The following is a 72,089-nucleotide window of genomic DNA, read 5'->3' as shown; positions in this document are numbered from 1 at the left end:
CGTTGCAGACGTTGCAGTCATTGCAGACGTTGTAGACGTTGTAGACGTTGTAGACGTTGTAGACGTTGTAGTCGTTGTAGACGTTGTAGACGTTGTAGTCGTTGTAGACGTTGTAGACGTTGTAGACGTTGTAGTCGTTGTAGACGTTGTAGACGTTGTAGTCGTTGTAGACGTTGTAGACGTTGTAGACGTTGTAGTCGTTGTAGTCGTTGCAGACGTTGTAGTCGTTGCAGACGTTGCAGACGTTGTAGTCGTTGTAGACGTTGTAGACGTTGCAGACGTTGTAGTCGTTGCAGACGTTGCAGACGTTGCAGTCGTTGTAGTCGTTGCAGACGTTGTAGTCGTTGTAGACGTTGTAGACGTTGTAGACGTTGTAGTTGTTGTAGACGTTGTAGACGTTGCAGTCGTTTTAGACGTTGCAGACGTTGTAGACGTTGTAGACGTTGTAGTCGTTGCAGACGTTGCAGACGTTGTAGTCGTTGCAGACGTTGTAGTCGTTGTAGTCGTTGCAGACGTTGTAGTCGTTGCAGACGTTGCAGACGTTGCAGACGTTGCAGTCGTTGTAGTCGTTGCAGACGTTGTAGTCGTTGTAGACGTTGTAGACGTTGTAGACGTTGTAGTTGTTGTAGACGTTGTAGACGTTGCAGTCGTTTTAGACGTTGCAGACGTTGTAGACGTTGTAGTCGTTGCAGTCGTTGTAGTCGTTGCAGACGTTGTAGTCGTTGTAGACGTTGTAGACGTTGTAGACGTTGTAGACGTTGTAGTCGTTGTAGACGTTGTAGACGTTGTAGACGTTGTAGACGTTGCAGTCGTTGTAGACGTTGTAGACGTTGTAGACGTTGTAGTCGTTGTAGACGTTGTAGACGTTGCAGACGTTGTAGACGTTGCAGTCGTTGTAGACGTTGTAGACGTTGTAGACGTTGTAGTCGTTGTAGACGTTGTAGACGTTGTAGACGTTGTAGTCGTTGTAGACGTTGTAGACGTTGTAGACGTTCTAGACGTTGTAGTCGTTGTAGACGTTGTAGACGTTGCAGACGTTGCAGACGTTGTAGTCGTTGTAGACGTTGTAGACGTTGCAGACGTTGCAGTCGTTGTAGACGTTGTAGACGTTGTAGACGTTGTAGACGTTGCAGACGTTGCAGACGTTGCAGACGTTGCAGACGTTGTAGACGTTGCAGACGTTGTAGACGTTGCAGACGTTGCAGACGTTGTAGACGTTGTAGTCGTTGTAGACGTTGTAGACGTTGTAGACGTTGTAGTCGTTGTAGTCGTTGTAGACGTTGTAGACGTTGTAGACGTTGTAGTCGTTGTAGACGTTGTAGACGTTGTAGACGTTGCAGACGTTGCAGACGTTGCAGACGTTGCAGACGTTGTAGTCGTTGTAGACGTTGTAGACGTTGTAGACGTTGTAGACGTTGTAGACGTTGCAGACGTTGTAGTCGTTGTAGACGTTGTAGACGTTGTAGACGTTGTAGTCGTTGTAGACGTTGTAGTCGTTGTAGACGTTGTAGACGTTGTAGACGTTGTAGTTGTTGTAGACGTTGTAGACGTTGCAGACGTTGTAGACGTTGTAGACGTTGTAGTCGTTGCAGACGTTGCAGACGTTGCAGTCGTTGTAGTCGTTGCAGACGTTGTAGTCGTTGTAGACGTTGTAGACGTTGTAGACGTTGTAGACGTTGTAGTCGTTGTAGACGTTGTAGACGTTGCAGTCGTTGTAGACGTTGTAGTCGTTGTAGACGTTGTAGACGTTGTAGACGTTGTAGACGTTGTAGACGTTGCAGACGTTGTAGACGTTGCAGTCGTTGTAGACGTTGTAGACGTTGTAGACGTTGTAGACGTTGTAGACGTTGTAGTCGTTGTAGACGTTGTAGTTGTTGTAGACGTTGTAGACGTTGCAGACGTTGCAGACGTTGCAGACGTTGTAGACGTTGTAGACGTTGTAGACGTTCTAGACGTTGTAGTCGTTGTAGACGTTGCAGACGTTGTAGACGTTGTAGACGTTGTAGACGTTGTAGTCGTTGTAGACGTTGTAGACGTTGTAGACGTTGCAGACGTTGCAGACGTTGTAGACGTTGTAGACGTTGTAGACGTTGCAGACGTTGCAGTCGTTGTAGACGTTGTAGACGTTGTAGACGTTGCAGCCGTTGCAGACGTTGCAGACGTTGCAGACGTTTTAGACGTTGTAGACGTTGTAGACGTTGCAGACGTTGCAGACGTTGTAGACGTTGTAGTCGTTGTAGACGTTGTAGACGTTGTAGACGTTGTAGTCGTTGTAGTCGTTGTAGACGTTGTAGACGTTGTAGACGTTGTAGTCGTTGTAGACGTTGTAGACGTTGTAGACGTTGTAGTCGTTGTAGTCGTTGTAGACGTTGTAGACGTTGTAGACGTTGTAGTCGTTGTAGACGTTGTAGACGTTGCAGACGTTGCAGACGTTGTAGACGTTGTAGTCGTTGTAGACGTTGTAGACGTTGTAGACGTTGTAGACGTTGTAGTCATTGTAGACGTTGTAGACGTTGCAGACGTTGCAGTCGTTGTAGACGTTGTAGACGTTGTAGACGTTGTAGACGTTGCAGACGTTGCAGACGTTGCAGACGTTGTAGACGTTGTAGACGTTGTAGACGTTGCAGACGTTGCAGACGTTGTAGACGTTGTAGTCGTTGTAGACGTTGCAGACGTTGTAGACGTTGTAGACGTTGTAGTCGTTGTAGTCGTTGTAGACGTTGTAGACGTTGTAGACGTTGTAGTCATTGTAGACGTTGTAGACGTTGCAGACGTTGCAGACGTTGCAGACGTTGCAGACGTTGCAGACGTTGCAGTCGTTGCAGACGTTGTAGACGTTGTAGACGTTGTAGACGTTGCAGACGTTGTAGTCGTTGTAGACGTTGTAGACGTTGTAGACGTTGTAGTCGTTGTAGACGTTGTAGTCGTTGTAGACGTTGTAGACGTTGTAGTTGTTGTAGACGTTGTAGACGTTGCAGTCGTTTTAGACGTTGCAGACGTTGTAGACGTTGTAGACGTTGTAGTCGTTGCAGACGTTGCAGACGTTGCAGTCGTTGTAGTCGTTGCAGACGTTGTAGTCGTTGTAGACGTTGTAGACGTTGTAGACGTTGTAGTCGTTGTAGACGTTGTAGACGTTGTAGACGTTGCAGTCGTTGTATACGTTGTAGACGTTGTAGACGTTGTAGTCGTTGTAGACGTTGTAGACGTTGCAGACGTTGTAGACGTTGCAGTCGTTGTAGACGTTGTAGACGTTGTAGACGTTGTAGACGTTGTAGTCGTTGTAGACGTTGTAGACGTTCTAGACGTTGTAGTCGTTGTAGACGTTGTAGACGTTGCAGACGTTGCAGACGTTGTAGACGTTGTAGACGTTGTAGACGTTGTAGTCGTTGTAGACGTTGTAGACGTTGTAGACGTTGTAGACGTTGCAGACGTTGTAGACGTTGTAGACGTTGTAGTCGTTGTAGACGTTGTAGACGTTGCAGACGTTGCAGTCGTTGTAGACGTTGTAGACGTTGTAGACGTTGTAGACGTTGTAGACGTTGCAGCCGTTGCAGACGTTGCAGACGTTGCAGCCGTTGCAGACGTTGCAGACGTTGCAGACGTTGTAGACGTTGTAGACGTTGTAGACGTTGCAGACGTTGCAGACGTTGTAGACGTTGTAGACGTTGTAGACGTTGTAGACGTTGTAGTCGTTGTAGTCGTTGTAGTCGTTGTAGACGTTGTAGACGTTGTAGACGTTGTAGTCATTGTAGACTTTGTAGACGTTGCAGACGTTGCAGTCGTTGTAGACGTTGTAGACGTTGTAGACGTTGCAGCCGTTGCAGACGTTGCAGACGTTGCAGACGTTGCAGACGTTGTAGACGTTGTAGACGTTGCAGACGTTGCAGACGTTGCAGACGTTGTAGACGTTGTAGTCGTTGTAGACGTTGTAGACGTTGTAGACGTTGTAGTCGTTGTAGTCGTTGTAGACGTTGTAGACGTTGTAGACGTTGTAGTCGTTGTAGACGTTGTAGACGTTGTAGACGTTGTAGTCGTTGTAGTCGTTGTAGACGTTGTAGACGTTGTAGACGTTGTAGTCGTTGTAGACGTTGTAGACGTTGCAGACGTTGCAGACGTTGTAGACGTTGTAGTCGTTGTAGACGTTGTAGACGTTGTAGACGTTGTAGTCATTGTAGACGTTGTAGACGTTGCAGACGTTGCAGTCGTTGTAGACGTTGTAGACGTTGTAGACGTTGTAGACGTTGCAGACGTTGCAGACGTTGCAGACGTTGCAGACGTTGTAGACGTTGCAGACGTTGTAGACGTTGCAGACGTTGCAGACGTTGTAGACGTTGTAGTCGTTGTAGACGTTGCAGACGTTGTAGACGTTGTAGACGTTGTAGTCGTTGTAGTCGTTGTAGACGTTGTAGACGTTGTAGACGTTGTAGTCGTTGTAGACGTTGTAGACGTTGCAGACGTTGCAGACGTTGCAGACGTTGCAGACGTTGCAGACGTTGCAGTCGTTGCAGACGTTGTAGACGTTGTAGACGTTGTAGACGTTGCAGACGTTGTAGTCGTTGTAGACGTTGTAGACGTTGTAGACGTTGTAGTCGTTGTAGACGTTGTAGTCGTTGTAGACGTTGTAGACGTTGTAGACGTTGTAGTTGTTGTAGACGTTGTAGACGTTGCAGTCGTTTTAGACGTTGCAGACGTTGTAGACGTTGTAGACGTTGTAGTCGTTGCAGACGTTGCAGACGTTGTAGACGTTGTAGACGTTGTAGACGTTGTAGACGTTGTAGACGTTGTAGTCGTTGCAGACGTTGTAGTCGTTGTAGACGTTGTAGACGTTGTAGACGTTGTAGTCGTTGCAGACGTTGTAGTCGTTGTAGACGTTGTAGACGTTGTAGACGTTGTAGACGTTGTAGTCGTTGTAGACGTTGTAGACGTTGTAGACGTTGCAGTCGTTGTATACGTTGTAGACGTTGTAGACGTTGTAGTCGTTGTAGACGTTGTAGACGTTGCAGACGTTGTAGACGTTGCAGTCGTTGTAGACGTTGTAGACGTTGTAGACGTTGTAGTCGTTGTAGACGTTGTAGACGTTGTAGACGTTGTAGACGTTGTAGTCGTTGTAGACGTTGTAGTCGTTGCAGACGTTGTAGACGTTGTAGACGTTGTAGTCGTTGTAGACGTTGTAGACGTTGTAGACGTTGTAGTCGTTGTAGACGTTGTAGACGTTGTAGACGTTGTAGACGTTGCAGTCGTTGCAGACGTTGCAGACGTTGCAGACGTTATAGTCGTTGTAGTCGTTGTAGACGTTGTAGACGTTGTAGATGTTGTAGACGTTGTAGTCGTTGTAGACGTTGTAGCCGTTGTAGTCGTTGTAGACGTTGTAGACGTTGTAGACGTTGTAGTCGTTGTAGACGTTGTAGACGTTGTAGACGTTGTAGTCGTTGTAGACGTTGTAGACGTTGTAGACGTTGTAGACGTTGTAGTCGTTGTAGACGTTGTAGACGTTGTAGACGTTGTAGTCGTTGTAGACGTTGTAGACGTTGTAGACGTTGTAGTCGTTGTAGTCGTTGTAGACGTTGTAGACGTTGTAGTCGTTGTAGACGTTGTAGACGTTGTAGTCGTTGTAGTCGTTGTAGACGTTGCAGACGTTGCAGTCGTTGTAGACGTTGTAGTCGTTGTAGACGTTGTAGACGTTGTAGACGTTGTAGACGTTGTAGTCGTTGTAGACGTTGTAGACGTTGTAGACGTTGTAGTCGTTGCAGACGTTGTAGACGTTGCAGACGTTGTAGACGTTGCAGACGTTGCAGTCGTTGCAGACGTTGTAGACGTTGTAGACGTTGTAGTCGTTGTAGACGTTGTAGCCGTTATAGACGTTGCAGACGTTGCAGACGTTGCAGACGTTGCAGACGTTGCAGACGTTGCAGACGTTGTAGTCGTTGTAGACGTTGTAGACGTTGTAGACGTTGTAGACGTTGTAGTCGTTGTAGACGTTGTAGACGTTGCAGTCGTTGTAGACGTTGCAGACGTTGCAGACGTTGCAGACGTTGTAGTCGTTGTAGACGTTGTAGACGTTGTAGACGTTGTAGACGTTGTAGTCGTTGTAGACGTTGTAGACGTTGTAGACGTTGTAGTCGTTGTAGACGTTGTAGACGTTGTAGACGTTGTAGTCGTTGTAGACGTTGTAGTCGTTGTAGACGTTGTAGACGTTGTAGACGTTGTAGACGTTGTAGTCGTTGTAGACGTTGCAGTCGTTGCAGACGTTGTAGACGTTGCAGACGTTGCAGTCGTTGTAGACGTTGCAGTCGTTGCAGACGTTGCAGACGTTGCAGACGTTGCAGACGTTGCAGACGTTGTAGTCGTTGTAGACGTTGCAGTCGTTGTAGACGTTGCAGTCGTTGTAGACGTTGTAGACGTTGTAGACGTTGCAGTCGTTGTAGACGTTGCAGTCGTTGCAGACGTTGCAGACGTTGCAGACGTTGCAGACGTTGCAGACGTTGTAGTCGTTGTAGACGTTGCAGACGTTGCAGACGTTGCAGACGTTGCAGACGTTGCAGACGTTGCAGACGTTGCAGTCGTTGCAGACGTTGCAGACGTTGTAGACGTTGCAGTCGTTGCAGACGTTGCAGACGTTGCAGACGTTGCAGACGTTGCAGACGTTGTAGTCGTTGTAGACGTTGTAGTCGTTGTAGACGTTGCAGTCGTTGTAGACGTTGTAGACGTTGTAGACGTTGCAGTCGTTGTAGACGTTGCAGTCGTTGCAGACGTTGCAGACGTTGCAGACGTTGCAGACGTTGTAGTCGTTGTAGACGTTGCAGTCGTTGTAGACGTTGTAGACGTTGCAGACGTTGTAGTCGTTGTAGACGTTGTAGACGTTGTAGACGTTGTAGACGTTGTAGTCGTTGCAGTCGTTGCAGAAGTTGCAGACGTTGCAGACGTTGCAGACGTTGCAGACGTTGCAGACGTTGTAGCCGTTGTAGACGTTGTAGACGTTGTAGACGTTGTAGCCGTTGTAGACGTTGTAGTCGTTGTAGACGTTGTAGACGTTGCAGACATTGTAGACGTTGTAGACGTTGTAGACGTTGTAGTCGTTGTAGACGTTGCAGACGTTGCAGACGTTGTAGACGTTGTAGACGTTGTAGACGTTGTAGTCGTTGTAGACGTTGTAGACGTTGTAGTCGTTGTAGACGTTGTAGACGTTGCAGTCGTTGTAGACGTTGCAGACGTTGCAGACGTTGCAGACGTTGTAGACGTTGTAGACGTTGTAGACGTTGTAGACGTTGTAGTCGTTGCAGACGTTGCAGACGTTGTAGACGTTGTAGACGTTGCAGACGTTGTAGACGTTGCAGACGTTGCAGACGTTGTAGACGTTGTAGACGTTGTAGTCGTTGTAGATGTTGTAGACGTTGCAGACATTGTAGACGTTGTAGACGTTGTAGACGTTGTAGTCGTTGTAGACGTTGTAGACGTTGCAGACGTTGTAGACGTTGTAGACGTTGTAGACGTTGTAGACGTTGTAGACGTTGCAGTCGTTGAAGACGTTGCAGACGTTGCAGACGTTGTAGATGTTGCAGACGTTGCAGACGTTGTAGACGTTGCAGACGTTGCAGACGTTGTAGACGTTGTAGACGTTGCAGACGTTGCAGACGTTGCAGACGTTGTAGACGTTGTAGACGTTGTAGTCGTTGTAGACGTTGTAGACGTTGCAGACGTTGTAGACGTTGTAGACGTTGTAGTCGTTGTAGACGTTGTAGACGTTGTAGACGTTGTAGACGTTGCAGTCGTTGTAGACGTTTCAGACGTTGCAGACGTTGCAGACGTTGCAGACGTTGCAGACGTTGTAGACGTTGCAGACGTTGCAGACGTTGCAGACGTTGTAGACGTTGTAGACGTTGTAGACGTTGCAGTCGTTGTAGACGTTGCAGACGTTGTAGTCGTTGTAGACGTTGCAGACGTTGCAGACGTTGTAGACGTTGTAGACGTTGTAGACGTTGTAGTCGTTGTAGACGTTGTAGACGTTGTAGTCGTTGTAGACGTTGTAGACGTTGCAGACGTTGTAGACGTTGTAGTCGTTGCAGACGTTGTAGTCGTTGTAGACGTTGCAGACGTTGCAGATGTTGTAGACGTTGTAGACGTTGCAGACGTTGTAGTCGTTGTAGACGTTGCAGACGTTGTAGACGTTGTAGACGTTGTAGACGTTGTCGACGTTGTAGACGTTGTAGACGTTGTAGACGTTGTAGACGTTGTAGACGTTGTAGACGTTGTAGACGTTGTAGACGGCCGGATTTAGACTCGCCGCGGGTGGCAAACAAACACAATGGGCGTGCCTACGTCGGTACGCGAAGACGGTGTTTAATGCGACGTCCGCGTTGTTATCCTGGGAGGCTATTGCGGAGCTGGGATCTCCCCCAGCCCCTCCCCTCGGGGGGAGATGGCTATTTAAGGCGGCGAGCCAGAAGGGCTCTGGGTCGAGTGTGAAGCTGTAACCAGTGAAGAAAGAAGAGCAGCTAGACCGGCCCGGGAACTCCCTGGGATCGCTGTCCTTTTGAGGACCGACCAGGCAAGCCAGCGGCGTGGCCCCCAGAGCCCAGAACCGACGCTCTTCTAAGAGCGGGCTCTGCGTATATTCGGCAGTGGCGGCTCCTGCAAAATCTCTCAGGGGGGGGGGGGGGGGGGGCAAATGTCTGGATGATTGATAAGGATAAGGTCCACCCATGCAATGGATAAATTAACAGCTTAAGCGTGTAAAGGCAACGTCACAACTTTAATATTAATGAATAATAAAGTGACTCTTACAATACATCTGTTTGTTTGTTTGTTTCTATACTCACTATTAATATACACTCCACTCGAGTTTCTTTTATTAAAGATTCCACTAGGTGTAGCGGCAAATTATATTGTTGGATGAAACGTGCTTACGTATGATGACGCGTAAGCACGTTAGTGCGAGCCCTCCCGGAAGCCGTAGAGAATGCATTGCAGCGCCCCCCGTTCGAACAAAAAACATCTTTGAATGTAAGTCTATGGGAACACTCGGGGCGATTCTCAGCCGCAGTGAAATCGCCCAAAAAGAGGCGGTACTCCACAGAACGTGACATGACGCTGATTGGACTATATCCAGAGGCTGACAGTGACGGCTAGCGTGACTCTGCGGTTGAATGACGTTGCTGGTGCGTCGCCCAATCGCCCTAATGAAGAAACCGCCCCTGGCCGATACCCCTTCAGTTACTGTAAGCTTCCGAGTTGCGTGCTTGTGTGGGGAAACACATAGCCAAAGACCAAATCTTGATACTCTTAATTTTTTCGGTAAAGTCACGTGGGTAAAAAATTAAATTAAAATTAATAAAAATAATATTTTATTTTTATTAAAGTCACCATGTGGGTAAAAAACGAAATTAAAATTAATAAAAATAATATTTTATTTTTATTAAAGTCACCATGTGGGTAAAAAACGAAATTAAAATTAATAAAAATAATATTTTATTTTTATTAAAGTCACCATGTGGGTAAAAAACGAAATTAAAATTAATAAAAATAATATTTTATTTTTATTAAAGTCACCATGTGGGTAAGAAACGAAATTAAAATTAATAAAAATAATATTTTATTTTTATTAAAGTCACGTGGGTAAAAAATTAAATTAAAATTAATAAAAATAATATTTTATTTTTATTAAAGTCACCATGTGGGTAAGAAACGAAATTAAAATTAATAAAAATAATATTTTATTTTTATTAAAGTCACCATGTGGGTAAGAAACGAAATTAAAATTAATAAAAATAATATTTTATTTTTATTAAAGTCACCATGTGGGTAAACAACTAAATTAAAATTAATAAAAATAATATTTTATTTTTATTAAAGTCACCATGTGGGTAAAAAAATGAAGTTAAAATTAATAAATTAAAGTCACCATGTAGGTAAAAAATAAAATTAAAATTAATAAAAATATTTTTTAATGAAATTAAATTAAAATTAATAAAAAAAATATATATATATTTTTTAAATTAAAGTCATGTAGGTAAAAAACTGAAATTAAAATTAATACAAATAAAATGTTTTAATGAAATTAAATGAAAATTAATAAAAATATCAATTTTATTTTTATTAAAGTCACGTAGGTAAAAAATTTAAATTAAAATTAAGATTTTTTTTTTTTTACTAAATTTTAATTTCAAATTAAATTAAAATTAATACAAATAATATTTTATGAAATTAAATAAAAAAATCTTTGTTATTTTTATTATTTTTAATTTCATTTTTCACCCACACGGTGACTTTACCGAAAAAGCTACGACTATGAATCCTTGCAGTCACGAAAGCTTCAAATCCAGAACCAAATCTTGACTTAAAGCTGCAACGTCACTGCCGGAACTCACATTCTTTGAGTCTTTCGGTCAAAAGTCGCGTTGACAGAAAAACAATTTAAATAATTTCTCTCTCCACGTGACTTTTGACCGAAAAACCCAAAGACCAAAACCAAACGACTCTGCCGGTTTATTCCAAATGTGCAGCGTTTGCTTGGAATGTGACCTCCACTCAAATGTTTTGTTGACGACCGGCACAGCCACGTGTACACACATAGTAGTAGGTTTTCACCCTTTCAACTGGCACAAAAACTGACACCTTTATACACACACCTGTACACAAACACCTGTACACACACACCTGTACACATACACCTGTACACAAACACCTGTACACACACACCTGTACACACACACCTGTACACACACACCTGTACACAAACACCTGTACACACACACCTGTACACACACACCTGTACACACACACACACCTGTACACACACACACACCTGTACACACACACACACACCTGTACACACACACCTGTACACACACACCTGTACACACACACCTGTACACACACACCTGTACACAAACACCTGTACACACACACCTGTACACACACACCTGTACACACACACACCTGTACACACACACACACCTGTACACACACACACACCTGTACACACACACCTGTACACACACACCTGTACACACACACACACCTGTACACACACCTGTACACACACCTGTACACACACCTGTACACACACACCTGTACACACACACCTGTACACACACACCTGTACACAAACACCTGTACACACACACCTGTACACACACACCTGTACACACACACACACCTGTACACACACACACACACCTGTACACACACACCTGTACACACACACCTGTACACACACACACACCTGTACACACACCTGTACACACACCTGTACACACACCTGTACACACACACCTGTACACACACCTGTGAAGCGTTTGCTTGGAATGTGACCTCCACTCAAATGTTTTGTTGACGACCGGCACAGCAACGTGTACACACATAGTAGTAGGTTTTCACCCTTTCAACTGGCACAAAAACTGACACCTTTACACAAGGCATCATGTTTGCAATAACCACAACACAAGCAGTCAAAATTAACCCGTAAAAACAAAGTTTTTCACTGTAAATCCTTTATGTGCGTGGCGGCTAGAGTCCTCTCGTCCTCTGGCTTGAGATGGCTGCCACCTATGGGTCAGATGATTGTCTGCCACCATTAAGCAATTGGTAATTAAATATTTAAAACATTTCCCTAAAAAGTGTAAAATTTGGAAATATTTTTTTCACGAAAATTAATTGTCACGCACAACGAGTCTGTGTGGGAAATGTCAGCTCGATTGGATCACGGGAAGTGGGTTAAAACACGACCGAAAGATTTGCACGGTCGTAAGCAAGCAAGCAAGCAAGTGAACTTAATATAAAGGATTTAAAAATGCAAACAAAAAGAAACAACTCTGATGATGATAATGATATGCACTGCCCTTGAAGTTGATTGGCCCACACCCGAGACAGCTTTCCTTAGAGCCTAGTCTCACATGGTCCTTGAAGTTGATTGGTCCACACCCGAGACAGCTTTCCTTAGAGCCTAGTCTCACATGGTCCTTGAAGTTGATTGGTCCACACCCGAGACAGCTTTCCTTAGAGCCTAGTCTCACATGGTCCTTGAAACTGATTGGTCCACACCAGAGACAGCTTTCCTTAGAGCCTAGTCTCACATGGTCCTTGAAGTTGATTGGTCCACACCCGAGACAGCTTTCCTCAGAGCCTAGTCTCACATGGTCCTTGAAGTTGATTGGTCCACACCCGAGACAGCTTTCCTTAGAGCCTAGTCTCACATGGTCCTTGAAGTTGATTGGTCCACACCCGAGACAGCTTTCCTTAGAGCCTAGTCTCACATGGTCCTTGAAGTTGATTGGTCCACACCCGAGACAGCTTTCCTTAGAGCCTAGTCTCACATGGTCCTTGAAGTTGATTGGTCCACACCCGAGACAGCTTTCCTTAGAGCCTAGTCTCACATGGTCCTTGAAACTGATTGGTCCACACCAGAGACAGCTTTCCTTAGAGCCTAGTCTCACATGGTCCTTGAAACTGATTGGTCCACACCAGAGACAGCTTTCCTTAGAGCCTAGTCTCACATGGTCCTTGAAGTTGATTGGTCCACACCCGAGACAGCTTTCCTTAGAGCCTAGTCTCACATGGTGTTGGACCAGATGACGCTAAAAGGCGCACAACTCAAAGACAGCATCACTATCAGAGTTTTGAGATCTCGGGGTAAAGCATTCACCAGTTGAAAGGGGAAAAACCCTATTACTATATTTTGCCACTGGTAAAGGAGATGTCTCATAGTGTGTACACACATACACCACACAACAACAACAACAACCGCCATTCGCCACTAAGTGGCGGTGACGTCACCACGACGCTTGTGCCAGGCCATGTGCACCTTGAGGCTGCCACGTGAAGTGTCGAACGCCCGCTGGCAGGAGATACACACGCACACCTGTTCACACACACCTGTACACACACCTGTACACACACCTGTACACACACCTGTACACACACACACACCTGTACACACACATGTACACACACACCTGTACACACACACCTGTACACACACCTGTACACACACACACCTGTACACACACATGTACACACACACATGTACACACACACCTGTACACACACACACACCTGTACACACGCACCTGTACACACACCTGTACACACACACACCTGTACACACACATGTACACACACACATGTACACACACACCTGTACACACACACCTGTACACACACACACACACCTGTACACACACATGTACACACACACCTGTACACACACACCTGTACACACACACACACCTGTACACACACCTGTACACACACATGTACACACACATGTACCACACACCTGTACACACACCTGTACACACACATGTACACACACACATGTACACACACTTGTACACACACACACCTGTACACACACACCTGTACACACACACCTGTACACACACACACCTGTACACACACCTGTACACACACCTGTACACACACCTGTACACACACCTGTACACACACACACACCTGTACACACACACACCTGCACACACACACCTGTACACACACACACCTGCACACACACACACCTGTACACACACACCTGTATACACACACACCCGTACACACACACACCTGTACACACACACACCTGTACACACACACCTGTACACACACACACACCTGTACACACAAACACACCTGCACACACACACCTGTATACACACACACCCGTACACACACACCTGTACACACACACCTGTACACAAACACACCTGCACACACACCTGCACACACACACACACACACACACCTGTACACACACACACCTGTACACACACACCTGTACACACACACACACCTGTACACACACACACCTGTACACACACACACCTGTACACACACACCTGTACACACACCTGTACACACACCTGTACACACACACACCTGTACACACACACACACCTGTACACACACACACCTGTACACACACACCTGTACACACACACACCTGTACACACACACACCTGTACACACACACACACACACCTGTACACACACACACACACACCTGTACACACACACACCTGTACACACACACACACCTGTACACACACACACACCTGTACACACACACCTGTACACACACCTGTACACACACCTGTACACACACACACACCTGTACACACACACCTGTACACACACACACACCTGTACACACACACACCTGTACACACACACACACACACCTGTACACACACACCTGTACACACACCTGTACACACACACACACCTGTACACACACACACCTGTACACACACACACACCTGTACACACACACTACACACACACACACACCTGTACACACACACACCTGTACACACACCTGTACACACACCTGTACACACACACCTGTACACACACACCTGTACACACACACACCTGTACACACACACACAACTGTACACACACACACCTGTACACACACATACACCTGTACACACACACACACACACCTGTACACACACACACACCTGTACACACACACACACCTGTACACACACACCTGTACACACACACCTGTACACACACACACCTGTACACACACACCTGTACACACACACACCTGTACACCTGTACACACACACCTGTACACACACACACTACACACACACACACCTGTACACACACACACACACCTGTACACACACACACCTGTACACACACACACACACACCTGTACACACACACAGCTACACACACACACACCTGTACACACACACACACCTGTACACACACCTGTACACACACACACCTGTACACACACCTGTACACACACACACCTGTACACACACACCTGTACACACACACACACACTACACACACACCTGTACACACACCTGTACACACACCTGTACACACACACACACCTGTACACACACACACCTGTACACACACACACCTGTACACCTGTACACACACACACGACACCTGCGACCACTCTCACACGAGGCCACGCCCTCCCACCGCGAGTGACTCGCTCCTGCCCAGTCAGGGCAACAGCCTCAGAGCTGTCACCCTGACTGACACAGCTGAGGTGAGGGGGGTGCGCCATCTTAGGTGAGGGGGGACTCCATCTTATGAGAAGGGAGACGCCATCTTAGGTGGGGGGTCGCCATCTTAGGAGAGGCGGGGACTCCATCTGAGGAGAGGGGGGCGCCATCTTAGGAGAGGGGAGACGCCATCTTAGGTGGGGGGACGCCATCTTAGGAGAGGCGGGACTTCATCTTAGGAGAGGGGAGACGCCATCTTAGGAGAGGCGGGGACTCCATCTTAGGAGTGGGAGGCGCCATCTTAGGAGAGGGGATACGCCATGTTAGGTGGGGGGACGCCATCTTAGGAGAGGCGGGACTTCATCTTAGGAGAGGAGAGACGCCATCTTAGGAGAGGCGGGATCGCCATCTTAGGTGAGGGGGAGGACGCCATCTTAGGTGGGGAGACGCCATCTTAAGTGGGTGGGATGCCATCTTAGGTAAGGAAGGGCGCCATATTAAGTGGGTAGGACTCCATCTTAGGTGAGGGGGGAGGACGCCATCTTAGGAGAGGCGGGACTCCATCTTAGGTGGGGGGACGCCATCTTAGGTGAGGGGGAGGACGCCATCTTAGGTGGGGATTCGCCATCTTAGGAGAGGCGGGGACTCCATCTTAGGAAAGGGGAGACACCATCTTAGGTGGGGGGACGCCATCTTAGGAGAGGCGGGATCGCCATCTTAGGTGAGGGGGAGGACGCCATCTTAGGTGAGGGAGGCGCCATCTTAAGTGGGTGGGATGCCATCTTAGGTAAGGAAGGGCGCCATATTAAGTGGGTAGGACTCCATCTTAGGAGAGGGGAGACGCCATCTTAGGTGGGGGGACGCCATCTTAGGAGAGGCGGGACTCCATCTTAGGAGAGGGGAGACGCCATCTTAGGTGAGGGGGAGGACGCCATCTTAGGAGAGGCGGGACTCCATCTTAGGTGGGGGGACGCCATCTTAGGAGAGGCGGGGACGCCATCTTAGGAGAGGCGGGGACGCCATCTTAGAAGAGGGGAGGCGCCATCTTAGGAGAGGGGAGACGCCATCTTAGGTGAGGGAGGCGCCATCTTAAGTAGGTGGGACGCCATCTTAGGTAAGGAAGGGCGCTATATCAAGTGGGTGGGACGCCATCTTAGGTGAGGGAAGGCGCCATCTTAGGTGGTTGGGACGCCATCTTAGGTGAGTCGCTGGGTGGCATCTGAGGCGAGGGGGATGACGCCATCTTAGGTGAGGGAGGGCGACATGTTAAGTGGGTGGGACGCCATCTTAGATGAGGGAAGGCGCCATCTTAGGAGGGTGTGACGCCATCTTAGGTGTGGAGACGCCATCTTATAAGAGGTGGGGACGCCATCTTAGGTGAGAGGGGGGGCGGGCATCTGAGGCGAGGGGGAGGACGCCATCTTAGGTGAGGGAGGGTAGCTATATATTCAGTGGGTGAGACGCCATCTTAGATGAGGGAAGGCGCCATCTTAGGTGGGTGGGACGGCAGCTTAGGAGAGGCGGGGACGCCATCTTAGGTGAGGGAGGCGCCATCTTAAGTGGGTGGGACGCCATCTTAGATGAGGGAAGGCGCTATCTTAGGTGGGTGGGACGCCATCTTAGATTAGGGAAGGCGCTTCTTAGGTGGGTGGGACGCCATCTTAGGTGAGGGAGGGTAGCTATATATTCAGTGAGTGAGACGCCATCTTAGATGAGGGAAGGCGCCATCTTAGGTGGGTGGGACGGCAGCTTAGGAGAGGCGGGGACGCCATCTTAGGTGAGGGAGGCGCCATCTTAAGTGGGTGGGACGCCATCTTAGATGAGGGAAGGCGCTTCTTAGGTGGGTGGGACGCCATCTTAGGTGTGGAGACGCCATCTTATAAGAGGTGGGGACGCCATCATAGGTGAGGGAGGGTATCTGAGGCGAGGGGGAGGACGCCATCTTAGGTGAGGGAGGGTGCCATCTTAAGTGGGTGGGACGCCATCTTAGATGAGGGAAGGCGCCATCTTAGGTGGGTGGGACGCCCTCTTAGGAGAGGGGGTGACGCCATCTTAGGAGAGGGGAGACGCCATATCGTGATTTTGGGCGGGCGTCTGAGGCGTGGACACCATCTTAGGTGAGGGAGTAGGACACCAGCTTAGGTGAGGATGGTTATTATTGCGACGGTTCTTAATTTATTTTTATTAACAACAATAATAATTATAACACAACCACCAGCACCAGCACCATCAGATTGTGCAACCAAGTTTGCGCGGGCACTTTTGTAATCTTTTTAAAAAATGTTTAATTTTATGTTTAGGAATGCGTCTGAGGCGGGGTTTATCCACCTACGTCATTTCCGTTTCCGTTTTGTGTGGCGGCGGTGGTCGTGGTGGTGCTAGTGGTGGTTGTGGTGGTTGTTGCAGCTGCTGCTGCTGCTGCTACTGGTGGTGTCGTCGTCTCGAACGCAGCGACCCCCATTGAACCATCTGCCTCGGCCACGCGATCGACGAAGAGGAACAGCGATCGAGAGAGAGACGCGGAGAGGAGAGAGACGCAGAGAGACGCAGCGAGGAGAGACGCAGAGAGACGCCAAATGGCGTCCGCCCGACACTTTCGCGTCAACGATGGCGACTGGGTCTGCGGAGACAGAAAGTGAGAAGAGGGAGGGGGGAGGAGGAGGGGGGGAGAGGGGGAGAGAGGGGGGGGAGGGGGGGAGGGGGGGGGAGGGGGGGAGGAGGAGGGGGGAGGAGTGGGTGGGAGGAGGGAGGGGGGGTGGAGGAGGAGGGAGGAGGAGGGGGGGAGAAGGAGGGGGAGAGAGGGGAGGGGGGGGAGGAGTGGGGGGGAGGGGGGGGGAGGAGTGGGCGGGAGGGAGGAGGGGGGAGGGGGAGGGAGGAGGAGGGGGGGAGAAAGGGGGGGAGAGGGGGGAGGGAGGGGGGAAGAGGAGGGGGAGAGAGGGGAGGGGGGGGAGGAGTGGGCGGGAGGGAGGAGGGGGGGAGGGGGGAGGGGGGGAGGAGGAGGGGGAGAGAGGGGAGGGAGGAGGAGGGGGGGGGGAGGGAGGAGGAGGGGGGAGGAGTGGGAGGGAGGAGGGGGGGGAGGGGGGAGGAGGGGGGAGAGAGGGGGGGGAGGAGGGGGGAGAGAGGGGGGGGAGGAGGGGGGGGGGAGAGGAGGAGGGAGAGGGGGGGGGGCTTTGCTCTGTGCCGTGTGGTTAATGTACAGGCGTGGGTGTGTGTGGTATTTGTGTGGTGTGCAAGTGTGTGGTGTGTGTGTCTGGGTGAGTGAGTGGGTGAGGGAGTGGGTGAGTGAGTGAGTGGGTCTCTCAGTCTATGGGTCTCTATGGGTGTCTGTGGATGTCTGTGGGTTTCTGTGGGTCTCTGTGAGTGTGTGGGTCTCTGTGGGTCTCTGTGAGTCTATGGGTGTCTGTGGGTCTCTGTGAGTCTATGGGTGTCTGTGGGTCTCGGTGAGTCTATGGGTCTCTATGGGTGTCTGTGGGTGTCTGTGGGTCTCTGTGAGTCTATGTGTCTCTGTGGGTCTCTGTGGGTCTCTGTGGGTTTCTGTGTGTCTCTGTGGGTCTCTGTGAGTCTGGGTCTCTATGGGTGTCTGTGGGAGTCTGTGGGTCTCTGGGTCTTTGTGAGTCTGTGGGTCTCTGTGAGTCTGTGGGTCTCTGTGGGTCTCTGTGGGTCTCTGTGGGTCTCTGTGAGTCTGTGGGTCTCTGTGAGTCTGTGGGTCTCTATGGGTGTCTGTGGGTCTCTGGGTCTCTGTGAGTCTGTGGGTCTCTGTGGGTCTCTGTGGGTCTCTGTGGGTCTCTGTGAGTCTGTGGGTCTCTGTGAGTCTGTGGGTCTATGGGTCTCTATGGGTCTCTGTGGGTCTCTGTGAGTCTGTGGGTCTCTATGGGTGTATGTGGGTGTCTGTGGGTCTCTGTGAGTCTGTGGGTCTCTATGGGTGTCTGTGGGTCTCTGGGTCTCTGTGAGTCTGTGGGTCTCTGTGAGTCTGTGGGTCTCTGTGGGTCTCTGTGGGTCTCTGTGAGTCTGTGGGTCTCTGTGAGTCTGTGGGTCTCTGAGTCTGTGGGTCTATGGGTCTCTATGGGTCTCTGTGGGTCTCTGTGAGTCTGTGGGTCTCTATGGGTGTATGTGGGTCTCTGTGAGTCTGTGGGTCTCTATGGGTGTCTGTGGGTCTCTGGGTCTCTGTGAGTCTGTGGGTCTCTGTGAGTCTGTGGGTCTCTGTGGGTCTCTGTGGGTCTCTGTGAGTCTGTGGGTCTCTGTGAGTCTGTGGGTCTCTATGGGTGTATGTGGGTGTCTGTGGGTCTCTGTGAGTCTGTGGGTCTCTGTGAGTCTGTGGGTCTCTGTGGGTCTCTGTGAGTCTGTGGGTCTCTGTGAGTCTGTGGGTCTCTATGGGTGTATGTGGGTGTCTGTGGGTCTCTGTGAGTCTGTGGGTCTCTGTGAGTCTGTGGGTCTCTGTGGGTCTCTGTGGGTCTCTGTGAGTCTGTGGGTCTCTGTGAGTCTGTGGGTCTATGGGTCTCTATGGGTCTCTGTGGGTCTCTGTGAGTCTGTGGGTCTCTATGGGTGTATGTGGGTGTCTGTGGGTCTCTGTGAGTCTATGGGTCTCTGTTGGTGTCAACAGGTCTCTTACATTGTGGGTCTCTGTGGGATGTTGATGGTGATGATGATGATACTGATGATTATGCTGATGATGATGTTACTGATGATGATGTTACTGATGCTGATGACGATGTTACTGATGATGATGATGTTACTGATGATGATGATGATGTTACTGATGATGCTGCTGCTGATGATGTTAATGATGATGTTAATGTTGATGATGTTAATGATGATGATGTTACTGATGATACTTATGTTGATGTTACTGATGATGTTGTTACTGATGATGATGTTACTGATGATGCTGCTGCTGATGATGCTGATGCTGCTGCTGCTGATGCTGATGATGATGATGCTGCTGATGATGATGTTACTGATGATGATGTTAATGCCTCTTTCTAGATGTGGAAATGTTAACTTTGCTCGGAGAACTCATTGCAATCGCTGTGGACAAGGTGAGAGACACGGAGAGAGACACGGGGAGAGAGACACGGGGAGAGAGACACGGGGAGAGAGACACTGGGAGAGACACGGGGAGAGAGACACGGGGAGAGAGACACGGGGAGAGAGACACGGGGAGAGAGACACGGGGAGAGAGACACGGGGAGAGAGACACGGGGAGAGAGACACGGGGAGAGAGACACTGGGAGAGAGACACGGGTAGAGACACGGGGAGAGAGACACGGGGAGAGAGACACTGGGAGAGAGATACGGGGAGAGAGACACGGGGAGAGAGATACTGGGAGAGAGACACGGGGAGAGAGACACGGGGAGAGAGACACGGGGAGAGAGACACGGGGAGAGAGACACGGGGAGAGAGACACTGGGAGAGAGACACGGGTAGAGACACGGGGAGAGAGACACGGGGAGAGAGACACTGGGAGAGAGACACGGGGAGAGAGACACGGGGAGAGAGACACGGGGAGAGAGACACGGGGAGAGAGACACGGGGAGAGAGACACGGGGAGAGAGACACTGGGAGAGAGACACGGGTAGAGACACGGGGAGAGAGACACGGGGAGAGAGACACTGGGAGAGAGACACGGGGAGAGAGACACGGGGAGAGAGATACTGGGAGAGAGACACGGGGAGAGAGACACGGGGAGAGAGATACTGGGAGAGAGACACGGGGAGAGAGACACGGGGAGAGAGACACGGGGAGAGAGACACTGGGAGAGAGACACGGGTAGAGACACGGGGAGAGAGACACGGGGAGAGAGACACTGGGAGAGAGACACGGGGAGAGAGACACGGGGAGAGAGACACGGGGAGAGAGACACGGGGAGAGAGACACTGGGAGAGACACGGGGAGAGAGACACGGGGAGAGAGACACGGGGAGAGAGACACGGGGAGAGAGACACGGGTAGAGACACGGGGAGAGAGACACTGGGAGAGAGACACGGGGAGAGAGACACGGGGAGAGAGATACTGGGAGAGAGAGACACGGGGAGAGAGACACGGGGAGAGAGACACGGGGAGAGAGACACGGGGAGAGAGACACGGGATGAGAGACACGGGGTGAGAGAGACACAGGGAGAGAGACACGGGGAGAGAGAGAGACACGGGGAGAGAGAGAGACACGGGGAGAGACACGGGGAGAGAGACACGGGGAGAGAGACACGGGGATAGAGACACGGGGAGAGAGACACGGGGAGAGAGACACGGGGAGAGAGACACGGGGAGAGAGACACGGGGAGAGAGACACGGGGAGAGAGACACTGGGAGAGAGACACGGGTAGAGACACGGGGAGAGAGACACGGGGAGAGAGACACTGGGAGAGAGACACGGGGAGAGAGACACGGGGAGAGAGACACGGGGAGAGAGACACTGGGAGAGACACGGGGAGAGAGACACGGGGAGAGAGACACGGGGAGAGAGACACTGGGAGAGACACGGGGAGAGAGACACGGGGAGAGAGACACGGGGAGAGAGACACGGGGAGAGAGACACGGGGAGAGAGACACGGGGAGAGAGACACGGGGAGAGAGACACTGGGAGAGAGACACGGGTAGAGACACGGGGAGAGAGACACGGGGAGAGAGACACTGGGAGAGAGACACGGGGAGAGAGACACGGGGAGAGAGATACTGGGAGAGAGACACGGGGAGAGAGACACGGGGAGAGAGACACGGGGAGAGAGACACTGGGAGAGAGACACGGGTAGAGACACGGGGAGAGAGACACGGGGAGAGAGACACTGGGAGAGAGACACGGGGAGAGAGACACGGGGAGAGAGACACGGGGAGAGAGACACTGGGAGAGACACGGGGAGAGAGACACGGGGAGAGAGACACGGGGAGAGAGACACGGGGAGAGAGACACGGGTAGAGACACGGGGAGAGAGACACTGGGAGAGAGACACGGGGAGAGAGACACGGGGAGAGAGATACTGGGAGAGAGAGACACGGGGAGAGAGACACGGGGAGAGAGACACGGGGAGAGAGACACGGGTAGAGACACGGGGAGAGAGACACGGGGAGAGAGATACGGGGAGAGAGACACGGGGAGAGAGACACGGGGAGAGAGATACTGGGAGAGAGAGACACGGGGAGAGAGACACGGGGAGAGAGACACGGGGAGAGAGACACGGGGAGAGAGACACGGGGAGAGAGACACGGGGAGAGGTAGACATGGGTTTGAAAAGTGTGTTATGTCTGGATGTGTGTCTCAAATCATCCTCCACTCATCCCCACAATGTGTCCATGTCTCTCCCCATGTCTCTCTCTCTCCCCGTGTCTCTGTGTGTGTCTCTGTGTGCGTGTCTCTGTGTGTGTTTCTCTGTCTCTGTGTGTATGTCTGTGTGTGCGTGTCTGTGTGTGTCTCTGTGTGTGTCTCTGTGTGTGTCTGTGTGTGTGTCTCTGTGTGTGTCTCTGTGTGTGTTTCTGTGGGTGTGTCTGTGTGTGTCTCTGTGTGTGTCTCTGTGTGTGTCTCTGTGTGTGTCTCTCTGTGTGTCTCTGTGTGTGTCTCTGTGTGTGTTTCTGTGTGTGTCTCTGTGTGTGTCTCTGTGTGTCTCTGTGTGTGTCTCTGTGTGTGTCTCTGTGTGTGTCTCTGTGTGTGTGTCTCTGTGTGTGTCTCTGTGTGTGTCTCTGTGTGTGTCTCTGTGTGTGTCTCTGTGTGTGTCTCTGTGTGTGTGTCTGTGTCTCTGTGTGTGTCCCTGTGTGTGTCTCTGTGTGTGTCTCTGAGTGAGTCTCTGTGTGTGTCTCTGTGTGTGTCTCTGTGTGTGTCTCTGTGTGTGTCTCTGTGTGTGTGTCTCTGTGTGTGTGTCTCTGTGTGTGTCTCTGTGTGTGTCTCTGTGTGTGTCTCTGTGCGTGTCTCTGTGCGTGTCTCTGCGTGTCTCTGTGTGTGTCTCTGTGCGTGTCTCTGTGCGTGTGTCTGTGCGTGTCTCTGTGCGAGTCTCTGTGTGTGTCTCTGTGTGAGTCTCTGTGTGTGTCTCTGTGTGTGTCTCTGTGCGTGTCTCTGTGTGTCTCTGTGCGTGTGTCTGTGTGTCTCTGCGTGTGTCTCTGTGTGTGTCTGTGTGTGTGTCTCTGTGTGTGTCTCTGTGTGTGTTTCTGTGGGTGTGTCTGTGTGTGTCTTTGCGTGTGACTCTGTGTGTGTCTCTGTGTGTCTCTGTGTGTGTCTCTGTGTGTGTCTCTGTGTGTGTCTCTGTGTCTCTGTGTGTGTCTCTGCGTGTTCAGAGCGGAGTGGAGAATCTCGGCAGATGAAGCCGGCGGGAGTGGAGATCGGTAAACAGTTTCTTGTTGTCTTTGTGTCTTCATCTTGTCTCTCTGTCTCTGTCTGTCTCTCTGTCTGTCTCTGTCTTTCTGTCTCTGTGTCTCTGTGTGTCTCTCTCTGTCTCCCTCTTGTCTCTCTCTCTCTCTGTCTCTCTGTCTCTGTGTGTGTCTCTCTTTCCCTGTATCTGTGTCTCTGTCTCTGTGTGTCTCTGTCTCTGTTTGTCTCTGTGTCTCTCCCTGTCTCTGTGAGTCTCTGTGTATCTCTGTGTGTCTCTGTGTGTCTCTGTGTGTCTCTGTGAGTCTCTGTGTGTCTCTGAGTCTCTGTGAGTCTCTGTGTCTCTCCCTGTCTCTGTTGTCTCTGTGTCTCTCTCTGTCTCTTTGTTGTCTCTTTCTGTCTCTGTGTGTGAGTCTCTGTGTGTCTCTGAGTCTCTGTGAGTCTCTGTGAGTCTCTGTGTGTCTCTGTGTGTCTCTGTGTGTCTCTGTGTGTTTCTGAGTCTCTGTGTGTCTCTGAGTCTCTGTGAGTCTCTGTGTGTTTCTGAGTCTCTGTGTGTCTCTGAGTCTCTGTGAGTCTTTGTGTGTCTCTGTGTGTCTCTGTGTGTGTCTCTGTGAGTCTCTGTGAGTCTCTGTGAGTCTCTGTGAGTCTCTGTGTGTCTCTGTGTGTGTCTCTGTGTGTGTCTCTGAGTCTCTGTGAGTCTCTGTGAGTCTCTGTGTGTGTCTCTGAGTCTCTGTGTGTTTCTGAGTCTCTGTGAGTCTTTGTGTGTCTCTGTATGTATCTGTGAGTCTCTGTGTGTGTCTCTGTGTGTGTCTCTGTGTGTCTCTGTGAGTCTTTGTGTGTCTCTGTATGTATCTGTGAGTCTCTGAGTCTCTGTGAGTCTTTGTGTGTGTCTCTGTGTGTCTCTGTGTGTGTCTCTGTGTGTGTCTCTGTGTGTCTCTGTGAGTCTTTGTGTGTCTCTGTATGTATCTGTGAGTCTCTGAGTCTCTGTGAGTCTCTGTGTGTCTATGAGTCTCTGTGTGTCTCTGAGTCTCTGTGAGTCTCTGTGTGTCTCTGAGTCTCTGTGTGTCTCTGTGTGTGTCTCTGAGTCTCTGTGTGTGTCTCTGTGTGTCTATGAGTCTCTGTGTGTCTCTGAGTCTCTGTGAGTCTCTGTGTGTCTCTGAGTCTCTGTGAGTCTCTGAGTCTCTGTGTGTCTCTGTGTGTCTCTGAGTCTCTGTGAGTCTCTGAGTCTCTGTGAGTCTCTGTGTGTTTCTGAGTCTCTGTGTGTCTCTGTGAGTCTCTGTGAGTCTCTGTGAGTCTCTGAGTCTCTGTGAGTCTCTGAGTCTCTGTGTGTCTCTGAGTCTCTGTGAGTCTCTGAGTCTCTGTGAGTCTCTGTGAGTCTCTGTGTGTCTCTGAGTCTCTGTGTGTCTCTGTGCGTGTCTCTGCATGTGTCTCTGTGTGTCTCTGTGTGTGTCTCTGTGTGTGTCTCTGTGTGTGTCTCTGTGTGTCTCTGCGCGTGTCTCTGCGCGTGTCTCTGCGCGTGTCTCTCTGTGAGTCTCTGTGTGTGTCTCTGTGTGTGTCTCTGCGTGTGTCTCTCTGTGAGTCTCTGTGTGTGTCTCTGCGCGTGTCTCTGCGCGTGTCTCTGCGTGTGTCACTGTGTGTGTCTCTGCGCGTGTCTCTGCGCGTGTCTCTGCGCGTGTCTCTGCGTGTGTCTCTGCGTGTGTCTCTGCGTGTGTCTCTGCGTGTGTCTCTGCGTGTCTCTGCGTGTGTCTCTGCGTGTGTCTCTGCGTGTGTCTCTGTGTCTCTGTGTGTGTCTCTGTGTCTGTGTGTGTCTCTGCGAGTCTGTGCGTGTCTGTGTGTGTCTCTGCGTGCGTGTCTGTGCGTGTGTCTCTGCGTTTGAAGAGCGTAGTGGAGAGTCGCGGCAGATGAAGTCGGGCGGAGTGGAGATTGGCAAAGCGCTGGCTGACAAGTCCAAGGGCCTCTTCAGTGCCAACGACTGGCAATGCAAGACGTGAGACACACAGAGACACACACAGAGACACACAGAGACACACAGAGAGACACACAGAGAGACACACAGAGAGACACAGAGACACACAGAGACACACACACAGAGAGACACAGAGACACACACAGAGACACACACAGAAACACACAGAGACACACAGACACACAGAGACACACACAGAGACACACACAGAAACACACAGAGACACACAGAAACACACAGAGACACACAGAGACACACACAGAGACACACACAGACACACAGAGAGACACAGAGACACACACAGAGACACACACAGAAACACACAGAGACACACAGAGACACACAGAGACACACAGAGACACACACAGAGACACACACAGACACACAGAGACACACAGAGACACAGAGAGACACAGAGAGAGACACAGAGACACACAGAGACACACAGAGAGACACACAGAGACACACAGAGAGACACAGAGACACACACAGAGACACACACAGAGACACACAGAGACACACACAGAGACACACAGAGACACACAGAGAGACACAGAGACACACAGAGACACACAGAGACACAGAGAGACACAGAGAGAGACACAGAGACACACAGAGACACACACACAGAGAGACACAGAGACACACACAGAGACACACACAGAAACACACAGAGACACACACAGAGACACACAGAGAGACACACAGAGACACACACAGACACACACACAGAGAGACACAGAGAGACACAGAGAGACACACACAGAGACACACAGAGACACACACAGACACACACACAGAGAGACACAGAGACACACACAGAGACACACACAGAGACACAGAGACACGCAGAGACACACACAGACACACACACAGAGAGACACAGAGAGACACAGAGAGACACACACAGAGACACACAGAGACACAGAGAGACACAGAGAGACACGCAGAGACACGCAGAGACACACACACAGAGAGACACAGAGAGACACAGAGAGACACAGAGACACACAGAGACACAGAGAGAGACACACAGAGACACGGAGACACACACAGAGACACACACAGAGACACACAGAGAGACACAGAGAGACACAGAGACACACAGAGAGACACACAGAGACACACAGAGACACACAGAGACACACAGAGAGACACAGAGACACACAGAGACACACAGAGACACACACAGAGACACACACAGAGACACACACAGACACACACACAGAGACACACACAGAGACACACACAGACACACACAGAGACGCAGAGAGACACAGAGACACACAGAGAGACACACACAGAGATTCAGAGACACACAGAGACACGCACAGAGACACGCACAGACACGCATAGAGACTCACACAGAGACTCACACAGAGACTCACACAGAGACTCACTCACTGACTCACATATGTGTTGTAATGTAGTGATGATGATGGTGGTGGTAGTGATGGTGGTGGTGGTAGTGATGATGATGATGGTGGTGGTGATGGTGGTGGTGGTAGTGATGATGATGGTGGTAGTAGTGATGGTCGTGGTGGTAGTGATGATGATGGTGGTGGTAGTGATGATGATGGTGGTAGTAGTGATGGTGGTGGTGGTAGTGATGATGATGGTGGTGGTGGTAGTGATGATGATGGTGGTGGTGGTGATGGTGGTGGTGGTAGTGATGGTGATGATGGTGGTGGTGATGGTGGTGGTGGTAGTGATGATGATGGTGGTGGTGGTGATGGTGGTGGTGGTAGTGATGATGATGATGGTGGTGATGGTGGTGGTGGTAGTGATGATGATGATGGTGGTAGTGATGATGATGATGGTGGTAGTGATGGTGGTGGTGATAGTGATGATGATGGTGGTAGTAGTGATGGTGGTGGTGGTAGTGATGATGATGGTGGTTGTAGTGATGATGATGATGGTGGTAGTGATGATGATGATGGTGGTAGTGATGGTGGTGGTGGTAGTGATGATGATGATGGTGGTGGTGATGGTGGTGGTGATAGTGATGATGATGGTGGTAGTAGTGATGGTGGTGGTGGTAGTGATGATGATGATGGTGGTGGTGGTAGTGATGATGATGGTGGTGGTGGTGGTGATGGTGGTGGTGGTAGTGATGGTGATGATGGTGGTGGTGATGGTGGTGGTGGTAGTGATGATGGTGATGGTGGTGGTGATGGTGGTGGTGGTAGTGATGATGATGATGATGGTGGTGGTAGTGATGGTGGTGGTGGTAGTGATGGTGATGGTGGCGGTAGTGATGGTGGTGGTAGTGATGATGGTGGTGGTAGTGATGGTGATGATGGTGGTAGTGATGATGATGATGGTGGTGGTGATGGTGGTGGTAGTGATGGTGGTGGTGGTAGTGATGGTGGTGGTGGTAGTGGTGGTAGTGATGGTGATGATGGTGGTAGTGATGATGATGGTGGTGGTAGTGATGGTGATGGTGGCGGTAGTGATGATGGTGGTGGTGGTGGTAGTGATGATGATGATGGTGGTTGTGATGGTGGTGGTGGTAGTGATGATGGTGGTGGTAGTGATGGTGGTGGTGGTAGTGATGGTGATGATGGTGGTAGTGATGATGATGATGGTAGTGGTGATGATGGTGATGGTGGTAGTGATGATGATGGTGGTGATGATGATGGTGGTGGTAGTGATGGTGGTGGTGGTAGTGATGGTGATGGTGGTAGTGGTGATGGTGGTGGTAGTGATGATGGCTGTGGTAGTGATGATGGTGATGGTGGTAGTGGTGATGATGGTGATGGTGGTAGTGATGATGATGGTGGTGGTAGTGATGGTGGTGGTGGTAGTGATGGTGGTGATGGTAGTGATGATGATGATGGTAGTGATGATGATGATGGTGGTAGTGATGATGATGATGGTGGTAGTGATGGTGGTGGTGGTAGTGATGATGATGATGATGGTGGTGGTGGTAGTGATGATGATGGTGGTGGTGGTAGTGATGATGATGGTGGTGGTGATGGTGGTGGTGGTAGTGATGATGGTGGTGGTGATGGTGGTGGTGGTAGTGATGGTGATGGTGGTAGTGATGATGATGATGGTAGTGGTGATGATGGTGATGGTGGTAGTGATGATGATGGTGGTGATGATGATGGTGGTGTTAGTGATGGTGGTGGTGGTAGTGATGGTGATGGTGGTAGTGGTGATGGTGGTGGTAGTGATGATGGCTGTGGTAGTGATGATGGTGATGGTGGTAGTGGTGATGATGGTGATGGTGGTAGTGATGATGATGGTGGTGGTAGTGATGGTGGTAGTGATGGTGGTGGTGGTAGTTGTGGTAGTGATGATGATGGTGGTAATGGTGATGATGGATAGTGGTAGTGATGGTGATGATGGTGGTGGTGGTGATGATGATGGTGGTAGTGATGATGGTAGTGATGATGGTGGTGGTGGTGATGATGATGATGATGATGGTAGTAGTAGTGATGGTGGTGGTGGTGATGATTATGATGGTAGTGATGATGGTGGTGATGATGATGATGATGGTGGTGATGATGGTAGTAGTAGTGATGATGGTTGTGGTGGTAGTGATGGTGGTGGTGGTAGTGATGATGGTGATGGTGGTAGTGATGATGATGGTGGTGGTAGTGATGGTGGTGGTGGTAGTGATGGTGGTGGTGGTAGTGGTGGTAGTGATGATGATGGTGGTAATGGTGATGATGATAGTGGTAGTGATGGTGATGATGGTGGTGGTGGTGATGATGATGGTGGTAGTGATGGTGGTGATGATGATGATGGTGGTGGTGATGATGATGGTAGTAGTAGTGATGATGGTTGTAGTGATGGTGGTGGTGGTGGTAGTGATGATGGTGGTAGTGATGGTGGTGGTGGTGATGGTGGTAGTGGTGATGGTGGTGGTAGTGATGATGGCTGTGGTAGTGATGATGGTGATGGTGCTAGTGGTGATGATGGTGATGGTGGTAGTGATGATGATGGTGGTGGTAGTGATGGTGGTGGTGGTAGTGATGATGGTGGTAGTGGTGATGGTGGTGGTGGTGATGATGATGGTGGTGATGGTGATGATGATAGTGGTAGTGATGGTGATGATGGTGGTGGTGGTGGTGATGATGATGGTGGTAGTGATGGTGATGATGGTGGTGGTGGTGGTGATGATGATCGTGGTAGTGATGATGGTAGTGATGATGGTGGTGGTGGTGGTGATGATGATGATGATGGTGGTGATGATGATGGTGGTGGTGGTGGTGGTGATGATGATGATGGTAGTGATGATGGTGGTGGTGGTGATGATGGTGGTGGTGGTGGTGGTGATGATGATGATGGTAGTGATGATGGTGGTGGTGGTGGTGATGATGATGATGGTAGTGATGATGGTAGTGATGATGATGATGATGGTAGTAGTAGTGATGATGGTGGTGGTGGTGATGATGATGATGATGATGGTAGTGATGATGATGGTGGTGATGATGATGATGATGATGGTGGTGATGATGGTAGTAGTAGTGATGATGGTTGTGGTGGTAGTGATGGTGGTGGTGGTAGTGATGGTCGTAGTGATGATGATGGTGGTGGTAGTGATGGTGGTGGTGGTAGTGATGGTGGTGGTGGTAGTGGTGGTAGTGATGATGATGGTGGTAATGGTGATGATGATAGTGGTAGTGATGGTGATGATGGTGGTGGTGGTGGTGATGATGGTGGTGGTGGTGGTGATGATGATGGTGGTAGTGATGATGGTACTGATGATGGTGGTGGTGGTGGTGATGATGATGGTGGTAGTGATGGTGATGATGGTGGTGGTGGTGGTGATGATGATGATGGTGGTGATGATGATGGTGGTGGTGGTGATGATGATGATGGTAGTGATGATGGTGGTGGTGGTGGTGATGGTGGTGGTGGTGATGATGATGATGGTAGTGATGATGGTGGTGGTGGTGATGGTGGTGGTGATGATGGTGGTGGTGATGATGGTGGTGGTGGTGGTGATGATGATGATGGTAGTGATGATGGTGGTGATGATGATGATGGTGGTGATGATGATGATGGTGGTAGTGATGATGGTGGTGATGATGATGATGGTGGTAGTGATGATGGTAGTGATGATGGTGGTGGTGGTGATGATGATGGTGGTAGTGATGGTGATGATGATGGTGGTGGTGATGATGGTGATGATGGTGGTGATGATGATGATGGTAGTGATGATGGTGGTGGTGGTGATGGTGGTGGTGATGATGGTGATGATGGTGGTGGTGATGATGGTGGTGATGATGATAGTTGTGGTTGTTGTTGTTGTTGTGGTGTTGATGATGGTGGTGGTGGTAGTGATGGTGATGGTGGTAGTGGTGATGGTGGTGGTGGTAGTGATGATGGCTGTGGTAGTGATGATGGTGATGGTGGTAGTGGTGATGATGGTGATGGTGGTAGTGATGATGGTGGTGGTAGTGATGGTGGTGGTGGTGATGGTGGTAGTGGTGATGGTGGTGGTGGTGATGATGATGGTGATGATGATAGTGGTAGTGATGATGGTGATGATGGTGGTGGTGGTGGTGATGATGATGGTGATAGTGATGATGATGATGATGGTGGTGGTGGTGGTGGTGATGATGGTGGTAGTGATGGTGATGATGGTGGTGGTGGTGGTTATGATGATGATGGTGGTAGTGGTGATGGTGGTGGTGGTGATGATGATGATGATGGTGGTGATGATGATGGTGGTGGTGGTGGTGATGATGATGGTGGTGATGGTGATGATGATAGTGGTAGTGATGATGGTGATGATGGTGGTGGTGGTGGTGATGATGATGATGGTAGTGATGATGGTGGTGGTGGTGATGGTGGTGGTGATGATGGTGATGATGGTGGTGATGATGATGATGGTAGTGATGATGGTGGTGGTGGTGATGGTGGTGGTGATGATGGTGGTGGTGATGGTGGTGGTGGTGATGGTGGTGGTGATGATGGTGGTGGTGATGGTGGTGATGATGATGGTGGTGATGATGATGGTGGTGGTGATGATGGTGATGATGGTGGTGATGATGATGATGGTAGTGATGATGGTGGTGGTGGTGATGGTGGTGGTGATGATGGTGGTGGTGATGGTGGTGATGATGATGATGGTGGTGGTGATGATGGTGGTGGTGGTGATGATGATGGTGGTGGTGGTGATGGTGATGATGGTAATGATGGTGGTGGTGATGATGATGATGGTAGTGATGATGGTGGTGGTGATGATGATGATGGTAGTGGTGGTGATGATGGTGGTGGTGGTGATGATGATGGTGGTGGTGGTGATGGTGGTGATGATGATGATGATGGTGGTGGTGATGATGGTGGTGGTGGTGATGATGATGATGGTGGTGGTGGTGGTGATGGTGATGATGGTAATGATGGTGGTGGTGATGATGATGATGGTAGTGATGATGGTGGTGGTGATGATGATGATGGTAGTGGTGGTGATGATGGTGGTGGTGATGGTGATGATGGTGGTGGTGGTGGTGATGATGATGGTGGTGGTGGTGATGGTGATGATGGTAGTGATGATGGTGATGATGATGATGATGGTAGTGGTGGTGATGATGGTAGTGGTGGTGATGATGATGGTGGTGGTGGTGGTGGTGATGATGATGGTGGTGGTGGTGGTGATGATGATGGTGGTGGTGGTGGTGATGATGGTGGTGGTGGTGATGATGGTGGTGGTGGTGGTGGTGATGATGGTGGTGGTGGTGGTGATGGTGATGATGATGGTGGTGATGATGATGGTGGTGGTGGTGGTGATGATGATGGTGGTGGTGGTGGTGATGATGATGGTGGTGGTGGTGATGATGATAGTTGTTGTTGTTGTGGTGTTTGTGGTTGTTGTTGTTGATTGTTGTGGTGGTGATGATGATGGTTGTTGTTGTTGTGATTGTTGTTTTTGTTTGTTGTTGTGGTTGTTGTGTTGATTGTTGTTGTGGTGTTTGTTGTTGTTGTTGTTGTGTTGATTGTTGTTGTGGTGTTTGTTGTTGTTGTTGTTGTGTTGATTGTTGTTGTGGTGTTTGTTGTTGTTGTTGTTGTGGTGTTTATTGTTGTTGTTGTTGCTGTTGTTGTTGGTTGTTGTTGTGTTGATTGTTGTTGTTGTTGTGGTGTTTTTTTGTTGTTGTTGTTGTGTTGATTGTTGTTGTGGTGTTTGTTGTTGTTGTTGTTGTGGTGTTTATTGTTGTTGTGGTGTTTGTTGTTGTTGTTGTTGTTGTGGTGTTTATTGTTGTTGTTGTTGTTGTGGTGTTTATTGTGTTTGTTGTTGTTGTGGTGTTTATTGTTGTTGTTGTTGCTGTTGTTGTTGGTTGTTGTTGTGTTGATTGTTGTTGTGGTGTTTGTTGTTGTTGTGTTGATTGTTGTTGTTGTTGTGGTGTTTTTTTTGTTGTTGTGTTGTTGATTGTTGTTGTTGTTGTTGTGTTGATTGTTGTTGTTGTGTTTGTTGTTGTTGACAGCTGCGGCAACGTGAACTGGGCTCGCCGCAGCGACTGCAACATGTGCAACACCCCCAAGTTCGGCAAGTTGGAAGAGCGAACCGGTGACTCACACACTCACACTCACGTACACACACTCACACACTCACACACTCACACACACTCACACACTCACACACTCACACACTCACATACACACTCACGTACACACACTCACACTCACTCACACTCACGTACACACACATACACATACACACTCACTCAGTCACTCACACACGTACACACACTCACGTACACACGTACACACACTCACACACACTCACTCACACACGTACACACTCACACACACATACACACTCACTCACACACTCACATACACACTCACACACTCACGTACACACACACTCACACACACACACACGTATACACACACGTATACACACACAGTCACTCACACACACTCACACACTCACGTACACACACAGTCACTCACACACACTCACACACTCACGTACACACACAGTCACTCACACACACACTCACACACACTCACACACACACTCACATACACACACAGTCACGTACACACACTCACACACTCACGTACACACTCACTCACTCACACACTCACACACTCACACTCACACACACTCACACACTCACGTACACACTCATACACACTCACACACATACACACTCACTCACACACTCACATACACACGTACACACACTCACACACACTCACTCACACACTCATTCACACACTCACGTACACACACTCACGTACACACTCACTCACACACACTCACGTACACACACACACACTCACACACTCACTCACTCACTCACACACACTCACGTACACACACACACACTCACACACTCACTCACTCACACTCACGTACACACACTCACGTACACACACACACACTCACATACACTCACTCACTCACACACACTCACTCACTCACACACACTCACACACACTCACACTCACGTACACACACAGTCACTCACATACACTCACTCACTCACACTCACGTACTCACACTCACGTACACACACTCACTCACACACACTCACTCACTCACTCACACACACTCACTCACACACTCACGTACACACGTACGCACACTCACACACACTCACTCACACACATACACACACTCACACACACTCACTCACACACACTCACACACTCACACTCACGTACTCACACTCACGTACACACACTCACTCACACACATACACACACTCACTCACACACATACACACACTCACACACACTCACTCACACACACTCACTCACACACACTCACACACTCACACTCACGTACTCACACTCACGTACACACACTCACTCACTCACACACACTCACTCACTCACACACACTCACACACACTCACTCACACACACTCACACACTCACGTACACACGTACACACACTCACACACACTCACTCACACACATACACACACTCACACACACTCACTCACACACACTCACACACTCACGTACACACTCACACACACATACACACTCACTCACACACTCACACACTCACACACTCACTCACACACACTCACACACACGTATACACACACGTATACACACACAGTCACTCACACACACTCACACACTCACGTACACACACAGTCACTCACACACACTCACACACTCACGTACACACACAGTCACTCACACTCACTCACACACTCACTCACACACTCACACACACACACACGTATACACACACAGTCACTCACACACACTCACACACTCACGTACACACACTCACGTACACACTCACTCACACACACTCACTCACACACACTCACACACACTCACGTACACACGTACACACACTCACACACTCACTCACTCACTCACGCACACTCACTCACTCACACTCACGTACACACACTCACGTACACACACACACACTCACATACACACAGTCACTCACACACACTCACTCACACACACTCACTCACTCACACTCACGTACACACACTCACGTACACACACACACACTCACTCACACACTCACTCACACACACTCACACACTCACTCACTCACACACACTCACACACTCACTCACACACTCACGTACACACACAGTCACTCACACACACTCACACACTTACACACTCACATACACACAGTCACACACTCACACACTCACATACACACAGTCACACACTCACACACTCACATACACACACTCACACACTCACACACTCACATACACACAGTCACTCACACACACTCACACACACTCACTCACTCACACTCACGTACACACACTCACGTACACACACTCACGTACACACACTCACGTACACACACTCACACACACACGTACACACACACACACACTCACATACACATAGTCACTCACACACACTCACTCACTCACACTCACGTACACACATACACTCACACTCATATATACACACAGTCACTCACACACTCACTCACTCACACACGTATATATACACACTCATACACACTCACATACACACATACACGTACACACACAGTCACTCACTCACACTCACACACTCACACACTCACACTCATATATACACACAGTCACTCACACACACACGTATACACGTACACACACACTCACTCACACACTCACACACTCACACTCATATATACACACAGTCACACACACGTACACACGTACACACGTACACACACACTCACTCACTCACACTCACACTCATACAGTCACTCACACTCATATATACACACAGTCACTTACACACACACGTACACACGTACACACACACTCATATATACACACAGTCACACACACACACACGTACACACGTACACACACACTCACTCACACTCACGTACACACATACACTCACACTCATATATACACACAGTCACTCGCACACTCACTCACTCAACCACTCACTCACCACTCACTCATACACACACACATACACTCATATATACACACAGTCACTCACACACTCACTCACTCACTCACACACTCACACTCATATATACACACAGTCACTCACACACTCACTCACTCACACACGTATATATACACACTCATACACACTCACATACACACATACACGTATACACACAGTCACTCACACACACTCACACACTCACACACTCACACACTCACACACTCATACACTCACTCACACTCACGTACACACTCACTCACTCATGTACACACGTACACACGTACATACACACACACTCAACCACTCACTCACTCATTCACTCACCCACTCACACGCTCACTCATTCACTCACATATACACACACACACACAGTCACTCACACACTCACACACACGTACACACACACTCACACACACGTACACACACACTCACACACTCACACACACGTACACTCACGTACACATGTATATACACACACTCACACACACTCACACACTCACACGTACACACACACACGTACACTCACGTACACATGTATATACACACACTCACACACACTCACACACTCACACGTACACACACACACGTACACTCACGTACACATGTATAACAACAACCGCCATTCGCCACTAAGTGGCGGTGACGTCACCACGACGCTTGTGCCAGGCCATGTGCACCCTGAGGCCACGTGAAGTGTCGAACGCCCGCTGGCAGGAGGTCACGGGGCAGACCCAGCAGGTGCCACGGGTCGACTGACCGAGATGACCGAGATGACTGGCTGATGCACCACCTGTGCCCCCTACTGTGCCAACTTGCTGTGCTTTAGCCACCCGGCGCTCCGCTCGTTGTTGTGAGCGTCGCTCCTCCGCCCTCCGTTGTTGTTGGAGGGCGACTGCCTCCAACTGCCCAGTAGCGTCCTTCACGAGCCTCCTCCACAGAGGCCGATCTTGACACCGCTGGTACCAGTCATCGGCAAGTCCACTCAGCTCCACGTCCTCCTGTACCACATCACTCCATCTCTTCTCTAGCCCGTGCCGCGCCCCTTTAGCCCCCTCGATCCGGCCGAACAAAAGCTGTTTAGGCATGCGGTGGCTGGGCATGCGGGCTACATGACCCAGCCAACGCAGCCTTGCCTGCCGGAGGAGCTCACTGATGGGACTTTGCCCAGATCTTTCAAGGACTTGTGAGCTCCTCACACAATCCAGCCTGGTTAAACCCAGGATGGATCGTAGGCAGGCCAGCCTAAATGTTTCCAACCGGCGAAGATGCTCCACTAGGGGGGTCCACGTTTCGCAAGCATAGAGAAGGGAGGGAATGACCGTGGCCGAGAAGACCTGAAGCTTCGTGCGGAGCGACAGACCAGGCAGCTCCCACACAGCGTCACGCAACCGATGAAAAGATATTGCCGCTCGACTGATTCGGAGTGAGACCTCTGCTGATAAACTGGAGCCGGTCATAAGCACACTGCCCAGGTATGGGAAACTCTCCACTCTCTCCACAACTCACACACACACACGTATACACGTACACACACACTCACTCACACACTCACACACTCACACTCATATATACACACAGTCACTCACACACTCACACACACACGTATACACGTACACACTCACTCACACACACACACTCACTCACACACTCACACTCATATATACACACAGTCACTCACACACACACGTATACACGTACACACACACTCACACACTCACACACTCACACACTCACACTCATATATACACACAGTCACTCACACACACACGTATACACGTACACACTCACACTCACTCACACACTCACTCACACACTCACACACTCACACTCATATATACACACAGTCACTCACACACACACGTATACACGTACACACACACTCACTCACACACTCAGACTCATATATACACACAGTCACTCACACACACACACACGTATACACGTACACACTCACTCACACACACACACTCACTCACACACTCACACTCATATATACACACAGTCACTCACACACACACGTATACACGTACACACACACTCACTCACACACTCAGACTCATATATACACACAGTCACTCACACACACACACGTATACACGTACACACACACTCACACACTCACTCACACACTCACACACTCACACTCATATATACACACAGTCACTCACACACACACACGTATACACGTACACACACACTCACTCATTCACACACTCACACACTCATATATACACACAGTCACTCACACACACACACGTATACAAGTACACACTCACTCACTCACTCACACACTCACACTCATATATACACACAGTCACTCACACACACACGTATACACGTACACACTCACTCACACACACACACTCACTCACACACTCACACTCATATATACACACAGTCACTCACACACACACGTATACACGTACACACACACTCACTCACACACTCACTCACCTACAACAACAACCGCCATTCGCCACTAAGTGGCGGTGACGTCACCACGACGCTTGTGCCAGGCCAAGTGCACCTTGAGGCTGCCACGTGAAGTGTCGAACGCCCGCTGGCAGGAGGTCACGGGGCAGACCCAGCAGGTGCCATGGGTTTACTGCTGTGCCAGGCTAGGTGCATGAGGAGGTCACGGGGCAGACCCAGCAGGTGCCATGGGTTTACTGCTGTGCCAGGCTAGGTGCATGAGGAGGAGGTCACGGGGCAGACACAGCAGGTGCCACGGGTCGACTGACCGAGATGACCGAGATGACTGGCTGATGCACCACCTGTGCCCCCTACTGTACCAACTCACACACTCACACACTCACACACACCACATGATGATGCTGATGATGCTGATGATGCTGATGTTGATGATGCTGCTGATGATGATGATGATGTTGATGATGTTGATGATGATGTTGATGATGCTGCTGATGATGTTGATGATGCTGCTGATGATGATGTTGATGATGCTGATGATGATGATGATGCTGATGATTCTGATCATGATGATGATGATGTTGATGATGTTGATGCTGATGATGATACTACTGATGATGATGATGATGCTGATGATGATGATACTACTACTGATGATGATGATGCTACTGATGATGATGCTAATGATGATGATGATGATACTACTGATGATGATGATACTACTGATGATGATGTTGATGATGATACTACTGATGATGATGATACTACTGATGATGATGATGCTGATGATGATGCTGATGATGATGATGCTAATGATGATGATAATACTACTGATGATGATGATACTACTGATGATGATGATGATGATACTACTGATGATGATGATACTACTGATGATGATACTACTGATGATGATGATGATGCTAATGATGATGATACTACTGATGATGATACTACTGATGATGATGATACTACTGATGATGATGATACTACTGATGATGCTGATGATGATGCTGATGATGATGATGATACTACTGATGATGATGATGATGATGCTGCAGGCTACGGAGGAGGATTCAACGAGCGTGAGAATGTTGAGTACATCGAGAGAGAAGAGTCTGATGGCGAATACGATGAGGTGAGTGTCTCACTCTGTCTGACTCTGTCTCTCTGTGTGAGTCTCTGTGTGTGTGTGTGTGTCTCTGTGTGTCTCTGTGTGTGTCTCACTCTGTCTGACTCTGTCTCTGTGTGAGTCTCTGTGTGTGTGTGTGTGTCTCTGTGTGTCTCTGTGTGTGTGTCTCTGTGTGTGTCTCACTCTGTCTGACTCTGTCTCTCTGTGTGAGTCTCTGTGTGTGTGTGTCTCTGTGTGTCTCTGTGTGTGTGTCTCTGTGTGTCTCTGTGTGTGTCTCACTCTGTCTGACTCTGTCTCTGTGTGAGTTTCTGTGTGTGTGTGTGTGTCTCTGTGTGTCTCTGTGTGTGTGTCTCTGTGTGTCTCTGTGTGTGTCTCACTCTGTCTGACTCTGTCTCTCTGTGTGTGTCTCTGTGTGTGTGTGTGTCTCTGTGTGTCTCTGTGTGTGTGTCTCTGTGTGTCTCTGTGTGTGTCTCACTCTGTCTGACTCTGTCTCTCTGTGTGTGTCTCTGTGTGTCTCTGTGTGTGTCTCACTCTGTCTGACTCTGTCTCTCTGTGTGAGTCTCTGTGTGTGTGTGTGTCTCTGTGTGTCTCTGTGTGTGTGTCTCTGTGTGTCTCTGTGTGTGTCTCACTCTGTCTGACTCTGTCTCTCTGTGTGTGTCTCTGTGTGTCTCTGTGTGTGTCTCACTCTGTCTGACTCTGTCTCTCTGTGTGAGTCTCTGTGTGTGTGTGTGTGTCTGTGTGTGTCTGTCTGTGTGTCTCTGTGTGTGTCTATGTGTGTGTCTCTGTGTGTGTGTCTCTGTGTGTGTCTCTGTGTGTGTGTGTGTCTGTGTGTGTCTGTCTGTGTGTGTGTGTGTGTCTGTGTGTGTCTGTCTGTGTGTCTCTGTGTGTCTCTCTGTGTGTGTCTCTGTGTGAGTCTCTGTGTTTGTCTATGTGTGTGTCTCTGTGTGTGTCTCTCTGTGTGTGTCTCTGTGTGTGTCTCTGTGTGTGTGTGTGTCTTTCTGTGTGTCTCTCTGTGTGTGTGTCACTCTGTGTGTGTCTCTGTGTGTGTGTCTCTGTGTGTCTATCTGTGTGTGTCTCTGTGTGTGTCTCTGTGTGTGTCTATGTCTGTGTCTCTGTGTGTCTCTCTGTGTGTGTCTCTGTGTGAGTCTCACTCTGTGTGTGTCACTGTGTGTGTCTCTGTGTCTGTGTGTGTCTCTGTGTGTGTCTCTGTGTCTCTCTGTGTGTCTGTGTGTCTCACTCTGTCTCTGTGTGTGTCTCTGTGTGTCTCTGTGTGTGTCTCTGTGTGTGTCTATGTGTGTGTCTCTCTGTGTGTGTCTCTGTGTGAGTCTCACTCTGTGTGTGTCACTGTGTGTGTCTGACTCTGTCTCTGTATGTCTCTGTGTGTGTGTCTCTGTGTCTCTGTGTGTGTCTCTGTGTGTGTCTCTGTGTCTGTGTGTGTCTCTGTGTGTGTCTCTGTGTCTCTCTGTGTGTCTGTGTGTGTGTGTCTCACTCTGTCTCTGTGTGTGTGTCTCTGTGTGAGTGTCTCACTCTGTCTCTGTGTGTGTGTGTCTCACTCTGTCTCTGTGTGTGTGTCTCTGTGTGTCTCTGTGTGTGTCTCTGTGTGTGTCTCTGTGTGTCTCTCTGTGTGTGTGTCTCTGTGTGTGTGTCTCTGTGTGTCTGTGTCTCTGTGTGTGTGTGTCTCTGTGTGTGTCTCTCTGTGTGTGTCTCTGTGTGTGTCTCTGTGTGTGTCTCTGTGTGTGTCTCTGTGTGTCTCTGTGTCTCTGTGTCTCTGTGTGTCTCTGTGTGTCACTGTGTGTGTCTCTGTGTGTGTCTCTGTGTGTGTCTGTGTGTGTGTCTCTTGTGTGTCTGTGTGTGTGTCTCTGTGTGTGTCTCTCTGTGTGTGTCTCTGTGAGTCTCTATCGGTGTGTCTCTGTCTCTCTCTCTCTCCCCGTGTCTCTCTCCCCGTGTCTCTCTCTCCCCGTGTCTCTCTCACCCCGTGTCTCTCTCCCCGTGTCTCTCTCTCTCCCCGTGTCTCTCTCCCCGTGTCTCTCTCCCCGTGTCTCTCACACCCCGTGTCTCTCTCTCCCCGTGTCTCTCTCCCCGTGTCTCTCTCCCCGTGTCTCTCTCCCCGTGTCTCTCTCCCCGTGTCTCTCTCCCCGTGTCTCTCTCCCCGTGTCTCTCTCCCCGTGTCTCTCTCCCCGTCTCTCTCGCCGTGTCTCTCTCTCTCCGTGTCTCTTTCTCTCCCCGTGTCTCTCTCCCCGTGTCTCTCTCCCCGTGTCTCTCACACCCCGTGTCTCTCTCTCCCCGTGTCTCTCTCCCCGTGTCTCTCTCCCCGTGTCTCTCTCCCCGTGTCTCTATCCCCGTGTCTCTCTCCCCGTGTCTCTCTCCCCGTGTCTCTCCCCGTGTCTCTCTCTCTCCCCGTGTCTCTCTCTCTCCCCGTGTCTCTCTCCCTGTGTCTCTCTCACCCCGTGTCTCTCTCACCCCGTGTCTCTCTCTCCCCGTCTCTCTCTCTCCGTGTCTCTCTCCCCGTGTCTCTCTCACCCCGTGTCTCTCTCCCCGTGTCTCTCTCCCCGTGTCTCACCCCGTGTCTCTCTCCCCGTGTCTCTCATCCCGTGTCTCTCTCCCCGTGTCTCTCTCCCCGTGTCTCTCTCACCCCGTGTCTCTCTCACCCTGTGTCTCTCTCTCTCCCCGTGTCTCTCTCTCTCCCCGTGTCTCTCTCTCTCACCCCGTGTCTCTCGCTCTCCCCGTGTCTCTCTCTCTCACCCCGTGTCTCTCGCTCTCCCCGTGTCTCTCTCCCCGTGTCTCTCTCCCCGCAGTTTGGACGGAAGAAGAAACGTTTCCGTGGGTCTCTCTCACCCCGTGTCTCTTTCTCTCCCCGTGTCTCTCTCTCTCCCCGTGTCTCTCTCTCTCACCCCGTGTCTCTCGCTCTCCCCGTGTCTCTCGCTCTCCCCGTGTCTCTCTCCCCGTGTATCTCTCCCCGCAGTTTGGACGGAAGAAGAAACGTTTCCGTGGGTCTCTCTCGGCTTCGGGCTCCACGGAGACACGGGGACTCGGAGGGAGACACCAGCGGTCGGGGAACGCCAAGAGACACGGCGAGAGAGACACGGCGGGGGGAGAGAGACACGGCGAGAGAGACACGAAGGGACTTGAGGAGGAGGAAGAGGAAGAGGAGGAGGAGGATTTGTCTAAATACAAACTGGACGTAAGAGACACGGGGACAGAGAGAGACACGGGGAGAGACACGGGGAGAGACACGGGGAGAGACACGGGGAGAGACATGGGGAGAGAGACACGGGGAGAGAGACACGGGGAGAGAGACACGGGGAGAGACATGGGGAGAGACATGGGGAGAGAGAGACACGGGGAGAGACACGGGGAGAGACATGGGGAGAGAGACACGGGGGGAGAGACACGGTGAGAGAGAGACACGGGGAGAGAGACGGGGAGAGAGAGACACGGGGAGAGAGAGACACGGGGAGAGAGACACGGGGAGAGAGAGAGACACGGGAAGAGAGACATGGAGAGAGAGACACGGGGAGAGAGAGACACGGGGAGAGAGAGACACGGGGAGAGAAAGAGACACGGGAAGAGAGAGAGACACGGGGAGAGAGACACGGGGAGAGAGACACGGGGAGAGAGAGACACGGGGAGAGAAAGAGACACGGGAAGAGAGAGAGACACGGGGAGAGAGACACGGAGAGAGAGAGACACGGGGAGAGAAAGAGACGGGAAGAGAGAGAGACACGGGGAGAGAGAGACACGGGGAGAGAGAGACACGGGGAGAGAAAGTGACACGGGAAGAGAGAGAGACACGGGGAGAGAGACAAGGGGAGAGACACGGGGAGAGAGACACGGGGAGAGAGAGACACGGGGAGAGAAAGTGACACGGGAAGAGAGAGAGACACGGGGAGAGAGACACGGGGAGAGACACGGGGAGAGAGACACGGGGAGAGAGAGACACGGGGAGAGAGACACGGGGAGAGAGACGGGGAGAGACATGGGGAGAGAGACACGGGGAAAGAGACACGGGGAGAGAGAGACACGGGGAGAGAGACACGGGGGGAGAGACACGGGGAGAGAGACACGGGGAGAGAGAGAGACACGGGGAGAGACACGGGGAGAGACATGGGGAGAGAGACACGGGGAAAGAGACACGGGGAGAGAGACACGGGGGTAGAGACACGGGGAGAGAGAGAGACACGGGGAGAGACATTGGGAGAGAGACACACGGGGAAAGAGACACGGGGAGAGAGAGACACGGGGAGAGAGACACGGGGGGAGAGACACGGGGAGAGAGAGACACGGTGAGAGAGAGACACGGGGAGAGAGAGACACGGTGAGAGAGAGAGACACGGGGAGAGAGACACGGTGAGAGAGAGAGACACGGGGAGAGAGAGACACGGGGAGAGAGAGACACGGGGAGAGAGACACGGGGAGAGAGACACGGAGAGAGAGACACGGGGAGAGAGAGACACGGGGAGAGAGAGACACGGGGAGAGAGAGAGACACGGGAAGAGAGAGAGACACGGGGAGAGAGACACGGAGAGAGAGACACGGGGAGAGAGAGACACGGGGAGAGAGACACGGGGAGAGAGAGAGACACGGGGAGAGAGAGACACGGGGAGAGACACGGGGAGAGAGACACGGGGGGAGAGACACGGGGGGAGAGACACGGTGAGAGAGAGACACGGGGAGAGAGAGACACGGGGAGAGAGAGACACGGGGAGAGAGACACGGGGAGAGAGAGAGACACGGGAAGAGAGACACGGAGAGAGAGACACGGGGAGAGAGAGACACGGGGAGAGAGAGACACGGGGAGAGAGACACGGGGAGAGAGAGAGACACGGGAAGAGAGACACGGAGAGAGAGGCACGGGGAGAGAGAGACACGGGGACAGAGAGACACGGGGAGAGAAAGAGACACGGGAAGAGAGAGAGACACGGGGAGAGAGACACGGGGAGAGAGAGACACGGGGAGAGAGAGACACGGGGAGAGAAAGAGACACGGGAAGAGAGAGAGACACGGGGAGAGAGACACGGAGAGAGAGACACGGGGAGAGAGAGACACGGGGAGAGAAAGAGACACGGGAAGAGAGAGAGACACGGGGAGAGAGACAAGGGGAGAGAGAGAGACACGGGGAGAGAGACACGGGGAGAGACACGGGGAGAGAGACACGGGGAGAGAGAGACACGGGGAGAGAGACACGGGGAGAGACACGGGGAGAGAGACACGGGGAGAGAGAGACACGGGGAGAGAGACACGGGGAGAGAGACGGGGAGAGACATGGGGAGAGAGACACGGGGAGAGAGAGACACGGGGAGAGAGACACGGGGGGAGAGACACGGGGAGAGAGACACGGGGAGAGAGAGAGACACGGGGAGAGACACGGGGAGAGACATGGGGAGAGAGACACGGGGAAAGAGACACGGGGAGAGAGAGACACGGGGAGAGAGACACGGGGGTAGAGACACGGGGAGAGAGACACGGGGAGAGAGAGAGACACGGGGAGAGACATTGGGAGAGAGACACGGGGAAAGAGACACGGGGAGAGAGAGACACGGGGAGAGAGACACGGGGGGAGAGACACGGGGAGAGAGACACGGTGAGAGAGAGACACGGGAAGAGAGAGACACGGTGAGAGAGAGAGACACGGGGAGAGAGAGACACGGGGAGAGAGAGACACGGGGAGAGAGAGACACGGGGAGAGAGAGACACGGGGAGAGAGACGGGGAGAGAGAGACACGGGGAGAGAGAGAGACACGGGGAGAGAGAGACACGGGGAGAGAGACACGGGGAGAGAGAGAGACACGGAGAGAGAGACACGGGGAGAGAGAGACACGGGGAGAGAGACACGGGGGGAGAGACACGGTGAGAGAGACACGGGGAGAGAGAGACACGGGGAGAGAGACACGGGGGGAGAGACACGGTGAGAGAGAGACACGGGGAGAGAGACGGGGAGAGAGAGACACGGGGAGAGAGAGACACGGGGAGAGAGACACGGGGAGAGAGAGAGACACGGGAAGAGAGACACGGGGAGAGAGAGACACGGGGAGAGAAAGAGACACGGGAAGAGAGAGAGACACGGGGAGTGAGACACGGAGAGAGAGACACGGGGAGAGAGAGAGACACGGGGAGAGAGAGACACGGGGAGAGAGAGACACGGGGAGAGAAAGAGACACGGGAAGAGAGAGAGACACGGGGAGAGAGACACGGAGAGAGACACGGGGAGAGAGAGACACGGGGAGAGAGAGACACCGGGAGAGAAAGAGACACGGGAAGAGAGAGAGACACGGGGAGAGAGACAAGGGGAGAGAGAGAGACACGGGGAGAGACACGGGGAGAGAGACACGGGGAGAGACACGCAGAGAGACACGGGGAAAGAGACACGGGGAGAGAGAGACACGGGGAGAGAGACACGGGGGGAGAGACACGGGGAGAGAGACACGGGGAGAGACACGGGGAGAGACATGGGGAGAGAGACACGGGGAGATAGACACGGGGGGAGAGACACGGGGAGAGAGAGACACTGGGAGAGAGACACGGTGAGAGAGAGACACGGGGAGAGAGAGACACGGGGAGAGAGACACGGTGAGAGAGAGAGACACGGGGAGAGAGAGACATGGGGAGAGACACGGGGAGAGAGAGACACGGGGAGAGAGACACGGAGAGAGAGACACGGGGAGAGAGAGACACGGGGAGAGAGACACGGGGGAGAGAGACACGGGGAGAGAGACACGGGGGGAGAGAGACACGGGGAGAGAGACACGGGGAGAGAGAGACACGGGGAGAGAGAGACACGGGGAGAGAGACACGGGGGGAGAGACACGGTGAGAGAGACACGGGGAGAGAGAGACACGGGGAGAGAGAGACACGGGGAGAGAGAGAGAGACACGGGGAGAGAGACACGGGGAGAGAGACACGGGGAGAGAGACACGGGGAGAGAGAGACACGGGGAGAGAGAGACACGGGGAGAGAGAGAGAGACACGGGGAGGGTAGTGTATAGTAGATGCTGATGATGATGATGCTGATGATGCTGATGATGCTGATGATGCTGATGCTGATGATGCTGATGATGCTGATGATGCTGATGATGATGCTGATGATGCTGATGATGATGATGATGCTGATGATGATGACGATGATGATGACGATGATGATGACGATGATGATGACGATGATGACGCTGATGATGCTGATGATGATGATGCTGATGATGATGCTGATGATGATGATGCTGATGATGCTGATGATGATGATGCTGATGATGATGATGCTGATGATGATGACGATGATGATGACGCTGATGATGCTGATTGTATCTGCAGGATGACGATGATGATGCTGATGATGCTGATTGTATCTGCAGGATGACGATGATGATGACGATGATGATGCTGATGATGATGATGATTGTATCTGCAGGATGACGATGATGATGATGATGCTGATTGTATCTGCAGGATGACGATGATGACGACGACGACGACGACGATGACGACGTGGATTTGTCTAAGTACGCCCTGGACGACGATGAGGAGGTGGAGGGCGTGAAGGAGGTGGACAAGGTGGACACTGAGGACAAGCAGGGAGACAAGGTGGACAAGCAGGGAGACAAGGTGGACAAGCAGGGAGACAAGTTGGACAAGCAGGGAGACACTGACGATGCAGAGAAAGACGGAAAAGGGTGAGTGGGTGGGTGAGTGGGTGGGTGAGTGAGTGAGTGAGTGGGTGAGTGGGTGGGTGGGTGGGTGAGTGGGTGAGTGGGTGGGTGAGTGGGTGAGTGGGTGGGTGGGTGAGTGGGTGGGTGAGTGGGTGAGTGAGTGGGTGGGTGAGTGGGTGGGTGAGTAGGTGGGTGGGTGGGTGGGTGGGTGAGTGAGTGAGTGGGTGGGTGGGTGGGTGAGTGGGTGGGTGGGTGGTTGAGTGGGTGAGTGGGTGGTTGAGTGGGTGAGTGGGTGGGTGAGTGGGTGGGTGAGTGGGTGGGTGAGTGGGTGGGTGGGTGGGTGAGTGAGCGGGTGGGTGAGCGGGTGGGTGAGCGGGTGGGTGAGCGAGTGGGTGGGCGGGTGGGTGGGCGGGTGGGTGAGCGGGTGGGTGGGCGGGTGAGTGGGCGGGTGGGTGGGTGGGTGAGTGAGTGAGTGAGTGGGTGGGTGAGTGGGTGAGTGGGTGGGTGGGTGAGTGGGTGGGTGAGTGGGTGGGTGGGTGAGTGGGTGGGTGAGTGGGTGGGTGGGTAAGTGAGTGAGTGAGTGGGTGGGTGGGTGGGTGAGTGGGTGAGTGAGTCGGTGGGTGAGTGAGTGAGTGAGTGGGTGAGTGAGTGGGTGGGTGGGTGGGTGAGTGGGTGGGTGAGTGGGTGGGTGAGTGGGTGGGTGAGTGGGTGGGTGAGTGGGTGGGTGAGTGGGTGGGTGGGTGGGTGAGTGGGTGGGTGAGTGAGTGGTTGGGTGAGTGAGTGAGTGGGTGGGGGAGTGGGTGAGTGAGTGAGTGGGTGAGTGAGTGGGTGGGTGAGTGGGTGGGTGGTTGAGCGGGTGGGTGGGTGAGTGGGTGGGTGAGTGGGTGAGTGAGTGGGTGGGTGAGTGGGTGGGTGAGTAGGTGGGTGGGGTGGGTGGGTGAGTGAGTGAGTGGGTGGGTGGGTGGGTGGTTGAGTGGGTGAGTGGGTGGGTGAGTGGGTGAGTGGGTGGGTGAGTGGGTGAGTGAGTGGGTGGGTGGGTGAGTGAGTGGGTGGGTGGGTGAGTGAGTGGGTGAGTGAGTGGGTGGGTGAGTGAGTGGGTGAGCGAGTGGGTGGGCGGGTGGGTGGGCGGGTGGGTGAGCGGGTGGGTGAGCGAGTGGGTGGGCGAGTGAGTGGGCGGGTGGGTGGGTGGGCGGGTGGGTGAGTGAGTGAGTGAGTGGGTGAGTGAGTGGGTGAGTGAGTGGGTGAGTGAGTGAGTGGGTGGGTGAGTGGGTGGGTGGGTGAGTGAGTGGGTGGGTGAGTGGGTGAGTGGGTGGGTGGGTGGGTGAGTGGGTGGGTGGGTGGGTGAGTGGGTGGGTGGGTGGGTGAGTGGGTGGGTGAGTGGGTGAGTGAGTGAGTGGGTGGGTGGGTGGGTGGGTGAGTGGGTGAGGGTGAGTGGGTGGGTGGTTGAGCGGGTCGGTGGGTGAATGGGTGGGTGAGTGGGTGAGTGAGTGGGTGGGTGAGTAGGTGGGTGGGTGGGTGGGTGAGTGAGTGAGTGAGTGGGTGGGTGGGTGGGTGGGTGAGTGGGTGGGTGGGTGAGTGGGTGGGTGGGTGGTTGAGTGGGTGGGTGGGTGAGTGGGTGGGTGAGTGGGTGGGTGGGTGAGTGAGTGGGTGAGTGAGTGGGTGGGTGAGCGAGTGGGTGAGCGAGTGGGTGGGCGGGTGGGTGAGCGGGTGGGTGAGCGGGTGGGTGAGCGAGTGAGTGGGCGTGTGGGTGGGCGTGTGGGTGGGTGGGTGAGTGAGTGGGTGAGTGAGTGGGTGAGTGAGTGAGTGGGTGGGTGAGTGGGTGGGTGGTTGGGTGAGTGAGTGAGTGGGTGGTTGAGTGGGTGAGTGGGTGGGTGGGTGAGTGAGTGAGTGGGTGGGTGAGTAGGTGGGTGGGTGAGTGAGTGAGTGGGTGGGTGGGTGGTTGAGTGGGTGAGTGGGTGAGTGGGTGAGTGAGTGAGTGGGTGGGTGAGTAGGTGGGTGGGTGAGTGAGTGAGTGGGTGGGTGGGTGGTTGAGTGGGTGAGTGGGTGGGTGAGTGGGTGGGTGGGTGAGTGAGTGGGTGGGTGAGTGAGTGGGGTGAGCGAGTGGGTGGGCGGGTGGATGAGCGGGTGGGTGAGCGGGTGGGTGAGCGGGTGGGTGAGCGGGTGGGTGAGCGGGTGGGTGAGCGGGTGGGTGAGCGAGTGGGTGAGCGGGCGGGTGGGTGGGTGGGCGGGTGGGTGGGTGGGTGAGTGGGTGGGTGGGTGGGTGAGTGGGTGGGTGGGTGAGTGGGTGGGTGGGTGGGTGAGTGGGTGGGTGGGTGGGTGAGTAGGTGAGTGAGTGAGTGGGTGAGTGGATGAGTGAGTGAGTGGGTGGGTGGGTGAGTGAGTGGGTGGGTGAGTGGATGAGTGGGTGGGTGAGTGAGTGGGTGAGTGGGTGGGTGAGTGGTGGGTGGGTGGGTGATTGGGTGAGTGAGTGGGTGAGTTGGTGAGTGGGTGGGTGGGTGAGTGAGAGAGTGGGTGAGTGAGAGAGTGGGTGGGTGGGTGGTTGGGTGAGTGACTGAGTGACTGACTGAGTGAGTGAGTAGGTAGGTGACTGAGTGACTGAGTGACTGAGTCACTGAGTGAGTGACTGAGTGACTGACTAAGTGAGTGACTGACTGAGTGACTGACTAAGTGAGTGACTGAGTCACTGAGTCACTGACTGACTGAGTGAGTACGTGAGTAGGTGAGTAGGTGACTGACTGACTGAGTGAGTGACTGACTGACTGAGTGACTGAGTGACTTAGTGAGTGAGTAGGTGAGTGAGTAGGTGAGTGACTGACTGAGTGAGTGACTGACTGAGTGAGTAGGTGAGTGAGTGACTGACTGAGTGACTGAGGGAGTGACTGACTGAGTGACTGAGTGAGTGACTGAGTGAGTGACTGACTGAGTGACTGAGTGACTGAGTGACTGAGTGAGTAGGTGAGTGACTGAGTGAGTAGGTGAGTGACTAAGTGAGTAGGTGAGTGAGTGACTGACTGACTGACTGAGTGACTGAGTGAGTGACTGAGTGAGTGACTGACTGAGTGACTGAGTGACTGAGTGACTGAGTGAGTAGGTGAGTGACTGAGTGAGTAGGTGAGTGACTGAGTGAGTAGGTGAGTGAGTGACTGACTGACTGACTGAGTGAGTAGGTGATTGAGTGAGTGAGTGACTGACTGAGTAAGTGAGTAGATGAGTGAGTAGGTGACTGACTGAGTGACTGACTGACTGACTGAGTGACTGAGTGAGTGACTGACTGAGTGAGTGAGTGACTGAGTGACTGAGTGAGTAGGTGAGTGACTGACTGACTGACTGAGTGAGTAGGTGATTGGGTGAGTGAGTAGGTGACTGAGTGAGTGAGTGACTGACTGACTGAGTGAGTAGGTGAGTAGGTGAGTAGGTGAGTGAGTGACTGACTGACTGAGTGACTGAGTGAGTGAGTGACTGAGTCACTGAGTGACTGACTGAGTAACTGAGTGACTGAGTGAGTGACTGAGTGACTGACTGAGTGAGTGACTGAGTGACTGACTGAGTGACTGAGTGAGTGACTGACTGACTGACTGAGTGACTGAGTGACTGACTGAGCGACTGACTAATTGACTATCTCTACCCCCCCCCCCTCACCCTTCAGATCCGCGTCTCGTAAACGTCGCCACTCCTCCAGTTCCTCCAGTTCGTCCAAATCCTCCAAATCGTCCAAATCCTCCGTCTCTCACCGTCGCCATCGGCGCTCCACCTCCTCCACCTCCTCCTCCACCTCCTCCACCACCTCCTCCTCCAACTCGTCACCAGCTCACCGCTCACCAGCTCACTCCTCCAGCTCCTCACCGACCGCCGCTCACCAAAAACAGCGGCGGCAGCAGCGGCAGCAGCGTGGCTCACGGGACAGGTTTGGTCACATGGTTACACGGTCACACGATCACGTGGTCACATGGTCACACACGGTCACGCGTGGTCACGGGGTCACGGGGTCAAGAGGTTACGGCGTCACACACGGTCACATGGTTACGGGGTCACATGATTACGTGATCACATGGTCACATGGTCACATGGTTACACAATCACGTGATCACATGGTCACGGGGTCACGGGGTCACGTGATCACATGGTCACACACGGTCCACACGGTCACATGAAACATGGTCACACAGAGTCACACGGTGACATCGTCACCACCATCATCACCATCACCATCATCACTATCATCACTATTATCACCATTATCACCACCACCATCACCACTATCACCACCACCACTATCATCATCACCATCATCATCATCACCACCACCATCACCACTATCACCACCACTATCATCACCACCACCACCATCACCACCACCACTCACCACCATCACCACCATCATCATCACCACCACCATCACCACTATCACCACCACTATCATCACCACCACCACCACCACCGCTTCACCAGGTAACGAACGTGAGGCTGAGTCGACCTAGGGGAGGCCCAGGACCGCTTCAGACAGTCGCTATCACCGCTGTTGACCGTGAGCGGGAAATCCATCCCGGGTCACCGGCTTTTGTAGCAGCAGCAGCAGCAGCATAGCGATGACTCCTACCCCACAGTGACACCTACACACACGAAGACAATACTCTCTGGATCTTCTTGGTTCTTTCGGTAAAGTCGTCACGTAGAAGGGAAATAATAAACTAATAAAAGTAAAACATAATAAAGTACAATTCTCACGACGTTTCGGCCACAACGCAAGCAGCCGTCCTCAGGTGAAGAAGAACAGGTCTGTCGGAAAGACAGCGTCTGAATGAGCACCACCAAGCTTGGCAGCGTATATACTTAAATATATACTTAAATATACGCTGCCAAGCTTGGTGGTGTTCAGAAGAACAGGGCTGTCGCAAAGACAGCGTCTGAATGAGCACCACCAAGCTTGGCAGCGTATATACTTAAATATATACTTAAATATACGCTGCCAAGCTTGGTGGTGTTCAGAAGAACAGGTCTGTCGGAAAGACAGCGTCTGAATTAGCACCACCAAGCTTGGCAGCGTATATACTTAAATATATACTTAAATATACGCTGCCAAGCTTGGTGGTGTTCAGAAGAACAGGGCTGTCGCAAAGACAGCGTCTGAATGAGCACCACCAGGCTTGGCAGCGTATATTTAAGCTGGGTTGGAGGGGGAAGGGCGCCTTGACAAAATAATTTGCATATCAACAGAGAATTTAGCATATTTATGGGAAATGCAGGTATGTGATTAGTAACTACTTGTGAAATGCGTAGGAGGTGGGCGGGGGGTTTCAAAGTCATATTATGCCCGTGCATTATGCAGGATTAGCAGCATCAAAGGGAGGGGGTAGGGGTGGCATTAATAAAGGGAAGGAATGTTAATAGTATGTAGCTGCAGTAATTCACTGTCTGGTAGTTGTTTGGTTCAAGTGATGTACCAAGAGAAAGTAAGGAATTACATACTAGCATACCACGACGTTTCGATCGCAACACAAGCAATCGTCATCGGGTGCAAATGAAATAGAAACACAAATCTAGTACACCATTGGAACCTCATTTGCCAGTAAAAAAAAAATATGATAATATTTTTTTTACCCTTCTATCTGGCAACAAAACTGGCACCTTTTTTACAAGGAGTCATGTTTGCATAGACCGCAATACCTGCAGTCATAATGCAAACAAAAGAACATAACTCTGATAATGTGCACTGTCCTTGAAGTTGATTGATCCACATCCGAGACAGCTTTCTTTAGAGCCTAGTCTCACATGGGTTGGACCAGATGACGCCAAAAGGCGCACAACTCAAAGACAATGCACCATCAGAGTATCAGAGCTCGGGGCAAGCATCTACACTATGGGAACCTCATTTGCCAGTAAAAATATGATAATTGGTTTTTTACCCTTCTATCTGGCAACAAAACTGACACCTTTTTACAAGGAGTCATGTTTGCATAGACCGCAATACCTGCAGCCATAATACGTGTGACTTTTGGCGTCATCTGGTCCAACCCATGTGAGACGAGGCTCTAAGAAAAGCTGTCTCGGGTGTGGACCAATCAACTTCAAGGACAGTGCACACACATTATCAGAGTTGTGTGTTTTGTTTGCATTACGACTGCAGGTATTGCGGTCTATGCAAACATGACTCCTTGTAAAAAAGGTGTCAATTTTGTTGCCAGATAGAAGGGTAAAAAACCAATTATCAAATCTAGTAGTATACTTAGACATGTAATGTTATACAACAGAGAGTCGGATAACATAACAGTCAACACCCTACCTGGTTGATTACGTTCTTGCTGAGAATGCTACATTTGTGATTCTGTGTTACTGTGATGTCATGCCGTGTTACTGTGATGTCATTCCGTGTTACTGTGATGTCATTCTGTGTTACTGTGATGTCATGCCGTGTTACTGTGATGTCATTCTGTGTTACTGTGATGTCATGCCGTGTTACTGTGATGTCATTCTGTGTTACTGTGATGTCATGCAGTGTTACTGTGATGTCATTCTGTGTTACTGTGATGTCATGCCGTGTTACTGTGATGTCATTCTGTGTTACAATGATGTCACACACTGTCACTGTGATGTCATTCCGTGTTACTATGATGTCACACACTGTTACTGTGATGTCATTCTGTGTTACTGTGATGTCATGCCGTGTTACTGTGATGTCATTCTGTGTTACTGTGATGTCATGCAGTGTTACTGTGATGTCATTCTGTGTTACTGTGATGTCATGCCGTGTTACTGTGATGTCATTCTGTGTTACAATGATGTCACACACTGTCACTGTGATGTCATTCCGTGTTACTATGATGTCACACACTGTTACTGTGATGTCATTCTGTGTTACTGTGATGTCATGCCGTGTTACTGTGATGTCATTCTGTGTTACAATGATGTCACACACTGTCACTGTGATGTCACACACTGTTACTGTGATGTCATTCTGTGTTACTGTGATGTCATGCCGTGTTACTGTGATGTCATGCCGTGTTACTGTGATGTCATGCCGTGTTACTGTGATGTCATGCCGTGTTAGTTTGATGTCATGCCGTGTTACTGTGATGTCATGCAGTGTTAGTTTGATGTCATGCCGTGTTACTGTGATGTCATGCCGTGTTACTGTGATGTCACGCTGTGTCATTGAACAAGATTAACAAAATATCTCTTCCCTGTCTCTTTGTGTCTCTGTCTCTCTGTCTGTCTGTCTCTGTGTCTCTGTCTGTCTCTGTGTGTCTGTGTGTGTGTCTCTCTGTCTCTGTGTGTGTCTCTCTGTATGTGTCTCTCTGTCTCTGTGTGTCTGTCTGTCTCTCTGTGTCTCTGTGTCTCTGTGTGTGTGTCTCTCTCTGTCTATCTCTGTGTGTCTCTCTGTCTGTCTCTGTGTGTCTCTCTGTGTGTGTCTCTGTCTCTGTGTGTCTGTCTGTCTCTCTGTGTCTCTGTCTCTGTGTGTCTCTCTGTCTCTATCTTTCTCTGTGTGTGTCTCTCTGTCTCTCTGTCTTTTTGTCTCTCTGTGTGTGTGTGTCTCTCTGTCTATGTCTCTCTGTCTGTCTCTCTGTGTGTGTGTCTCTGTCTCTGTGTGTGTGTCTCTTTCTGTGTGTGTGTCTCTGTGTGTGTCTCTCTATCTCTGTGTCTCTCCGTGTGTCTCTCTGTCTTTGTGTCTCTCCGTGTGTCTCTCTGTGTCTGTGTGTCTCTGTCTCTTTGGCTTTCTGTGTCTCTCTGTGTCTCTCTGTCTCTGTGTCTCGCTGTGTCTCTCCGTGTGTCTCTCTGTCTCTCTGTCTCTGTGTCTCTCTGTGTCTCTGTGTCTCTGTGTCTCTGTCTGTGTCTCTGTGTCTCTCTCTCTGTGTCTCTGTCTGTGTCTCTGTTTGTGTCTCTGTGTCTCTCCATGTGTCTCTCTGTCTCTGTCTCTCCGTGTGTCTCTCTGTCTCTGTGTGTCTCTGTCTCTGTGTGTCTCTGTCTCTGTGTGTCTCTGTGTGTCTCTGTGTCTCTCTGTGTGTCTCTGTCTCTGTGTGTCTCTGTGTGTCTCTGTGTCTCTGTGTCTCTGTGTCTCTGTGTCTCTCTGTCTCTGTGTCTCTCTGTCTCTGTGTGTCTCTCTGTCTCTGTGTCTCTCTGTCTCTCTGTCTCCGTGTGTCTCTGTGTCTCTGTGTGTCTCTCTGTCTCTGTGTGTCTCTGTGTCTCTCTGTCTCCGTGTGTCTCTGTGTGTCTCCGTGTGTCTCTCTGTCTCTGTGTGTCTCTGTGTGTCTCTGTGTCTCTGTGTCTCTCTGTCTCTCTGTCTCTGTGTGTCTCTCTGTCTCTCTGTCTCTGTGTGTCTCTCTGTCTCTCTGTCTCTGTGTGTCTCTGTGTCTCTCTGTCTCTGTGTGTCTCTGTCTCTCTGTCTCTGTGTGTCTCTCTGTCTCTCTGTGTCTCTGTGTCTCTCTGTCTCTGTCTCTGTGTGTCTCTCTGTCTCTGTGTGTCTCTCTGTCTCTCTGTCTCTGTGTGTCTCTCTGTCTCTGTGTGTCTCTGTGTCTCTCTGTCTCTCTGTCTCTGTGTGTCTCTCTGTCTCTGTGTGTCTCTGTCTCTCTGTCTCTGTGTGTCTCTCTGTCTCTGTGTGTCTCTGTGTCTCTCTGTCTCTGTGTCTCTCTGTCTCTCTGTCTCTGTGTGTCTCTGTGTCTCTCTGTCTCTGTGTGTCTCTCTGTCTCTGTGTGTCTCTGTGTCTCTCTGTCTCTGTGTGTGTCTCTGTCTCTGTGTGTCTCTGTGTCTCTCTGTCTCTGTGTGTCTCTGTGTCTCTCTGTCTCTGTGTGTGTCTCTGTCTCTGTGTGTCTCTGTGTGTCTCTGTCTCTGTGTGTCTCTGTGTGTCTCTGTGTGTCTCTGTGTCTCTGTGTGTCTCTGTGTGTCTCTGTGTGTATCTGTGTGTCTCTGTGTGTCTCTGTGTGTCTCTGTGTGTCTCTGTCTCTGTGTGTCTCTGTGTCTCTGTGTGTCTCTGTGTGTCTCTGTGTGTCTCTCTGTCTCTGTGTGTCTCTGTGTGTCTCCAGATCCTCCAAGTCGTCCTCAGCATCGCGCTCTCCCCAAAAAAACTACTTAGACACAGACACACAGATAGACACAGACACACAGAGAGACACAAACACAGACACATAGACACAGAGACACAGACACAAAGACACACAGAGACACATAGAGACACATAGAGACACACACAGAGACACAGAGAGACACAGAGACACACACATAGACACAGAGACACAGAGACACACACATATACACACAGAGACATAGACACACAGACACAGAGAGACACACAGAGACACATAGAGACACACACATAGACACAGACACATAGACACACACACAGACACACAGACACATAGACACATATTGACACACAGACACACACACATCGACACACACACTACACAGATAGACACACAGACACATAGACACAGACACATAGAGACACACACATAGACACACACAGAGACACAGAAACACACACACATAGACACAGAGACATATACACATAGACACAGAGAGCCACACATAGACACAGATTTACACACACAGAGACACAGATACATAGACACACAGACACAGATTGACACACATAGACACACAGACACAGACAGATTGACACAGACACATAGACACAGAGAGACACAGAGGTATAACTCACACACACACACACAGACACACACAGACACACACAGACACACAGCTATTCACATTTAGAGACACACACACAGAGACACACAGAGTTATAACTCACACACACACAGACACACACACAGACACACACAGAGACACACACAGAGACACACACAGACACACGGACACTCACATTTAGAGACACTCACAGAGACACAGAGACACACACAGACACACACAGTTATAACTCACTCACACACACAGACACACACACAGAGACATACACACACACAGAGACACACAGACATTCACACACAGAGACACAGACATTCACACACAGACACACACAGACACACACAGAGTTATAACTCACAAAGACAAAGATCCCCCGTATAGCATGTAACAGACTGCAGGGCCAAGTGCTGCTAGCGAGTAGCAGGACCTATGGAAGGCTGGCACGGCACACGAGGGGTGGGTGGCCAGCACCACGCCCGGCCGCCTTTGTCTCCCCTGTGCTAGCGATGTTACTACACCATCACCACCATCACCACCATCACCACCTTCACCGCTACACCAGGGGAGGCCCAGGACCGGTTTGTAGCGCAGCATAGCGCTGACCACTACACACAGACACACATAGACACACACACAGACACACACAGACACACACAGACACACAGACACACACAGACACAGTCACTCACGCAGACACACACAGTCACTCACGCAGACACACAGACAGACACAGACACACGCAGACAGACAGACACACACACACAGACACACACACAGACACACACAGACACACACACAGTCACACACAGACAGACACACACACAGAAGACAGACACACAGTCACACACACAGCCACACATGCAGACAGACACACAGACACACACGCAGACAGACACAGACACACAGTCACTCACACAGTCACACACGCAGACACACACAGACACACACGCAGACACACACGCAGACACACACACAGTCACACACGCAGACAGAAGACAGACACACACAGTCACTCACATAGTCACACACGCAGACAGACACACACACACACACAGCCACACACGCAGACAGACACACAGACACACACACAGACACACACGCAGACAGACACACACAGACACAGCCACACACACAGTCACACACGCAGACACACAGACACGCAGACAGAAGACAGACACACACAGTCACACACGCAGACAGACACACAGACACACACACAGACACACACGCAGACAGAAGACAGACACACACAGTCACTCACATAGTCACACACGCAGACAGACACACAGACACACACACACAGCCACACACGCAGACAGACACACACACAGACACACACGCAGACAGACACACAGACACACAGTCACACACACACACACGCAGACACACAGACACGCAGACAGAAGACAGACACACACAGTCACACACGCAGACAGACACACACAGAAACATACACAGACACACACAGAAACATACACAGTCAAACACAGACACATACAGACTGTGAACTGGCCATTATTAAATCTGAATGAAATTCACTACCACACAGACTCCCTGCTTTCTGTGTGTGGGTGAAGTGGGTTGGTGAGTGGGTTGGTGAGTGAGTGGGTGATGAGTGAGTGGATGGGTGGGTGGGTGAGTGGGTGAGTGAGTGCGTGAGTGAGTGGGTTGAGGGTGAGTGAGTGAGTGGGTGGAGGATGAGTGAGTGAATGGGTTGGTGAATGAGTGGGTGGATGGGTGAGTGGGTGCTTGAGTGAGTGGGGGGGGGGGTGCGTTAGTGAGTGGAGGGTGAGTGAATAAGTGAGTGGAGGGTGAGTGAGTGGGTTGGTGAGTGAGTGGGTGAGTGGATGGGTGATTGGGTGAGTGAGTGAGTGGGTGGGTGGGTGAGTGAGTGGGTGAGTGGAGGGTGAGTGGGTGATGAGTTAGTGGGTGAGTGAGTGGAGGGTGAGTTGGTGGGGTGAGTGGGTGAGTGAGTGGAGGGTGAGTTGGTGGGGTGAGTGAGTGGGTGTGTAATAACACGCTGGAGACGGCTTGTAGAATCGGTCCTTTTATTCACTTTCTTTGCAGTTCACAAACACTCCCCGTTGCTGGCAGGCAACGGGAAGCGGGCAGACAGTCCCTAGAGACCCACCACCACGTGGCACCCAGAGCCCCACTCGCGCGTGGCCTCTCCCTCTCTTCCGTGTCTGAACCCGTGTCTCTCTCTCCCCTTATTTAATGCCTGGGTCACGTGGTACACTCCAGCCAATCCTCAACAGCCTGCGCCGAATGTTCCAGATCCCGCATCAACTCCCGGGACCACGCCCCTGACTTGTCTTCCCATTGGCTGAGGCCAAGACCAGCAGAACCAATCACCCTAGCTGACATCCCGTGATCACGCCGGGGCCATGCTCCCAGGCTCTTCCCCAGTTGGCTGTAAAGCGGGACCGGCAAAGCCGATCACCACGTGAATCTGACATAGGCTCTTATTACATCACCACCCCCCCCCGGTGAAAAATTCAGCCGTCTCGGCTGGGACAAGTAAACCCGTAAAAACAAAGTTTTTCACAATAAATCCTTTATATGCGTGGCATCGGGGCGGCTAGAGTCCTCTCGTCCTCTGGCTTGAGATGGCTGCCACCTATGGGTCAGATGATTGTCTGGCAGCATTAAACAATTGGTAATTAAATATGAAAAAAAAAATTCCCTAAACAGTGTAAAATTTTGAAAAAAACGTTTTCACGAAAATGCATTGTCACGCACAACGAGTCTGTGTGCAAAATGTCAGCTCGATTGGATCACAGGAAGTGGGTTAAAAAACGACCGAAAGATTTGCACGGTCCTAAGCAAGCCAGCGAACTTAATATAAAGGATTTAAAAAAGGTGACAAGCCGGTTCCATAAAATTGCTTATTAGGGCGCCGAAGACGCATTAACCACGAAGGGCGAAATGGGCGTCTATGCGCCTGAACAACAACAAAGTTCACCCATGAACAACCAGACGTACATTATGGCGCCCCTGCAGCGCGGTAACGACAGGGAAGAGACTGCAAGGCAATCAACGCTATCGAAACGGAAGAGATTTCGACCGCGTACGCGACGCCTTGCCGCCGGTTTGACAGGAGGTGGTAGGCGTGAAGAAGATTGTTCGTTTTCGGTCGTGTCCAGGGCAGGTCCCGTTGGAGGAGGTAACGGCGGATTGAGTCTCAGAAGCCCTCAAAACCTGTTCATCTGTGGGTGGCACAACACAGTCCCGCTGGGGATCGACGGGCTTGGCAAGCGGCGTATTCGGCACAGCGGACCCCGGCAGGTCAACAAGTGGAGATGAGGTGTCGGTACGCGGGTCAACGTAGGGTTTGAGTCGCGACGAATGGACGTACCACCGACGTTTTCCGTATTGGACGCGAACACTCTGTGGATTCGGAATGTCCACCAACGTGACAGGTCCTCGCCAAGGCCTGTGCAATTTAGGGGATGTGCCCACCGGCACCTGAGGGCAGTGGAGCCATGCCTGATCGCCCACCGACCAGGGCATGTGGTTACGCGATCGACGCGCATACCTCTCGTTCCTTGCCTGCGTACGGGCCGTCGTTGTTATGATGTCATATAGGGCAGTCTGTGCACAAACGCCACCCTCCCTCAGCATTTCGCTTGGGAGATCATCTCTGCCCGGTGCCTTTCCTGGTCTCAGACTCCGGATCGCCTTAAGTACTTCCTCAACAGATGGCACCTCAGCCAGCCACTCACAGGGGGTGACCTCTTCCACTCTCAACACACACCTACACACACACACTCACACACACACGCACTCACACACACACACGTGATCATCCTGCACACTCGCACGCACACACACACACTCAACACATGTACTCACACACACACACACTCTCAACACATGAAAGGGACGCTGTTTCCTCGGCGTACCCAATTGCACATCAATGGGGGGTACGTTCTCACGACCATACATCAAGAAAAACGGCGAATATCCCGTGGACGCGTTGCGGAACCATGCGGTATGCCGCTAAGACGCCCGGTATGTGCAAGTCCCAATCCGTCTGCTTTTCACTGACCGTGTGACAAAGCATAGCCGAGAGGGTGCGGTTAAATCGTTCCACCATGCCGTCCGTTTGCGGATGGTAAGGGGAAGTGCGGATTTTCTTTGTGCCCAGCGCATCGCAAACATCCTTGAGCAATTTGGAGGAGAAGTTTCGCCCCTGATCCGTGAGCAGCCTCTCGGGTGCTCCTTTACCCATGACGTGACCATTCACGAAAGCCTCGGTGATGGACGCGGCCGTCTGGTCGGGCAGAGGCCAGGCCATCGGCCATCGAGAAAAATATTCTACCCCGACCAGAAGGTATTTGTTGCCCCTAGCCGAGGGAGGGAACGGGCCGAGAATGTCCAGAGCAACCAATTCGTTGATGCGGGACACCTCAATGGAACGTAACGGCGGCACATAATGTTTCCGAGGCGGTTTCCTCTTCGCACAATCATAGCATGAGCAGACAAAGTCATTGACGTCTGCCGGCATGCCGGGCCAAAATAAATCTTTCTGCATTGCGGCCAAAGTCTTTTGCACGCCCAGGTGCATCAATTTGTCAGCGTGCAGAGCGCGAAGCAGGTCATGGCGAAGGGATGTAGGCACGACCAGGCGTGGTCGGTCAGACAATCCATCGGTGCACATCAATAGTCCCGCCTGGCCCCGGAACATCCGCCACTTCCATCCCGCCAAATGAGTTCTCGGTTTCCCGATCAATTTCCGCAGCGGAGCCAGCGAGGCAACGGCCTCCTGCTCGCGCAAGCCAATCCGAGTGTGGCAGCCGCAGGGTATCATCAGTATCCACTGGTACATCCCGGCCGCCCTCGTTCGACATCGCCCCCATAACCGGAGCGATGCCTACCCGTCAGACAAGTGCACGGGGGAACGGGTGGTAGCCTGGAGAGCGCGTCCGCATTAGCGTGGCGGGCCCCCTTGCCGTACGTGATATGGAAGGGAAATTCCTGTAACGATTCCAACCACCGAGCCAATTGGCCTGACTGTTGGTCCAATTTCAACGAGTATTGCAAAGCTGCGTGATCGGTGCGAACGAGGAATTTCCTTCCATACAGGTACGGCCGGTACAGGCGTATGCAACCACTCTACTGCCGTACGCAACCACTCGTTCAACCCCATCTTTACGTTGCGATAGAACGGCCCCGATGCCGATGTCGCTAGCATCCGTGTCAAGGATGAACGGCTGGGAAAAGTCTGGGTAATCGAGCGTAGGCGCCGTGGCGAGGTGATCCCGAAGCGAGTGAAAAGAACTTTCTTCCTCTGGCCCCCATTTAAACCTTTGATTTTTGCCCGTCAGAATATGCAGTGGTTTAGCCAGCGTGGCAAAGTTCTTAACAAATCGGCGATAGTAGGAAGCAAAGCCTATAAAGCGCCGAACGTCACCCACTGAAGTGGGTGCGGGCCACTCTCGAACACATTTGGTTTTCAGAGGGTCAGTGGACACGCCGTCCGAGCTGACAATATGACCCAAGTAACGGACGGAGTGTTGCAGAAGGTGGCATTTCTTAGGTTTAAACTTGAGGTCAGCCGTCCGCATTCTTTGAAAAACCGTCTCTAGGCGTTGGAGGTGTTCCTCGAACGTACGGCTGAAGACAATGATATCCTCTAGATATATGAGGCACGTTTCCCACTGTAGTCCCGCCAGTACCAATTCCATGAGTCGTTGAAATGTTGCCGGAGCCGCATTCAAGCCCATAGGCAACCGATTAAACTCAGAGACCTTGCGGCGTGCGGAATGCCGTCTTGGCTTTTAACGCGTCATCGAGGGGAAGCTGCCAAAACCCCGAAGACAGATCGAGGGTGGAGAAGAATTTTGCCCCTGATAAAGCGTCCAATGAGTCATCCATCCTCGGTAAAGGGTACGCGTCCGCCACGGAGATCTTATTCAACCGGCGGAAATCGACGCAAAATCTGTCGATATGGTGTGACAAAAGCGACTTGCGGCCGAGATCCAAATAATTTTTACTGAAAACGTCAGCATACTGTACTATTAACGAATGCAAAGCGGACCTCTGCGCGTTCGATAAATATGAATTTTCTCCGCACAAGTCCGAGATCTACCGTTCCTGTGAACGATCGCGTGGCGGTCCATCGGTGTGCGTTTTAACACACGGTTTTCCGTCAAAAGTGGCGAAATCAGTATGAACGGGGCCTGACCCAGCCGTACGATCGTTTGGGCCACCACCAAGGAAAAGGATTTAGCCACCGAATTAGACGGGGATAATAGCACGTCCATTGCACCCTTTTTAACATGAAGGGGTTTCCGGTAACGCAGCGGGATAAGCATTTGTGAGCCCGATGGAACTTCTACCGTGGCAGCGACCATGGCGTTAACAGTGTCACCCGGCGGCGAACGGGCCAGCAGGGAAGGCAGGAACGACATCCTACGACCCCCCGGCATTTCTAAACAATTCTGATCGACCAGTATCTTAAGTGGCATGCGGCGCAAGAAATCAGTGCCTAATAGGCATGGGACGGCCAGCCGAGCGCGAGATCAACACGGATCCTTTAGCGGCAATATTCCCGATAGCGATACACACAGACCTGACCGCAGATACCCATGCTACCCCCATTTGCAGCTACACACGCGTCATTAACCCTGCGGATTCGCGACGTGGGAATAGACAAAAGATGAAGAATAACATCTGAAATGATGGTGGCAGACGCGCCAGTGTCCACCAAAATACGGACGTCAACGCCGTCGATGGTACCCCGTACCGTCGACGAGCCCGACGCCGCAGCCACAACCCTACGAGCCAATTTCTTCCACTGTGTAGCAGAGCGTGTAAGTGGTGCAGGAGCAGTAAAATTATCCTTAGGAGTGTAAGAATGAGTGCGAGTGGATGAATGATGTGACACGACCTGCCGGGTGTCCGATTTGTGCCGACTCGCCCGAGGGTGTCGCGGCTCCGCGTCCGGTGGAGGAGATGGAGGCCCATTCGGCGGAAGCGGCAAAGGCAGAGGTCGGCAGCGGCAGTCGCGGGCAAAATGGCCTCGTCGGCCACACTTGAAGCACGTGGCCGTTGTCGGCCGGCGGTCGGTCGACCAGGCCCCCGCACGTGGTCGGTTTGCGTAGTCGCCACTCCGGTCGTTCAGCCGTCGTCTTGGGATCCAGTGTGGAACAGCAGCCACCATCTCGTCGTCGCCGGAGTCGTCGGAGCAGTGGACGACCTGTCGTGGAGACCACCCTAAAGGTGGGCCGTCGATTTCGGGTTTACCTGTCCACGCCGCCATCTAGTCCCAGCGCTTGATGTTAAACTTAGCGTCCAGGCAGCGCGCCACCCATCGCGATGTGAGCGGTTCGTGGCCGCATACCGGCAGCGAAATGTTGAGCTCCTGAGACAGCTCCAGCATACGGGAAAGGATGAGAGGATCCAGATGATCGGCCGTCGCGTCGGGATAAGCGGCCATGGCCAGCGCCATCAACGCCCCCCGATAAGCCAAAGGCGACTCCTCCGATCCTCGACGACGCGACATAAATTTTCTGGTGGCTGACGTCGGCGGGTCGTAGAACTCCGCCATCTCTGCAAATGCATCACGAAGCGTTTTCTTCTTGGACGCCGGGATGGAGCGGAAGACCGCCAGTGAAACATCGTCCAGCAGCGTGGGCAGCGCTCCCAGCGCCTCCGCCTCCGTCCATCGCACGGATCTGAAGGCCGACTCGAAGCGACACGTAAAAGCACTCGAGTCGCCCCCGGCGATAAATTCCTTAACCTGTGGAAGGCGATGTCCGCGGTGGCAAGCGTACGCCGCGGGCGTCTCCGACTTCGTTTCCCGCGCTCCACCCATGGTTGAGCGCAGTCACCAAACTCAGCAGAATTGCGCGTAATGACTCGATCTGCTCCGCCATCAGCCGCCACCCGTCCTTCGCCCCTGAGGTGTTCGTATCTTCACCCTGTCGGCGTTGAGAGGCGTCGAGGAGAGTAGCAGCAGCCAGTGGCAGAGGAGCTGTAGCCCCCAACAGATCATCTTCGTCCGTCTCGACATCTTCCTCCGATGGAGGCTCGGGCGGGTTCTTCTTTCTGAGGTGCTTGGACATCTTGAAGATCGTCCAAACGGTCCCAGAAGAACTTCTGACACCAATGTAATAAATCTTCTCGAGACGGCTTCTGGAATCAGTCCTTTATTTTCCAACTTCCACAGTTTACACTCACACGCTCCCCGTTGCTGACAGACAACGGGAAGCGGGCAGACAGCCAGCGAAGTCGCACCGCTCACACGTGGCACCCAGAGCCCCGTACGCGCGTGGCTCCTGCTCCTTCGGTCCCAGGTCTGCTCCCGACTCCTCCGTCTCTCCCCCCTCTTAACCCCTCGGTCACGTGGTACCCCTAAGCCAATCTCCAGTAGTCAGCGTCGAACACTCCAGATCACTCCCCGTCAACTCCCGGGACCACTCCTCTGATCCGGCTTCCCATTAGCTGAGGCCAAGATCGGCCAGGCCAATCACCTTAGCTAACATGCCGTGATCACGCCGAGATCATGCTCCCAGGCTCTCCCCTCATTGGCTACAAAGCGGGACCGGCAAGCCGATCGCCACGTGAGTCATACATGGCTCTCATTACAGGTGTAACCCAAGGGTCATAAAAAAGTGGCTGGGTCTAGTGATGTTAACGTGAGAAATTAACATGTAAGTGGGTACGGGAGTAGCTATGATAATGTGAGAGATTAGCATGATGTTAATGTGAGGAATTAGCATGTAACTGGCACGCAAGTGGCTATGTTAATGTGAGAGATTAGCATTAAATAACAGCTGACATGAGCAGGTAGGATGGAAACATCACAGTCAGTTAAGACTGTCTGTATGTTTGTATGTCTGTATGTCTGTATGTATGTATGTCTGTATGTATGTATGTCTGTATGTATGTCTGTTTGTATGTATGTCTGTCTGTATGTATGTCTGTCTGTATGTCTGTATGTATGTCTATGTATGTATGTATGTCTGTATGTATGTCTATGTATGTATGTATGTCTGTATGTATGTATGTATGTCTGTCTGTATGTATGTCTGTATGTATGTCTGTCTGTATGTATGTCTGTATGTATGTCTGTATGTCTCTATGTATGTCTGTATGTCTGTCTATATGTATGTCTGTATGTATGTCTGTATGTATGTATAGTTTAACACGTAGGCTTTCGCGACCAATGTTATTCATAATCAACGTTTTTGGGTTTAGATCGCGTTATTTATAAATGTGTCGTAACCCTCCACCACCCGACACGGCCAATCAGTAAAAATGTGTCACGTTGACAAAAGACAAATAGTTCACTGCTTTAGCCCACCGGTGTGTTGAAGCCACAACATTTACAATTTGAGTACGACGTTTCGCTGGTAATTGCATCCAGCATCATCGGGCAATTCGCCAGAATGGTATGTATGTCTGTATGTGTATGTATGTATGTCTGTCTGTATGTCTGTATGTATGTCTGTCTGTATGTATGCCTGTATGTATGTCTGTATGTATGTCTGTATGTATGTATGTATGTCTGTCTGTATGTATGTCTGTATGTATGTCTGTATGTATGTGTAGTGGTGATACGCGCTGGCAGGAGAGGATCGTGAGGCAGCGCGTGGTGATTGGTTACATCGAGTGGGTGTTCACATCGCGGTCCGCATAGGCTCCGCCCCCTCGGGAGCGGAGGGCTATGTAAGGCGATGCGCGATGGCACTCGGGGAGTTGGTAACCAGTGAAGACAGAAGACGGAGGAAGAGATAGGCCCTGGGACCCCTAGCCCCGCTGCCCTCGTAAGGGCCGGGGTTCTGAGAGGCTCAGAGGCGAGGCCTTGGGATTCACGGTCCGACGCCCTGGTAAGGGCTCAGGCTGTGTAGCCCAGTGGTCGAGACCCGTAGTCTGACAAGAGGGGTCTGATAGCTCCCCGTAGGGAGAGCGTAGCCGGAGAGCCTGAGTCTAGGCAGAGGTAGGTGCGCGTACCCCACGGGGAAGACGGAGTGCGTGGCCGAGTCAGGCACGTGTGACATAGGTGTTATCTCGGTTGGGACTGTTACGTGTGCAACCGTTGTGAATAAAGAGTGCTGCCCCGTCAACTCGTCTCCCGCCAATATTGAAAATATTACAACTGGCGTCAGAAGTGAACCTGTCTTCAAGTCATGGATACAAGGAAGACTCATCGGATTCACGAGTGTGACCGGGAGGACGACCACGACGAATTGGGACAGCGAGCATCGGGAGGAGAGGAGGAGGAGATGCCGACGCCGCAGGACCCTTCTCGGCCGCCCGACGATCAGCTGGGGTCTGACGCTGGACTCCGCAACGCACACTCTCGTCTGGCGGAGCTGCTATTGGCGGCGGCGTCCATCCTGGCGGAGATCACCGCGTTAGGAAGACTGAGGACGTCGACGGACTTCGAGAGGGGTCGCGTCGGTGATTCCCGCCAAAATGTGTTGCGCGCCAAGGACTTTGAAAATGGCGCCATTTCTACGGAGCCATCATCTTTTGGCGGGAATCGCGAGCAACACGTGATCGGGGACCTCCACTCTCTGCCGCTCACGTCATCAGCGTGCGCTGCGGGCGGCCATCAACCGCACGTGAGGGGGGCCGCCATTTCCTCTCCCGACGGCGTGTCGTGGGAAAATCACCTGTCGGAGGACGACATGGTTTTTCAGCAGCGACTTCCCGCGCTGACGGCCTTCAAAGCTGAAGGGGGTGACTGGGGCGCCTTCCAGCAGAGATTCCTCGCACATCAGGAAATGTCGGGGTGGTCCGACACTACGGCGCTGCGGGCACTACCTGCGATGCTGGACGACAACGCGCTCGCGGCCTTCAGGTCCGCCCCAAGGTCGGCCCGCTCCACGCTCAAGGCCGCGCTGGGCCTCAAGGTGTATGGTCCACCCTCCGCCTGCCGCCACCATTTCTACGGGCGACGGAAGGGGGACACGGAGACGGCGCTCGCTTACCGCACAGCGCTGCTGGCTCTTGCAGACGCCGCCTTCCCTCGCATGGACGATGAGGGGCAGGACGCCATGGTATTGGAACAGCTGCTGACGCTGGCTCAGGACCTGGGGGTCCCCATCAACACGGCTGACGAGGTGGACGTTTGTTCGTTGCGAGTTGCAACGAGCATCCAGGCTCATGAGGTCCTAAAACGAAAACAGCCGGTCGTCTGCGCTTCTGCTGCGGTCTCAGCTCCTGCCCCGGTGGACACCGAACCTCAAGTCAGCCGCCCACGGGAGGAGGCATTCGCTATGGCGCGGCCGGGGGATGGGAGGTCGGGGGGTCGTTCGCCTCTGCGATCGACCTGCAAGCTGGAGCAACCTAGACCTGCGACGTCCCTCGTCACGTGCTACAACTGCGGCCTTCGCGGCCACGTGGCGTCCGGGTGCCGCGCTCCATGTCAGCGCGCCGCGGGACCTCGACCGGACGACGACCAAGGGCCCAAGTCCTCCCAACTACCCCCGGCAAGTCGCGGCACTACACATGCTCGGTCCGCATACACGTCACACGTAGGCCACCGCTTCGCGGCTGAGGAGGTGCGCATGGGGGCCGGGGGTTCGGTTCGGAAAGGGGGGTTTGTTCGCGGGCCAGGAGAAATGTAATGGTCCGAGTTGGGCCACAGGATGGTGGCCGCGTCGGCCGGGGCGTCTGTGGTTACGGGTTTTATAGACGATATCGAAGTCAGGGTGCGGGTGGACACGGGGGCGTCAGCAACTATCATCTCTGACCTTATTTACAACATTCTCCCCGTCCAATGTCGGCCTCTGCTCCCGGTAGACGTGCCATGTTACGCGGCGAATGGGGGCTCGTTGGGCATTGTCGGCGAGATTCGGGCGAGCATTTGCATAGGGGATATTAAATTATCGGGACCTGTTTTGGTCTCTTCTTCCCTAGCGGTTCCATGTCTGTTGGGTACAGACTTTTTGGCTAAGATGCCCATTAAAATTCTGGTGGATCAGGGGTGTATCGAGCTGCCATTGGGTCGCCGTATTTCTTTTTTGTCTAACCCTACTAAATTGCGGATAGCTTGTGCGACGGTCCAAGCGCTAGCGACCCATACGGTGCACGTACCCCCGGGTTCACAGATGTTAGTACCCCTCCGGTTGCGGAAGCCATTGGGTGGGGAAACTGCGGGGCAGGGCGTGCTTTTGGGTCCGTCGAACAGAGCTGTGGGGGGTTTGGACTTGGCGGTGGCTCAGACATTGGTACGGGGTGACGGGGACCCGTTTGTCATGGTTCTGAACGCGGGTTCGCGGCCGGCCGTTATTCCGCAGGGCACCGTGCTTGCTCACGTGGCACCGCTCCCTGCGGACGAGCGCTTTTTGCGCACGTTGATCCCGTCCCAGCGCATAAACTTCAATCGGGGGATGACCTGCAGTGGTTAGATTCGCTGTGTGCGGGCTCCAGTCATTTGTCGAGTGTGCAGTTGGGTGCACTGCGCGCTCTGCTCATCGAATTCTCAGATTTGTTCAGCAGGCACAAATATGATATTGGGTGCACGGACCTGTTATGCCACTACATTGAAACGGGTGACACGGCACCGGTTCGGCAGAATCCCTTCCAGTTGAGTCCTACTGAGAAGGAACACGTTCAAACGGCCGTCAATGACATGCTAACCGCCGACATCATTTCGCCCTCATCCAGTCCGTGGGGAGCACCCATCGTTGTGGTTAAAAAACGAGACGGGTCCTTGCGGTTTTGCGTTGATTTCCGTCGCCTTAATAAGATCTCCGTGGCTGATGCGTATCCGCTCCCCAGAATGGATGAGTCTCTGGATGCGTTAGCTGGGGCGTGGTATTTTTCGACGCTGGACTAACTGTCGGGATTCTGGCAATTACCATTCGACGAGGAGTCAAAACCTAAGACCGCATTCCGGAATCCTGTGGGCCTGTTCCAGTTTAATCGGTTGCCCATGGGACTACATTCTGCTCCCGTGACGTTTCAGCGCCTTATGGAATTGGTTCTGTCAGGTCTGCAATGGGATACCTGCTTAATTTACCTTGACGACGTCATCGTTTTCAGTAGGACTTTCGAGGAACACCTCCAACGATTAAGGGCGGTGTTTTTGAGTATGCGGTCGGCTAAGTTAAAGTTTAAACCGGCTAAATGCCACCTGCTTCGGGAATCCGTATGGTACTTAGGCCACATTGTCGACTCTTCGGGGATCTACACCGATCCCGCGAAGACGAACTGCGTCGGTTCATGGCCGACGCCCACGTCGGTTACCGAGGTCCGCAGCTTCATTGGGTTTGCTTCCTACTACCGTCGATTCGTTGAGCATTTTGCCACCATTGCCAAACCTTTACATGCTCTGATGGCCAAAGGGGTCAAATTTCGCTGGGGGCCAGAGGAGGAGGCCGCGTTCTGCTCCCTTCGGGACGCTTTGGTGGGTGCCCCGCCCTTGTGTTACCCTGATTTTACGAGACCCTTCCTGCTGGATACGGATGCCAGTAACACAGGAATTGGGGGGGTGCTCTCACAGGTGGTCGGGGGAGTCGAACGGGTGGTCGCCTACGGTAGCAGGGTTTTATCGCCAGCCAAACAGCGCTACTGTGTGACCCGTCGCGAGTTGCTGGCTATTGTTTTTTTTGTACAACAATTTAGACCGTATCTCTACGGCCGTCATTTTACGGTCTGTACTGACCATGCGGCACTTCAGTACGCATTGCGGGTCGCAAAACCCTCGGGCCAATTGTCACGGTGGTTGGAGGTCCTCCAGGACTATCAATTTACGACTACTTACCATAAGGGGTTGCGCCACACCAACGCTGATGCCCTGTCGCGATTGTCGCCTCGTTCCGAATGTGCGTGTTTTATGGGGTCGGCGCGCTGTAAACCGCATGTCGCTGTCCCTGAGGGTGAGTTGGTCGCGGCCGCGGATGCACCACTGGTTGATGTTCCCGCTACTCTTACGGGCGGAGACTCACTCCTTTCACTGTCTCTCGTTGAGTGGGGCCGACTCCAGATGGCTGACAGCTCCCTACTTGCGTTGCGTCGTCGGGTTGGGGGTCCCGAGGAGGGTCAGAAGAGAGCCGGCTCCTGGCTGCTTAAACAGGGCCTGCTAATGAGATGGGACAATATGTCCTGGCGGCACGCACTCGTCGTGCCCTCCGCATTGCGGGAAAAGTTGTTCTGGCCGCACACGAACGCCTCTTGCATTTGGGGGTAAACAAAACACTCGCTCTGCTCCAGCGGGACTATTATTGGCCGGGGATTGGGAGCGATGTGGTAAACATACTGAAGGGGTGTGTGGGCTGTGCTAAACGGAAACCACCGCCCGTTGCGCGTAATCCGCCGCTACAGTCCATTCAGGTCTCGCGCATGAACGAGCTCGTTGAGCTAGATATTTTGGGGCCTTTTCCGGTGACGCCTAGTTGTAACAAGTACCTGCTGGTTGGGGTGGAATACTTCACTCGATGGTCTATGGCGTGGCCACTTGCCAACCAGTCGGCGGCGGCCGTGGCGGACGCCTTTGTCCAGGGCTACGTCTTGGACAAAGGTGCATCAGAACGCTTGCTGACCGACCAGGGGAAGAATTTTTCGAGCAAATTGCTGCATGAGGTGTGCGACCTTTTGGGTACAAAAAAGGTGTGTACCTCCCCGCACCACCCACAGACTGATGGGATGGTTGAGCGACTCCACAGAACTATAACTTCCATGTTGTGCCAGCAGGTGTGCGAGGCACAGGTTGACTGGGACTTGCAGGTCCCGGGTGTCCTCGCCGCGTACAAGATGGCCCCCCATGCAGCTATGGGATTTTCCCCATTTTATCTGATGTACGGTCGGGAGGCCGATCCGCCCATGGAGACCCAGCTGGGGCTTTCCGTGCCGCGGCCTAAATCCAAATTGGCCGACCATATTAAATTTAACATTGCGAAGCTGGCCGACGCACGGGAGGCCGCACGGCTGAATTCGAGATCTCGCCAAATCGCTAACAAGCGCTTGCGTGCATGGAAGGTGTACGTGCACGATTGGAAACCGGGCGATAGGGCCTGGCTGCACTGCCCTCATGCGCCGTTGGCTACGTCGCCTAAATTACTGAGGCCGTGGCGGGGACCCGTGGAGGTCGTGCAGGTTGCACGACCCCAGTGTGTGCAGATAAATTGGGGAAAGCGCCGTTGGTACGTTCACCCCTCCCGGCTGAAACCATTCTCGCCACCATATGGCCTTCCTTTATGTCATGATGACCGAGCATGTGATGTGACCAGCGACTCGGGGAGGGAAATGTCTTCGCCTGATCCTCACATGTCTTCGCCTGATCCGCTCCCAGGTGTCTCGGAACTGACGGCTGTCGACCGGCGGCAACCGGATCCCCAAGTCACGGGCGAGTCTTCCAGGCCTGCTCCATGCCTCCCGGGGCTGCCGGAGCCACCGGACGATCCACAACGTCCCGTCCCGTACGACGGACCGGCCAGGCGGAATCGCGCTAGGTCGCGCCACTTTTCATGACTGAATAAATGAGGGGGGGTCAGGGACGCGTCGGACGGATCGTCCCGTCACAGCATTCCCCGTCCGTCCTACCGCTCTATTGTTCCGTTCTAGGCCGAGCGGGGGGGGGGGGGGGGGGGGACCAGGGGGTCAAAGAGACTCTGGACACGTCGGTTTTATCGGAAAAAAAAAAATTTTATTCAGTTACTCGTCGGGTTGTACATAAGTTACTTGTTATTACTGAAT

The 72,089-nt window shown here is 52.0% G+C and overlaps 2 protein-coding genes across 3 annotated transcripts; both read left to right on the top strand.

Moving 5' to 3' along the window:
- The first annotated feature begins 17,307 nt into the window (after nucleotides 1-17,307).
- ZRANB2 (zinc finger RANBP2-type containing 2) lies at nucleotides 17,308-57,976 on the top strand. 2 transcript variants are annotated; one of them, XM_078621342.1, is made up of 10 exons: nucleotides 17,308-17,610; nucleotides 19,959-20,011; nucleotides 23,233-23,280; nucleotides 25,142-25,250; nucleotides 32,669-32,751; nucleotides 39,083-39,159; nucleotides 42,116-42,334; nucleotides 46,594-46,817; nucleotides 50,440-50,697; nucleotides 55,808-57,976. In XM_078621342.1, the coding sequence occupies exons 1-10, from the start codon at nucleotides 17,552-17,554 to the stop codon at nucleotides 55,911-55,913; spliced, it is 1,236 nt and encodes a 411-aa protein (XP_078477468.1). In that variant the 5' UTR covers nucleotides 17,308-17,551; the 3' UTR covers nucleotides 55,914-57,976. The 2 variants fall into 2 exon arrangements, with proteins under 2 accessions (XP_078477468.1, XP_078477467.1); XM_078621341.1 differs by lacking the exon at nucleotides 55,808-57,976 and having other exon boundaries at nucleotides 50,440-54,028.
- Nucleotides 37,066-39,128, top strand: LOC144738334 (uncharacterized). The gene is made up of 2 exons (XM_078621378.1): nucleotides 37,066-38,182; nucleotides 38,314-39,128. Exon 1 carries the CDS (start codon nucleotides 37,066-37,068, stop codon nucleotides 38,134-38,136), a length of 1,071 nt encoding a protein of 356 aa, XP_078477504.1. The 3' UTR covers nucleotides 38,137-38,182; nucleotides 38,314-39,128.
- Nucleotides 57,977-72,089: the final 14,113 nt, after the last annotated feature.

Source organism: Lampetra planeri, chromosome 81, assembly GCF_965212315.1.
Source record: "Lampetra planeri chromosome 81, kcLamPlan1.2.h2, whole genome shotgun sequence".
NCBI lineage: Eukaryota > Metazoa > Chordata > Hyperoartia > Petromyzontiformes > Petromyzontidae > Lampetra > Lampetra planeri.
The sequence above is the reverse complement of the archived record's forward strand: the minus strand, read 5'-3'. Positions and strand labels throughout refer to the sequence as shown.

What these genes read in the sequence shown, in the direction of transcription:
- LOC144738334 (XM_078621378.1), top strand. Translation starts at nt 37,066, where the DNA reads ATGGGAAACTCTCCACTCTCTCCACAACTCACACACACACACGTATAC.
- ZRANB2 (XM_078621341.1), top strand. Translation starts at nt 17,552, where the DNA reads ATGGCGTCCGCCCGACACTTTCGCGTCAACGATGGCGACTGGGTCTGC. An exon ending in TTGCAATCGCTGTGGACAAG is followed by an intron (nt 20,012 to 23,232) that starts GTGAGAGACACG and finishes CTGCGTGTTCAG; the next exon opens with AGCGGAGTGGAGAATCTCGG. An exon ending in TGTCTAAATACAAACTGGAC is followed by an intron (nt 42,335 to 46,593) that starts GTAAGAGACACG and finishes TTGTATCTGCAG; the next exon opens with GATGACGATGATGACGACGA.